General features: G+C 31.0%; 3 protein-coding genes across 3 annotated transcripts in view; 1 reads left to right on the forward strand and 2 right to left on the reverse strand.

Annotated features, from left to right (window-relative positions):
- LOC105365216 (uncharacterized) overlaps positions 1 to 3,527 on the reverse strand; it is a 9,814-nt gene extending 6,287 nt beyond the window's left edge. Inside the window, exon 1 of the mRNA XM_011503323.1 lies at positions 3,151 to 3,527. Coding sequence (XP_011501625.1) covers positions 3,151 to 3,355 — 205 coding nt within the window. The 5' untranslated portion in view covers positions 3,356 to 3,527. The remainder of the gene's footprint in view (positions 1 to 3,150) is intronic.
- Positions 3,528 to 7,623: 4,096 nt separating this feature from the next.
- Atg17 (autophagy-related 17) lies at positions 7,624 to 38,133 on the forward strand. Its single transcript, XM_011503324.1, has 15 exons — positions 7,624 to 7,773; positions 8,766 to 9,452; positions 15,339 to 15,547; positions 26,058 to 26,346; positions 27,104 to 27,410; positions 28,349 to 28,627; positions 28,949 to 29,356; positions 29,662 to 29,873; positions 30,134 to 30,293; positions 33,503 to 33,918; positions 34,368 to 34,668; positions 34,791 to 35,153; positions 35,441 to 35,753; positions 36,167 to 36,630; positions 37,750 to 38,133. Exons 2-15 carry the CDS (start codon positions 9,385 to 9,387, stop codon positions 37,852 to 37,854), a joined length of 3,894 nt encoding a protein of 1,297 aa, XP_011501626.1. The 5' UTR covers positions 7,624 to 7,773; positions 8,766 to 9,384; the 3' UTR covers positions 37,855 to 38,133.
- Positions 38,134 to 42,088: 3,955 nt separating this feature from the next.
- On the reverse strand, positions 42,089 to 54,573 carry LOC105365282 (uncharacterized). The gene is made up of 9 exons (XM_011503398.1): positions 54,312 to 54,573; positions 45,755 to 45,854; positions 45,037 to 45,267; positions 44,380 to 44,649; positions 43,793 to 43,886; positions 43,530 to 43,643; positions 43,015 to 43,397; positions 42,314 to 42,903; positions 42,089 to 42,116 (listed from the first exon to the last, which is right to left on the reverse strand). Exons 1-9 carry the CDS (start codon positions 54,320 to 54,322, stop codon positions 42,089 to 42,091), a joined length of 1,821 nt encoding a protein of 606 aa, XP_011501700.1. The 5' UTR covers positions 54,323 to 54,573.
- Positions 54,574 to 72,089: the final 17,516 nt, after the last annotated feature.

Here is a 72,089-nt window from a genome sequence, read left to right on the forward strand (position 1 = left end):
ATTGTACATCATAGTTAAATACAAAAACTATTATCATAAATGTTCTCTTTAATTTGTAACCAAAATCATCTAGATAGCACAATAGATTATAAGCGCACGTATATTAAAAGTAGAATTTAGCTTAAGTTTATTAGGCTATTTTTCATACTATTTTTTTTTGTACGTATTTTTTTTTATTACTTAAATTTAATATTTAACGAAAAAAAAAGATAATTATTGAATCGTTAAAAATCCCATAATTAAGAATCATTATTCAACATAAGATATAAAATCTTTGTAATGAAGTTTTCTTAAATTATATTCATTTATTAGGGGCATTAACATTTTTTTATATAAACATGAATAAAATTTGTTTATATATTTCAATGAATTTAAATTGCAGTTGACGCTACTTAAATTACACACATGAAGTATTAAGTAGACAATTTTTACATACAATTACTTACGCTTCGTTTATAAAAATTAATTCTTTGTATTTTATAATAAAATTAATTTTTACCTCCATTTTGAAAAATTACTAATTGTAAAGCAAACTATAGTAACAAATTTTTGCTCTATTTACAAAATTAAATAGTTCTGTATATATTATAAAGAATTTGAGTGTACGATATACTTTATAAAATTATCACTTAAAACAATCATATGCGATAATACATATTTATAAAATATATTCTGTAACACTTTTTCACTTTCATTATTCAGAAATGTAAATACGAAGATGTCTATACAGATTCCAGAGTTGTGAAACACGATTTTACTGCCGTAAGAAAAAATTCATTAAAAGCAAATATAAAATCTTATAATAGATTCTGTTACTTTACTAATTTTTTCAGGAACTATTTATAATCTTCCTAAAAAAAAATGTCTATGATACCTTAAACAAAATCTGAAACTGATGCAATCTTACAATATATTTATCGCACAAGCCACGTGCCTAACCTGAAAGAACGAGGAAAAGAGAGAAACAAAGAAAGTGACCGCTAGGTGGGGAAAAAGGCAAAACATAACGGCGCAATTCATGTATAAAATAAGACGCACGTGCGCGTATCCTTTATTACGTTTTATTCTATATTCACTTTTTTCGTAATTTATATACACATGCATATATATATATTATTAAATTATTCCAAGATTTCGTCAATTTTTGTTAATATCTTTTTTAATTAATACTAAAGTGGTATTACTATTACCACTACTATTACTAATCTATTATTATACGTGACAATTTTATGTGATATGACATCACATCATCTAGTTCATAGTAATGAAGTACGAAGTTTATCTTAATAAAAGTTTAACGTTATTTACAATAAAAACAATAACAATAACAATAACAACAATAATAATAATGATGATAATAATAATAATAATAATAATAATAATAATAATAATAATAATAAGTAATACGATTTAGAATTTAGAAACTCCTTAAGTAGCTTCTTATAGTAGGTCAAATACATAAATTAAATAACCTGTTTATTTGTTAAACTGCATATACGAACATATATATAACATTTTGATTTAATTTTACCAATATATTATTATATTCGTGTAATACTTTCATTCGTCTTATATGATAAAAGAAAAAAACATGAATAAATATATTCTATTTAAATATTATATTGACATACGTATTGCAATGTTATCTGCATCAATTTAGTATTTCATTTATCAGGAATTAATTTTTTTCCATCACGAATTAATTTTTTTTTCTTTTTCATTTATTATACAAATAATTGTAGTTTTCATGAACAAATATGCTAAAATAATTTCTCATAATTTAAATATTACAATTGTATTTTCTATTTTAATATTTAATATTTTTAAAGTAGTCGAGTAAAAAAATCTGAAAATTATTCTCTTAAATGGCATATTATCTGTGCATTCATACAAATAATTAAATTGCATATAATATACCGTATAATATAATTGGTACATTATATGTTTATATATAGTATAAGTTTAATAAAAAAAAAGTTTAAATTTCAAATTAAGTAAATATGTTTGTTCGAATTTTACATCTAAATCATCGACTAACTTTAAATTATTCTTAAATAATCGACGGATAATTCATTTATCTTGTAATTTTTACTAAAAATTGACGATAACAGTTGACATAAATTACAAAAACAAAAATATACATGTAGTTTTATTGGCAGCTTCTAGTTAATCATATCTGTATAAGCAATATATTTCTTGAAAATAAATTATCGAGTTTGTTTGTTTCTTTGTTGTTTGTTATTTATTGTTTTTATTTGATACGGAAACGGTATAATATATGTAATAGTGCTTCTCGTAGTGCTATTTGCTACTTTCACTATAAGCCACTCACATTTTACCATCATTGTGTATTATATCTTGCGAAATTTTTCTTATCTGCGAAACTTTTCAATAATTGTGAGGCAATTTTATATCCTTACAAAATTTTGTCGTTTTTTTCCTCTTATTATTTAAATATTATTTTTACGATTAATAAAAAATCAAAATAACTTAATCAATTTATAAACAATGTATAAAAAGTTATCTATCATATGAGAAACAAGATAATGATAAACAATTTATGTTATCGAACTCTAATGCATTTATAAGCTACAAGTCCAATTCAAATATAAATAAATTAGATTAATTGCCAAAACAATCGGACATTTAAAGCAACGATTAGTTATTGATAATAGAGAAGCGTATTTGGGAATGAATAATGAAAAAGTCCATGCGGAAGGAAACTAAATGTGCATCATCATTGTTAAAAGCAGTGCTATGTAAAAATTATATTCGATTATAATACGACGCGCCACTAATCGCGCACATTAAAGTAGGTTACGAGGTCGATATCCCCTGTACGACTTTGCCGGTACTCGAAGTGCATATGCAAAAAAGATGATTGCAGTGCTGGCCATTGCCGTCACCATCACCGTCGCCGTCGCCGTCGCCATCGCCGCTGCCGGGGCGACGAATATAGCACTTTGGCAAGCTTCCTCCTTTTTCTTTGCTTTTTCACTCTTCCATAAGCTTCTAAATAGATTGTTGCTTGCTCCACTCGGTAAAAATAAGTGTTCGCACTTTCAAAGAGAGTCGTGCGCGCTGTGCGCGAAATATAAGGAGAGGTAAAGGAGTAATCATTGAAAGTTCGAATGGAAAGAAAATACGTACGCATTAAAGGCTGCGCCGTTCGTTCATACGCGTTGTTAGTAAGTAACACAGCTAAAGTGAATGTATAAAGTACATTAATGTGAAGCCGTTCACATGTTGATCTGGAAATGCAGATGGTGGGGTAATAGTCACATTGTGATCTCGTTGTCGACCACTGCGGCGCTGCTATAACCAAGTGCAATATTTGAGTCAGAGGTGTGTGCATTTTGCGCAAAAGCTCATTGGTGTTTTAAAATTTGTGAATTGTGGAATTACGATTTAAAAAATTAGCATTCCATTATGGTGATTGGAAACAAATGAGCAGCCTAGAGATATGCTAAGCATAACCACATTCAGGTAGACGAATCGGTGAAACAAAGTGATGACTTTTGTGATCGAGAGTGTCTTTCGTATTTATTTATTTTAGAATTTTTTCGTTCTTTTAGTTCTATTCGGTATGTATGCATTGACATTCAACCTAAAAAGATTACTATTTATAGATACGATAAGAATTATAATAGAATTATGATTGGACGATAAGATCGATTTATTTTTCAATAATATAATTAATAATAACATTTGCTAATGATTTTTTTTTTTTTCATAAATTTCATTTTTGAGCTTCTGTGCGTCACATTCAATATTATTTCACTCTAATTCAATCAATTTTCTATTTTACGATTTTGCTTTCTTTACCCTCATCATGACTATATAAAAAACATTCCCAATTAAAGTGAATAATTACTGCTTTTGTAAATTTATCGAAATAATGAACACAACACTAAGCGGTAAGGTTAGGCGCTGAGTATTTTTACACTATGAGTCTTCTTTCTCAGTTCCTCATTAAATCAATTACAAATTATGTATATATTACAAATTATACATATATATATATATATATATATATATATATATATATATATATAAAAATAAAATCCCACAATGTTTTCAGAATTTTAACAATTTATTGTTGAAGCATTGATGTCTATTTAAGAGTGCTCTTGAAAATATATTATACCGTTAGTGATAATTTTTATTCTATTTTCAAAATAGATACTGTCCTAACAGATATTATAAGTTGAGGACAATGGAAAAACAATATTATAAAGATTTTTAATATCATGAAAAGTAACACATTATTTTACAATGACATATTAATTTTGAATTTTGAATTTATAAAAGTTAAGATTAATGTTGATTTAAACATACGTTACTGAAATGCATTTAATTCTAATGCCTTACTCTAAATTTCAGTGAAAGTTTAGCGAATGAACTTTAGGATTCATATTCAAAGACTAAATATAGCGTGTATAACATAATTATTATAAGAAGTACGGGAAAAGAAAGCAATGGGACAACGATCACTAGTACTATAAACAAGTAGAAAAGTTAATAATAAGTACATTTAAAAAAAAAAAAAAAGAAAAAAAAAGTAAATATTACACATATATAAATGGTGTAAGTGAAGTTGCGCGTAAATCGTGTGCCTATGCGTAAGAGAAAATGAAATGCAAAAAGTGTGCAAAATGGGAGGCAGTGAAACTCGAGCGACCGAAAGTCTCTTAAACGGAAAAATATTAGCGGTCAGTGTACATGCATATTGCTAAAAACTCATGACAGAGAGTGCGCTTGCGCTAAATATTACCGGGAAATTTTTAAACGATATGTATTGTTTTTATTTGAAAACAAGATCAGGCACGTTTGGACTTGATGGGAAATGGATCATTTTTCAATACACTGCCTTATAATTATTATCCGTCACACTTTTTTATTTGTGATTAGGAATAACCACCATTTACATCTTTTACCTTTATTACAATGTATATGTTCGAATAACAATTTCTATATTTATTGCACTTGTATAATATTATTTACAATTTTGTTTAAACGCCTAAGTTATGTGTTATAAAACTTTTATAATGATGCGCATAAGATTTTTAATCGATAGACTTATTTATCTGTCAAAACTTGAATGAAAATTCTAATATTTCCTATGAAGTCAACATACGCAATATTAATTTTCGCTTTATATTTCGAATAAACATGATATATTTATTCTATGCCTTATCTGTATTAAGCATTTATGCTTGTTTTCTGGAAAATATTACTTTTTTACGATCTCATGTAATTTGATTTAAAGTTAAAATGAAAAAATAAATTTACGTTTTTTTTTTAAGAAAAGTTATGTTACATTTAACTATTTTGTATTAATTGTTTGCTTTGAAATATTATGCAACAATTGTGAAATTAAACAGTAAACGGCAAAAAGGGCAATTATAATATTAAAACGAATGAATTTTGATGTACGTATCGGAGCAAAACTATAAGTATTATCATTCAATTAAATTTAAGTAAATTATTTTGAATAAAAGTACAAATAATCCCTTCAATAATTCTATACAAAAATTTAAAAAATTCCCCGTCTCCCCGCTTTAAGCAGATTTTAATATTTCACATATATGTGACTATAAGTATATAATGTAAAACCAATCTTATAATATTACAAATTATATAATTTTCCATATGCAATAATAATTCTATGCTAATATCTTCATATTTATAAAAGAATTTATTATTTAGTGATTAGTAACTTTATATATATATACATATATATTTATATATTTAACGATTTATATTATTTTTGTGTAATTTTTTTCAAATCTCATTGGACGGTATTATTATCTTACGTGATTGGCATAACATCGACACACGCCTCTCACTTCAATAATTTTTAAAACTTATTATAACTACCTTAGCCTTACACAACATGTAATATTAATGAATTATTATTTATTCCAATTGAAAATGACATTGTTAAGTTATTTGACATTTATATTTTTCGTCTATAATAAAGAATTCGATAGTTTTAAATGATATAGATTTCTGTTATAGGAAAACCTACATATTATTACGTATTATTATAAATATACACGACGTATAGAAAAAATAATTGATAGAAGGTTATTGTTAAAATTTTACGAAATTACAACGCGCTATTAGACATAACAAGAACATTAATAGATATATGCTAAATTTGAAAAATATATCAGTTCATGTATAAACTATACAGTAAATTGGTCGATTAAACGGATAATAAGGATAAGAGAATGGATCGTGCAATTAACTAGCACTTAAGCAACCTGTCCTAATCGATGAGATTTTCAATAAAGTTCAAGCACGTCGAGACCGTGACATATCGTTGGTATATTTTATAAATAATTATAACGCACGGCTTTGGAAAATCGATGGAATATCGAATTAATTATGAGTAATATCGATGATCGTATGTTATAATCAAATTGTAAAAAGTCGGTAAAACAGTAGTGCCCGTGACGATCGTCACGCAGTCTGAAAATAATCTTTCGACGGTGTCATGTTTACAAAGACTCTATATTTCTCTTTTTGACAAGTTGACTATACGTTGCCTCGGATGAAATATCAATGCCACTTGCCAACGTGCCGCGAAAACAATTGACCGCCAGTAAATAAAGGAATCCTTTTGTCGATCTTTATTATAAAAAGGACCTAGGCTGTAATTAGAATTTATTCGAGACGACACTAGGAGGGCAGCCGAGGTGAGTTTAAAGTCGAAGGGGAGTGAGTGAGTTGCGAGAGAGTGCCGTCGTATCTCGCTAGACCAAGCTGAACCTAAACCAACACCGATCAAGCTAAAGAGATGCAGGAAGCTAGGTTACGCTGCGCAACTTGAACGGCGATGGGCGGGGGGGGGGGGGGGGGGGGGGGAGAGGCAAGCTTGGCGAGAGCATGCATGCGAGCGGCAGTGTCGGCCTGGCCTGTATCGGAGTGGGGAAGGTGGAGCGGACGAGAGCGACCGAGTGCGGGAGCAAGAGAGGTGGCGAATAGGTGCGTTGCGGGGTGGGGTGGAGGGAGTTGGTTGGTTGGCGAGCGCGTAGAAGTCGACTGCTCGAGGGAAGAAGCGCAAGAGCGAAAGCAGCTGGGAGCATCAGCAGTAGTCGGCTCGACGACTCGACGCTCGACGGTTCGTTAGCGCTTGTCGCGTTTCTTTTCAAACAGTTGGCGTTTCATTAGCCGAGAGCTGATCACCGAGAACTTGGTAATACAGTCGATCGAGCCCCCCGTCCGCTCGGTGGCACTTAGCGCTTGTGTGGGGCTCGCTGGCAGTGCAAGCGCAAGCTCTCGCGGACTGTTTTCTCCTCGGGGAAGTTTGCCCATCAGCTAGTGTCAGATATCACGTAGCCTATGCGTCTTTCAGCCCGAGACTCTTTTCTCTCTCCTTTGTTCTCGACCACTGCCGCCTGCTGTCACCGCCGCCAACGCCACTAGCGCTTCGTGTATTTACGCGCAAGAGACGGACCGACCGACTCGAGTGCCCGTGTATTTTACTTGCGCGTAGCAAGAAAGAGGAAGGGAACGCGCGCGTCCACACAAACGCGCGCGCACGCACGCACCCGCACCCGTGCACGAACACGCGCGCGCGCGCGCGCGCACACACACACACACACAGACACAGACACACACGAAGAGCGAGAGGGAGAGAGAGGATAGTGGCGCAGCAGATCTCGGCGTAGCAGCAGTGTCGTTGTATATTTGTCAGTTCGACGCAGCTCGAGGAGAGACGCGGAAAAGTATCGCTTGGACGAAGGGACCTGACACTGGGCTCGGGTGAGTCATTTATCCCTGTTTTCCCGATTTTTCCAGTTTCGGAACACTTAAGCTCCCCCCATCCTCCGCCCCATTTCTTCTTTCGTCGGTCTTCTTCGTGACGCCTTTGTTGTTCCTAGCGACACTGCGCTTTGTTTTACTCGCAGCAGCTGATCGGCTCGACCCGCGTTCAGCTCGAACGCGTCGTCGACTCGTAGAGACTGAAAAGACGAAATATCATAGCTTATCTACGCGTGTCACTAGCGTTCTTTTGTTTATTGATTCCTCACTATCCGAATAATGCGTTGTCTGCTTCCGTCCAATTCGTTAAGTAACGATGCACCCGACGCTTCTTTATTTTCTATTAGCGCATTTATATATATATATATATATATATATATATATGCATATGCATATGTATTCATTATCGGTAGTCGCTTTAGCTAAGGGCTAGAAAAACTTCTCGACGATGCGACGTCGTTGTTTTGTTTTGTTTGCGTCGTCTACTTAGCTTGTGGAGTAACATCGACAGTGATATCAATTATAATAATAATAATAGTAATAGTAATAGTAATAGTATTAATATTAATAATAATAATAATAATAATAATAATAATAATAATAACAACAATGATAACAATAATAATAACAATAATAATAACAATAACAATAACAATAATAATAATAATAATAATAATAATAGGCTTTGAAATCTTACTTCTTTCACTCCTCCTCCAACCCCCCAACTGCCCAACCCGTAACCCCTCGCCGCCATAATAATAACGGTATACTTTTATAATGTTTATTATTCGAATGAATGCTTTAAAAACTGCAGGAGAATTGTTGCGCAAAGGTTAAGTTTTGAAGAGCTGCTCTTTAGCATTCCGATCTACATTATTTAACAACTATTTACGTAATTAAGAAAAAAAAAAAGTAAAATAAAATAACTAAATAAATAGAAATTATGATTTTCATTATTTAATTGAAAAAACAATTTTTTTCCTTTGTTGTAGGCTACAGCGACGCAGTAAATGAAAGAAAAGAAAGGGATTACAAGTTCTTTATGTAACTCAACTTAAGGCTGTTATAACTATTGTATTGCAAGGAGTACTGCAGATTTTATTTATACCGTTGAATTTGTAAATGTTTTTATTGAAAGAAGATTGAAAGAAAAAATGCAACTAGTCAGAAACCACTTTTATATGGAAAATCATAAGCAAGGTTCCTAAATTCTATTATTAAGAATAATCAAGATTTTGTCTACACTCTAGTATGCTGTAAATAATATTGCTTATACTATCTCTGAATTATAAGGAGGCACAGTTACTCTAATGACTAGGATTTAATATTTTAAATTCTGAATGATATTGACAAATGCTGAGAATAGCGAAACAGCCTGTACACAGAGTATTGAGGAATTTAGTGGAAAATCCAACAGATAACTCTGGCAATCGATGAAATTAAAGCTATTAGGGGCCGTCCTCGCGCAGTCACATAAACGTGGGGATTGGCCCCAATCAAGCTGACTAAAGGGGTTCCAATAGTTGGATAACGGTTGTTGAGTAAAAATAAGGTGTTCGCCTTGACCTGTAGCAGCATTATTATTAACAATTTGAATTAATCAGCTCAAAAATGCTTTACGTTTTTCACGTGGACACTGGAACAACCATCACCTTCGACATCAAACTCGCTCTACAAAGGTAAATATTTTTCTCATCATCCTTAAATCACAAACAATGAAAAAATTATTCAATCGGCTTGTCGTCATCCGTTTAACGGTTAACACATCAATATGCATAGTAATATAAAAAACTGATTTAATGAATTTATCAAACAGCAGATTCTTCATTAATATTATAACCTATATATTTTATTTGGTAAAAATCATAGTTTATTTAAAAATTCAATATAAATAGAATTAATAACAAAGATTGCAGAATACATCATTCATCCCTTTATTCAATTATTTTACATGATATTTTCTTGATGTACATTCTACAATAGAGTTAAGTGGTAGATTAGCGAGTATCAAAGTGTTAAATTTGATTTTTATAAAAAATGAAAAAAAAATTCTATAAGTTTTATGCTTATAATAAACAGTTGTGTTAATTAATGCATAAATTGCTAATCGCTGTCAATTAACCTAGATTATAGATTGATTAAAAAATTGTCTAAGACAACTTCATGTTGCTGTTTAAAGATATTATATTTTTTAATTCCATAATCTGGTTTTACTCTCTAAAACGAATTTTTATTATCAATTGTATACCAACTTCATTTGCTTTATATCTTATAGTAATTCTTAATGTGTAGTATATAGGCCTAATTATGTTTAAAAAATCGATCATAAATTAAAGAAATTAATTTTAAATCTTAATTAAAACTCACATTACTATCAAGAAATAAAGAATCTAGGACGTGCGATAGCAAAGTACAAAACAGATGACAGACATAATAATCAATGGTTTAAGACTACATATACTTTAATCTCCTTAATGACAGATGATCTGAATAGATAAAGACTAGGTTTTACTTTTTCGTCTGCTTTATTACAATATATGCTATTATTATTGGCATATAATAATTTTTACTACGACGCTTGACATAATAGAAACATTAAATTTCTGACCGCATTAATAAAATCAAAGATTAGATTTTGTGGAAAAATAAAAGTATACGCAATGTCAGCCTTTAAGGCAACTTATTTAATTGGTGAAATTCTCTACAGTCATCTCCTTATACGACTATACAAAAAAAAAAAAAAAAAAAAATATTCTAGACAAGCACAGCATTTTAAATAACTAAGATTCAAAATTTCAACAACAGGAACGGTATAATTACATTTGCCTCTATAAATGCTAAGCTTTAGAATTAAGCTACTTAAATACTGTAAAACATCACTACGCTACTTATATATATCGTTACTTCAAAACTATCTTTCAAATATATATTATTCTTGTCGAATGGTCGTCGTTGCACCGTGTCATTGCACAATGTAAGAAAAAAAAAAGGGAAAAGAAAAATCGAACGTTGTGATTTCATCGGCTACTGTGTATAGTGTTGGGCGCTCGTGCGCGCGCGCCAATGTTATAAAGTGCTTCTCTTGCAGTCTCCCTTCCGTCTTTTTATCTTCTTCTATCGCGTGTTTACGTTTACATATGATTCGGTAACATAATTGTTAATAGCGTTATAGCACCCACTTCGCGTTATCAACTCTATGCATTCCATTTTTATTCCTCGATAAAGAATTGCTGTTTCGGGTATAATAATTCCATGCATAGATACATACGCACATTCACGCATAAATTTTATGCTGAATTATCTATTATTATATTGATGATTTTTATATAGGATCGATAATGATGATTATAATAACATTATACTTGCATATTACATTCTTTATAATGGATTTTTATACATTTATAATACTTGCTTACGTTTAATAAAATGTAAATTGTATCTATTTGTTGTTTATTAAATTAAATTGGCCTATTAATTTTTTTTTTTTTTTTTATCAAATTACGTACTTACCAATATGTCGAAGTTAAATAATTACGTTGTTACTGGTGTCCTTAAGTCTATATTCTATTAAGAAATATTCTTATTAAGAATTAACAACTATAATTAGATTCAAAATTTTAAACGTCTATAAATAATATTTATATTATTTATATATAATTAAAAATGTAATGTAATTTAAATAACATAGTAAAGCTTGTTTTATCGTTGCTTTTAGTTTTAGGAATTATTAATTTACATGATATAACTTGTTTTCCTCGTAGACATCTATCTATAAGTACTGGCTCGTGATAAGATTTTAGCAAAACTAATTTCGGCACATCAATTGATGGCGTTATACACGTTTAAAATCACGATTATTTAACAAACAAATGTACCTGTTTAATATTAAATTTGTTGCCGGAAATCTGCAATATTTTTTATAATTTTTACTAAGATTATTAAGCAAGAAATGACGGCGCGAATGATCAAATTAACATAAAACTAATTATTTCTTGTACTATTTATTTTCTTTTTTTTCATAAAACAAAGAAAGTAAAAATTTTCTAAAATCTCATTATAGTAATACAATTATATAATTTAAGTGTGTAAGTAAAGATTGTTTGAATTCAAATTCTTTTAGTTTTAACATCATACAAATAATTTAGAAACAACGTGACATAATTATTTATTTGCCGATATTTAGATCTATAATAACATTCTATAATAAAATAACGTTTTGACGTACTTTTGTTAATGACGAGGGCGATGGCTTAAAAGTAATTGCACTATTGATTTTTTAAATAATATTTGTGATTAAATACTTTTAAGTAAAATTCTAGATATCCGATCGTTATATAATATGTGCATTTGCTTCAGTTGACATTGTCAAATAAATTCTTTCTTAATTCAATACGTGACATTATGCTAAAAAATTTTATTATAATGTATCATCAAGTCGCTTGCTTCGAATCGCACATTGAAATGGAAAAATTTTGGTTTTACACAAAATAAATATAACTATATATAAATGTAAGATTTTGAAGCATACCGAAGAAAAAAAAAATTATAAACGATCAGTTAATTTTCACATTATATGACAGGCTATACAAATTGAATTAATTATTTATTAAAATCTTCACGAAATACGTGTATTTATATTACAACAAATTGTAAACATAAAAAGGGTAGTATTTTACTTATTCGCTAGTTTATAAATAAAATATACATTCAATAGAATTGGCAGTGATTGTGAATTCTATTATTACTACATATCGCTAATGAAATTCTAAAATAATTTAAACAAAAAATAATAATAACAGTAACAATATGCAATTATAAAAGCAATAGAAATAATGTGTCGATGCGAATGCAAACACTTTCGTTGATAGTAATAAAACATTTGCAGAGACTTATCAAACTTATGGCCTTTGTAAATTATAGAAATGAGCTATGATGAAAGATTTCGAATATAATCGTACATACATACGCACACGCGATACAGCGATATTTTGCAAAATTGCTTAAGCAGGTCGGTGCGCCCTGTAGCAACAAAAGACCTCCCGGACTTTTCTTTTTCATGTTGAGTCCTCTCGCTTACTCCTCCTCCTCCTCCTCCTCCGCTACCTTCTCCGTCACCTCCCCCACCTTCTTTGCGACCGCTTTTCAACTCGGTCGTGCAGCACTGCTAAGATATTGCATTGAGCGAAAAATGGTAAAAGAAAAGTATTAAAAAAGGCAGCGAGCTGTTTTGCTATCGATTATCTCGATTTAAAAATACTTTTGACTCTGTGCTTTTATGTTTATATACGCAAATGTGAAGTGAGATAAAATTTATTGTTTTTTTTTTTTATTTTAAATTAATTATCGTATTTATTTATGAATGTCAACCCATATGGTTATAAAAATTGTAGAGTAAATCTTATATAATTAGTTAATGATCTAGATTATTATAATAAAACTTGTGTTTATTACGAGATTATAATCTACAGTAAGCATAATAATAATACGAATTTTATTATATAATAATGAAGACTTTAGGTAATTTTATATTATTATGGGATTTACAGTTATATATTAGTAGAATTTATATAACAACATTTAGCATATTTCATTATAGTGTAGGAGAAATCCATTATTTAAAAATAAAAAACAAAAAACAAAAAAAAACGAATACTCGAAGTGAAATAATTAATTATGATATTGTTAGAAAGTATTATTTGTCAATTGAGGAGGTTATGTTTTTCCGTTTACAATCGAGTTTAAATAATTGTGTATCGTTTGATAAACATCAATGAAGTAATATAAATACACGAATTTAATGATCATATTTTTATTCCGATTTATTACCCTATATAATTATATTTTAACCAATTCATTGCTCCTCCTTATTCCACATTCCTTAAGATTGAGAGGTTAGTGGTGATATTTTAGTAAATATTAACATTGAATTATAATTTGTGATCAAAACAAGTTATTTAATTACGATAATATACAATTTGAATTTTAATTAAATTCATTCGCTTGTTATATTTCAATAATAAAGCTTAGATGGTATCTACAATCTTGTAATAACAGCTTTAAATGCATTTGTTGTTTATTTTATTTTTATAAGTGAATTGAATTGAAATGAAAATTAAAAATTTTTACCTGTATATATGTTTGCATAATTCCTCTATTGCAATAGTATCTATTAAAATTGCATAATACAGTCTATCATTTTTCTCTTTATTTTTGTGTTTATATTTAAAAAATTTATAAAGAAATTTCATTGCAATTATATACAAGTACTATCATAAATGTACTGCTGTTTAGAAATATTGTGGCAATGTATCTTTTATATTTTTTCATTATATATATATATATGCCTATCATTACTAAATAAGTATAATCCGATAGAACTATCTTTGAGGATAATTGTAGCGTTGATTTTACTAATTGTATTCATTGCATTCGCATGCTCGCACCGTAATTATTGATTGTTAAGTTCTTCATTAATTAAATTCCATCATTATAATTCCTTAGTAGAAATATCCACCAAGGATATGCAATTATTAATTAGTTCTTTCAAAAATTATATTCAATTTAACATGTTATGTAGACAGGATTTGCAAATATTTCCGTTCGCATTAATATCAATATCTGTTACAGTTACATTTACTCGCTGTCATTAACGATTCATAATAATAAAGCGAAGTTTTATAACATTAAAATATTTTGTTTTTCTTGTTAATAATTTAGAATATTAATAATTAAGGAATTAATATATCATATTATATTTAAATATATTATATTTAGATCTAATTTTATTCGACTTCTGTAATTTTATAAATTATATAAATAAGTAGCAAATACAATCAGTATTATAAAGTGTCCCTTGATTTATAATAATTTAATCATGTCATATCATGCTTCTTTACTTTTTTCTTCAAGAAAAAAATCTTCTCTCAATTGAAAATAGTTCAGACTACATTTATTTGGCAGGTAATTGGATGAAACGGTGCTTAAAACTATCCTTGGAATTTTTTTATATTTCTAAACAATTTTGCAAAAAAAAAAAAAAAAAAAAAAATACTTTTTTGTAAATGATACACTGCTAGAAAAATCATAAAGATTCATTAATATATCATTTGCTCGACGAAGAAAAGGAATACATGACTCGAAGACAAAACTATTATAATTAAATAATTTTTTGTTACATCAACAGAAGACTAAATACATTAATAATGGATACTATATTAATAATATATATTAAAGCATTCCTATCGAGGTCTGACAACATACGGCTGTCAAAGCATTTCATATTATTTGTATCGATCATTACATAAAATTCTTCGCTGTAGTGTAATACATCTCATTAATCACGATAATAATATAAATGATAACCAAATTAAGCGTTCTATTTGAATATAATTACTTGTTTGCAAATTCCATTTAAATTGTTTGTCTTAACAGAAATAACATTTTTATTACAAGTTGTCGATGGGACGATAGATAAATTGCAGGAGCAAAAGCGACACGTTAATGCTATTCGACGAATATTCAATGAAATAATAACTGACGCTATTTTTCGAAACGCTATTTTACAGTGTATCCGACCTGAAGGAGGCGATCGACCGAGAATGTGGCATCGCTGTAGCTCACCAAGTGCTGCTGATGAGCGGCGGCGAGAGCCTCGAGTCCAATGTCAGGGTTTGCTCCTATTCCGCCGGCACGGACACAAATCCGATTTACCTCTTCAGCATGGCTGCCATCGAGAGCCAGGTGCCGCCTGTTCCAAGTCTGGATTATGGTTCTGGTAAGTTTGTGCCAGCACGTAATTGTCACAGCGCGTCGTGTGCATGCGCATTTTCATTGTGCCCGCTGCTAAAATCCATCAGATTGTGATGCGATTATGAAGGTTCTTGATTGGTTTGATTGCGAATCCTAGGCCTTTCCAAACAATTGAAATTTAATTTTAACGCAAGACTAAAACGTCGTGCCACAGATGTTTTACAAGAATTTCTATTTTACAATTTTGTTTCTCAATGCATACGATCGTTATAAATCTTAATAATGTATTTATTTTATTAAGAACATTTACTGTAATCTTATTTACAACTAACTACCTCATATTTAAATGACAGGCCATTTTATGGAAGTTATTATACACATATGATTGATAATAGGCAATTATTGTCAATACATTTATTATAAATCTAATGTAAATATATTGTTGATCAATTGCTCGTTAAAACTTTCGTAAGAATTCGTAAAAACTGATTAAAAAAAGGAAATTTTATGGTTTTTATTTTAAATTGAATTTTTACAAAATTATACATCCCTTTAATAGTTTTAGAATAATGACTTAGTATAAATACATTCTTATATTAGATTTGAATTGATGTATAAGCATTTTAAAGCTCATAAATTACATTTTATCATTCACGGTATTTATTTGATACACAATCTATTAGTTATGAATTTTATATAAAATATGAAGTAGTATTTTTAATTTTTCGTTAGATTGTAAACAATGCAATAATATAAACTATGTGCTTATTAAAAAGTATGTATTAAAAATAACAATAACACAAAACAACAACAACAATAACAACAAAAACAGTGAGATTGTTGAACGCCCATATTGTAAGTAGCACTCGATAAAGACTTTCTTGTCTTGATTTTCTTGTCGAAATAGTTAAAAAGCGGCCGCCAAGTCTTTCAGATTAACTAAAAACTTTTAGAAACATTATATATTACAAACAGCAAATAATTGTGTATGGATACAATATGGTATGTAATTATATTTAAAGAATAGAGATAATTACGTTATAAGAATCGAGGCTCATTGAAAAGTCTATAGACGGCAAAAAGGAGGCTTGTCCGCTCGTCTGGTTTTCGAAAAGCAATATTCATTGAGCTAGACAATGTGACGCCTGCAGAAAAGATGGTTGCGTTTATAAATTATGTAACGTCGTATTACGCACTATTATGCAATTTATGTATTAAGCGCATAAGGTTTTTCATGGTTTCTCATTTATTTTCACATATTGTAACGAAGAATTTTATAATTTTAAATTCTTTATTGCTTATCTAAAGAGCAATGCACACTAAACGATAAATGAAAATAATAGAAAAATTTACCAGTTTAGATTACAATTATATCAAATGTTTATATTGAATTATGATTTTTCTTATAGTATATATAATTATAGATATGTGAATAAGAATTTTTTTAATTAAAGAAATCTTAAAAATATGAAGAAGATATTTTTGCCATTTAATTGTTTATTATATTGTTTCATTATTTAGTATTGAACAATTTTAAATTCATTACTAAATTTATTAATTAAAGTCTTGCTACTATTACATCGATTTTCAAGGAGACGTAACTTTTTCTAATAGAATAATTATTTTAAATATTATAATTTATATAGCTAATACTTTGTATAGCAAATCTGAATATAAAGCAATGACTTATTATTATATTTTATAAAATATATTTTTAGCATTTATTTATATTACATATAGTAAGAAAAAATTTTATTGAATTGAAAAAAATATATATTTAATTTATAATATTTAGTTTTTCTTTACTATATTTATTTTTAAGAAAGCATCAAATATCCATCACATTATTAGCTCTTGTGCATCGATTAAAAAGTATTACAATATATTGGTTTAATTATATTTTTTTTATTTCCTTCAAACAAGTCTATTATAATTTTCGTAATGCAATTCGCAACTAAAAAATGTTTTAAAATGCAATAACGATTGTATTTCTTTTTATAATATTCAAAGTATCTTAATAAATCAATATAATGAATGTTTTATTCTGTATTATTAAATAATTGTTAAATTTATACTTTTGTATTATTTATGAGATTTGTAAAAATGCAACTCTATTTTTCATTAAATTTAATAGAATCGATTAATAAATAATTATTAAAATTTAATGAAAATTTAAATCATATTGCTCAGTAGGTTAATAATAAAGTTAAAATCATCAAAGTAATATTTATTTTAATATATTCTACTTATGTATTCGAAAATACATCCTTCGGTGTGTGAATCTTAACTGATGTTTGTTCACCTTGTAAATTGAATCATTTATGAGCGTTAGTAATACAGTGTATTATTGATGACTTTCTCTGGTAAATTTAGATGCATATAGCTCTTTTTCAGGTCTTTAATACTTTGTAAATGAATACAAATACGTATTGTGAACGACCTGTAACGTCTAAGAATTTTTCGATTTAATTACATATTTTTAAATATGTTTGCGTACACTTCATTACTAATGAAATTACAACATTTAATAAAACATTAAGCAATAATTATGTATATGTATATATATATATATATATATATATATATATATATATATATATATATATATACTTATTAGAATTTCCCACAAAGATGTTCTAAACATTTATTAATTAAAAAATATTTACAAATGAAAATTATTAATTTTATTTAAATATCTTATTATTTAAAAATATATAACCTATTTATTTATATTTAACTGTTTTGTAGAAATAAAACAAATAATTAGAAATTACCTTCACTGTACGTATGATATTACGTAAATGATTTTTTATAACATTGAAGTATATATGATTAATCAATATTAATGTCGTTATTGCACTATTTTGTATTGATGCATTTCATTTGAAAATTTTGAATTTGTGCACAATTATTTTTAACTGAAACATTAAAAAAATATAAACTTAAACGATGAATGTGTCTGTCCCCAGTCTATCATAGTCATATTTTATATTTAATTTATAAAAGTTTCACTGAAATTATTTATGTACCTTTAAAGGCTTAATTTTATACAAATACTTTAAAAGTTTTATTAACTTTTTTGCACTACATAACTTGTTTTCAATGATTGATTACAAAACAAAAACATCAAATTTGACCTTGAAAATTTATAAGCATATTTGTATGTATAAAATTCAATTTAAAAAATTGTGAATCTATTCAAGATAGGAAGAAAGCTTAATAAATGAAAATAATGAATTTATTTATTAATTAGTTTTAATTATGAAGTTTTTGATCCTAAGTAAATGAACGACACAATTATGTTTTATAACATGTTTAATGAAAACATTTTTTTTATAATGTATCGCATTTAAAATCTTGTTACGAATGTTTTAATAAAATCTTAAAATATTTGTAATAAAAAGTTGGTTTAAAAAATAATCGAGTTCTACTCAATATTAGAATAAAGTATGTCTTATTCTATTTTTTATGTTAAATACATTTTTCACGAACTTTCTTTGTCTGTTATTATTTTAGTATTAGACTTAGGTATTTGATAAGTACTAAATCAGATGCCTTAAGTTTAAGAAAGAAAAGAAACAAAACAAAACAAAAAAATTTGAAAGTCTAGCCTATGCTTATAAGTGATTTTTTTTTTTATAAATATTATTAATTTTTTAAATAGTTGGGTTCTTCGTTCGACAAAATCCAAAATTTATTAAATTTTTCGTATCCTAATTTATCCTAATGTATAAATAAGCCTATTAAATACCTTTAATAAGAAATTAAACCTAATATATAGGAAATTAGTTGTATTGACCATTGTTCTACAATATGCCACATTAAAAAGTGAATGTAAAAACTATAAATAAGTAGTAGGAAATAAATATTTTATCATTTACTATTTTTGAAACTTACTTTAGCGCTTATTGCATTTTCATTTTTTTTTCGGTTAAAATCTTTTCACATATGCAATAAATGACTATAATAACGGTTTATTTTAAAGTTCCTTTTATAACTTTAAGATTTGTAAATACGGTCTTACTTTATCTTTGTATTTGATAAGTGGTTATAAGGATCTGAATTTCAAATGACAATTTAGCCATGAAAGTCATAATGTACATACGGAAATTACGGAATGCCCTATCTAGAGGTGAGCATTTTTATCGATGTCGATTGTATAGCTGTCCTTTTTTTTTTTTTTTTGAACGAGCATTAGTAAGATGCTTTTGCGTAGTAAAAATAATTAAAATCATGCGCCGAGTTCGGAAAAGTAACGTCGAAGGCCAACTATTATTGCGTATGCACGCACACTTGCTTTTGTGCATGACGAGCATTGTAACGCACTGTCGAAAATGCGCAAACGCTTGCGCATCGGCTTTGCTTTAACGTAGAAGTGCTCATAATGGCGCACCAATACAATACCCGCGTCTATTGTTTGTGAATATATAGGGGAGAAGTGTGAAGAATAATTGAGTATGGATATCAATTAAAAGGTTGCATATTTATGAGGAATATAATTCTTGTGCGTATAAAGTGGAGCCATTAAACGAATAGATTTGTGGAAAATGGCTCGAGAGGCGATTCACACGTATCCTCTTGTTGCAGCACCATAGGCATATTGCTAAATCAATTGAGGGGATTTTTTTTGTTTTGTTTTTTTTTTTTTGTTTTTTTTGTTTTTATATATATATACAATCTTTAATGCCAAGTGTATTAATTAATAGTTTTGAAACTTTTATCAGTATTTTCCATAATAAATATGCGTCCCGTATTATATAAGATATTTTGGAATAACTATAAATAAATATATATACATAAATTAAGAATTTATACATGTAAATAATAGTTTTTAATAAAATTTATGCTTAAATATAAAATCACTTAGCCTCGATATATTGTCTACTTTTTCAATTATACAAAAGATATTTATAAAAATATTTAGACTATTTGAAAATTTTTATTGTAATTTGTTATAAAATGTAAGACTTTTTTGAAATAGGAAATCGATTATTATGTAATTATTACTAGATTGGATTTGTAAATTAGCACACAAGTTTGGATTAGCGTAGTATTTCAATGCTTATAAAATATTGTATCAAGATGATCATATTATAGATAATTCAGGGATTAATGAAAAATAGATTGATATTAATTAAAAATTTATAATATCAATTATAATGTAAAATTAGTAAAATTATATATTTAACAAAAACAACGTTCAAGAAGAATCTTTTTACATTTGTAGAAAAGAAAATTTGCATTTCATTAATCAAGTTTTCTTATGCCTTAACGCAAAAACAATTTTTTTTTTTTTTTTTTGTTTTTCAATGACTTGAAATTATAATTTTTTTTATCACTCATAATATATATTTTTAGAACGCAACATATTTTTAAATATGCATTTTAAATGAATATTCCTAAATAAATAGCTAACACGTAGATAATAATAATTATATTTTTATCGTAGTAATTATATTATACTATAATTGAATAGTAATAGATTTTTCGATTAAACTTGGTAAATCAAATTTTTTAAACATTTTCATATCAACTAACTAAAAACATTTGAATAACTTTCTTATACATTAAAACGTTGAAGTATATTTAGAAGCTTAATTTTAGATTTCAAATTAAATATTTCGTAATTAGGAATAAAGCATATTCGTATAACATGCAAGAATTTCGATTCTAAAGATATCCACATTGTTTGATCTATTTTCCCATATTAAAGTAATTTACATATATCGACTTTTTACAATATTCGTGTATTGTTTGAAAATTAGTGCTTTATTTACTTCAATGTAGTTTTATTTTATTATATAAATGTAAAATACATTGATTTTATCAATTAAATTAATAATAAATTTTTTTATTGTTGAGTATGTTTTAAACAATTTGAGATTCTTAATCGTAAAATTTAATTCTGCGCTCCAAGTTAAAAAGCTCTATTAAAAGAATAATTTAAAAATATGTAAGAATTAATAATAAAATTTTATAATATTCTTTATAGATAATTCATGAAAAGCGCATACAATTTATCATGTAATAGTCGTTCATGAAAATTGAATATTAAAAATAATATTGTATTTAATATAATTGTTGATGTATCCATTATATTCATTATATCCATTATTGATAGTTACTTAAAATGTAATTTTGTTATTTTATTTTTTTTTTAAGCATTTTTGAAAGAAAAAAATATTTCGTAATTTATTATTATTTAAAATTTTTAGAAATATTTTTTTCATCTTTTTAGAATTTTTAAACGAAATCAAGTTGCCGCCCAACCCTTTAGGTTTGCCTAAAATCTTACCAAATGTAATATTTTTGAAGTATGCGTTTTTAAAACATTATAATATTATTCTACTGTTATTATGATTAAATAATGGTGAAAACTTATTTTAAAAAATGGTTAATTTTGCGCGTAAAATTATAAGTAACCAAATTAAATTATTGCTCTATGTAAAGTTGATTTCACGTGTCCACGTTAATTTTAGAAAATATTTTACAAATCTACATTGATTACATTCATTTTAATTTATTCTTTATATAGGCTTTGTCATATGCTAATAAAATATCTATTCTATTTTTACGAGCACTTGTGTCTTAGATACGCACGTGATGTAATTATAAGTGCGCATTGATTACAAAAAAAAAAAAAAAAAAAAAAAAAAAAAAAAAAACGCAACATAAAATGGCATTGAAATTACTGTAAATTCATTTTATTATATATATTTATAAATATATAATGTTGATGACTTTTGCGGAATTAACGTTTTTCAAGGATATTATTTGAAGTCGTATCGAATGCAAAGCTGTGAAATGAATGAAATTATGTTTTTCATATCATTGAAGAGAATTGATTTGTAACAGTAATAAAATTGAATAAACACTTTTTAATGTCGTGCAAACATAAATAATGTTAGTAATAACATTTCTTTACAGTTTTGTTAATCTAAACTATGACAATTTATATTAAATTTTATACATAATATATAGAATTGAAAAATTTTTAAGGAATATCTGTGAAAAATTGAAGTATATATGATTGTGTATATTAGAAATTGGAATATATATTTATAATAAATTAGGCTCATTCAGTATACTCACGCCTTTATATAATATATCTTCCATTAGTTTAAAAAAAAATTGTTGATCTGTAAGGAATATCAATATTACAGCATTTATTTTTAATAGAATTTAGAGAATTATGTGAATATGATACAATATCATACGTATTTATTTATGTTATTCATTTGTAAATAAACAGACACATACTTTTACAAAGCTAAATATGAGTTTGAAAAGAATTAATTGTTGACTGACAAAAATCGTACTTCCATTATACAAATAAATATGATTATTTTAATTTATTGTCTTTAATATAATGAAAATATTTAATCGCTCAATTACCTTTTATCAATGCTATCTATAATATAGAAATAAGAATATAAAACAAAATATAAAACAAGTTGAAATCTCTTAAGTTCGGCACATTACTATTAATTATCTGATATAATCACACTTATATCTTATTTGGTTATTTTGGTTTTGTTATTTCAATTTTTAACTGACAAATTATAAAATAATTAACTATTGGCTAATGAGATAGCTTTGTTCAAATCTGTAGGTATACTTATGAAAGATAATTTCTAAAGCTTAATGCAATTGATAAGATATTTATATGAAAATTATTTTTATCAATTTTTCTCAATTTATAAATAAATATATATTTAGAATAACGCCATCTTAATCTTTAATTTCATATAATATTCCTATACAATAATAATTTTTATCCACACAAGACAGATAAAATTTTTGTCCAAAAATACTTAATTAATCTCTTTTCATTCTAATTTTAGTTGGTCTTTCATCTTCAAAGATCGTATAATTAAAATGTCAGTAGGTTTTTAGGTCAATAACGAAGTTTAGTGACACACTAAATAATAGTGTTATATATACCAATAAGCATTGAACAAAAAAAAAAAAAAAAAAAAAAACTGTTTGTAAATCCGCAGAATGTAATCGAAAATATGATTCTGTCGTATCTTTTTATTGCTTGTTTTTGGCTTTTAAATTATCTCTAATTCTGAAGATTAACAACATTTTAAAGAGAATATGTATATAAAAAAAAACTTATGTAAATTGAGTATCAGAAATAATATTTTCAACGTGCTTATCATTAATTATAAGATTAACTATACATTTTATTAAAATTAGTTTTATTGTTATAATTTTTGTTTACGAAAAAAATTATATAAAACATATGCAATAGTAAGTAAAATTTGTAATACTTTGATGATTCGAATGTGATAGATAAATTTATTTAAATTTTCAAATTATACAAAAACTACACTTCAAGTATTTATATTATAATTCAAATCAAGCGTTTTATTAGATTTTAGTTGATCCATAATATATTTTTGGACTGCGTTAGTATGAAGATATTGCATGAGGCCGAACTTATGAATCTCAATAGTATAAAATCTAGACAGATTGCAAAATGTTTATGAGTTTTTGAGAATTGACAACCACATTTCTCAACCTATAAACCCCACTATCTTAATATTTTTAATTTAATGGACGTTAGCAACTTTTATAACTAAAAAAATATTTAAATTATATTTACATTTCTATAATAATAATAATAATAATAATAATAATAATAATAATAATAATAATAATATCTGAAGTGAAAATTTAAATGAACAATAAATAAGAAATTAGAGTGAGTAAATAAAATGAAATAAGATATACTTAAAGCTTAACGAATTGTAGAAAAGGATGAATAGATTAATATGGCACCGATACAATTACGAATTGTAGTCCCATCTCGTAGTCAGAATCGTCCGATCGTTACAACATAATTCCGTGCTTATGTGTGCGTTTCATAGTAGGTATACAATGTCGGCATTTAGTCGACAAAGACGAGCCGAAGTCTGATGCAAGTTTTCCGAAAGCGGCAACCGCTAGATTGTCACTGCCCTTGAATTTTCAATGAGTGCCAAGATATTTTACATCGCTCTTTTTGGCCTGGAATCGTGAAACGCGGCATTAGATTTTGAGCGGCCGTATGACTACAAATTTTTTAATCGCTTCTTACTTAACGTATGAATTCTATAATCTAACTTTTATTTTGTTTGAATGCTATGGTTTTTGAAGTTCCCTTTAATAGGATTATGATTTTCTTATTACCTTAACCGTTTGCAAATGGCATTCGTTTTATTACAGATATTCCGTATTTCTAGTATAAGATAGTCCATTTGCGGATATTAACATTTTATATCGAAAGCTAAATACTTAAAATTTATTATCATACGTTAAATAGCTTTAGTTTTACTGCAATCAATGAAAAAATTACGATACATATTACGTGGGAATTTTTTGTCTACGCATAATATTTATAAGAGTGTAGTATATGGAAAAATTAATGAAACGATAAAATTATTGGAATGCTTAAGTGACAATATAATTAAAACAATTTAACAAGATAAATAGAGAAATTGATTAGTTGTTAATGATAAACAAGTTATCTAATTGCAAGTGATCATTTTAATTTTTTTTTTCTATTGCTATATACGATGATAAGGTTCCTAATAATAAACACAAAACAGGTAAGGAAAACTAAGTATTACGAAACAATAGAGGAGACTTAGTCACATCACGAAGCTTTGTAAACTAGACTTTACTCTTCTTCTTCTCATTTTAATTATCAAGTATCGGTCACATATGCCTACAATCATAGTCAATTTTCTGGCTAACATTATATTAAAGAGAGTCCCTCGCTGTAACAATTTTACATTATTCGCAAATTTTCAATTATGTTTACGGTAATTGAATTTGAATGCTTTGAGCTCTTATTTAGAACGAAGATAAACTCGAATCATACCCGACAATACCTTAAAGGTTAATTAAATTTAAATCAGATTTTCCAGCGTAGAATTATTTATATAATAAATTAATCGAAAATAACTTTTCATTCTGAATTTCTTATATTTGTTAATATATTTGTTAATATAATCGGACGTCTTAATGTAAAAAAAAAATAGTCATCTGCAGAAATTAAGTCCATAATAAAGAATTAAACTACTTTAAACATGCGAAGTAATTAAATTTCAATTGTTAGTATATTATATATTTTATTAGTTTATTGATAAAAAATTTCGAACGTTAACTTTAAAGAACTTCAGACATATTTTCAAATCCACATTGAAAGAAAGAAACATTAATTCGTGTTAAGGAAGAATAAGTAGCGACGGTAGTGTATCTATTTTGGTCAGTTTAGACACAAAAAAAAACGATAGAATGAAAAAAAGAAACCTTCTATCTACATTTTCTTATTTCTATTTACACGCAGGCCTTCAAGAGGCTTAAAAAGGAAATCCTTTCAGAAGTTCCTATTAATCTTATTTGTCATTGAACCGTTAACTCGATCGAATTTTCCGCTACTCCTGAAATAAATGTTAAATTAACATCTGATCCATGAACTACTCACCTAGCATTTATAAATCCGTTTATCCGAGAGATATTAAGCAGAAAATTTAAATTTCCAGATGTGGATTTGCAGAGCCAAGTGGACGCCTCGCTGGCGATGCCGGCAACGTATCAGACCCTCGTTGCTCGAGCTCAACTCGCTCAGCAGTGCTGTGGTCTCGCCCGGGACCAAACCTACATCTGCGAGCGCCTCGTTCACGATCAGCACCTCCAGCAGCAGGGATGGGCGGCCGTTGTCGCGAATCTCGAGGACATCACGCAAACCTTCCAATCGCGTGCCGAGGTGCTCCAGCAAAACTTCGCCATATACTTGTCGGAACGCCAGCAACACATGGGACTCCTTGAAAAGTTAGTTTCTCACATTAAAGCTGAAATATTGTGTTGCGAAGTATCCGAGTGCGCTCAATCGGGTTATATTGACTGTAACTGAACTGACAAAACTGACAAAGCTTAACCTAAACTTAGATTTAAACGATAAGATTGAATTATTCAATTATTAAATTGTATCTTGTGTTGAAGCTATTAAAAAATTGTATTGCGATTGAAATGTTTGTATGGCCATAAGCAGCTTTTTCATATTATACTTATAATTTATTATATTTTATCGAGGACACAATATACTTGTTAGCATATCGCATGATTTTGACATAATATTTAAAGAATATATCGCATGATCCTATCATATCATGTAAAGTAATGATTAATAAAATATTTTCTTTATATTATTAAATAGTATTTTAAACATTTTATATATTGTGATAATGATAGTATATTATAAATAATTTTATTTATGTAGTTATTTATATTTGGGTGTAATTTATGCAATTAAAATTCATAAAATGAGGGAAAAAAATACAATATATACATGAACATGGGAAGATTTCTGTCACAATGAACACGCTACAATTTAATTTTATTCATCCTCTCTTTAACTTTAATTTTAAATAGATTTGACTAACAAAATAAATAATACAAGACAAATTGAAAGCTTTTCCTAAGGCATAATCGATTGTTTCATTTATTTGTTATAAACATTCACAATATGCCAATAATATTGCATACCAAATTCTAAAATTCTAAAAGTTATTAACTTCCCCAATTGCAGTTTCAACTTAGATCTCAGAAATTTGGAAAAGATTCCAATTTTGCCAGCTTTGCGCGCTCAAGCCGAAGGTCTCATGAGTCCCGATGAACAACAACAACAACAACAACAACAACAACCAGAGACGGGGATCACGGGGATCACAGATCCACAGTCGGCGCAGGAAACATCGGACGTGGCGGATGCGCTGAGCCTTCTTAAGTGGATCTCAGCCAAGGACAATCAGAGCAGCTTGGAACAAGTGGCCGATCAGTGTTCGCGCGGCCTCGAGCAGTTCGACGAGCGCGTAATGGAAGCCCTCAAGAACGAGGTGATTTTTTTCAACTGCGCGCTCGAGTTTAATAGAATGAAATGGAAACATCTTGTATGAGTTAATTATGTTCGCGTGCTGATCGCCGTAATTCTACACTTTTTTTAGATGCGCTTAATTATTGCTTGAAATCTTCCAGTAATTTCAAAATAGGAATGATAAATGGGATAACTATTTTTCCAACAATTTTATTCCGATAATTCGCTAGTTCTTTTATCTTTCTTAGTTTGTTTTTTATTTATTTGAGGCACAGTTTTGTACTTGCATTTATAGCAAACTCCACAAGAAAATACAATTATTGATAAATCCTTGGTAAAGTAAAACTTAATAACGAAAATTGATTAATATAATACATTTATCATATGGTTTTATCATTTGTTGATTGTAACCATAATTTTATCATCTTTTAATCATATGATATTCGTTTGTTCGTGATTGTTCGTTTGATTCCTTCATCGCATAAGAAGCGTATAATTGATGAATATTTCTTTTCTTAACCATTTAAATGCAATAAGACACGATTAAATACAGTAAATATAAATTTCTGAATTCATAAAAGTAATTGTGGCTGACCAATTGTTTATAATAATAATAATAATAATGATTTTTTATTTTCTAAGTGTGAATATAATTTTGACTCGATCAAAAATATAATCCGACTTGTAACGTATTTTAAATTGTATCATATAGCGAAATAAAGGAAAGCTAATATATTTGAGCTTTGTATTGAATTCTTTAAATAGTAATTCATATTTTTTAATAATTCAAATATTATATTATTCTTATATAAGATAGGATAATAATTATATATATATATATATATATATATATATATATATATATATATATATATATATGTATGTATTTCATATTTATTATCCTTACTTATCCATATAATCTACTTTTTCATTTTCATATTGTGCACGTTTTCCTTGCAGGTGGGCTGTGCCATTGAGGCGGCTAATAAACAAGAAATGAAAGAGATCAGAGGCCTCGGCGAACGTCTTTTTAGTCTACAACAATTAATGATCCAAATGAAAAAACTTGTACACGATCAAACTGAGCTCGCTCAGGGTTTCCATCAGAATAAAACACGTGTTTCTAACTTGAACGATGACAGTGTTCTTCCTGATCTCTGTACGTCGCACCGAGAACAGCTACTCGTAATGCTTCAGAATCATAATCAACTTCGTGATATTCGACGTCGATGCACCAAGGTTCAGTTTTTTGTTTTGTATTTTGTTTTTATGCATTTTTATGCCTGATCACATATATAGTATTCAATAATTTTATTTGGCATGAGTGTTCCATAAAGTTAGTAATGCAATATCGATCGAATTTCCTTGGCATTATTATATTTAATAAATGAGATTCCTCTAATTTATCAGTCCACGCGATATTGTCTCCAAAATTTTATATATTAGCTTGGCTCGATAGATGCTTTGAAATCTCACATATTAATTATTCCGTAGTTTATTATTTAACTTAGGAGTGTATAATTGTTCAGACACAAATTATAAAATAAATTTGGATTTCAGGCCAAAGAAGAGCTCTCCGTGAGCATCCACCGACGTCTTAAGTGGATAATGTATGTCGAGAACAAGATGATGGAGCTTGATGGGAAGTTGGTAATGTACCATGAAAGTCTACGACGATTGCGTCGTCAGCTCGAGATCCTTCGTCAGATTCACCTGGCGCCGCAGATGTATGTAAATGCAATTGTGGAGGTCGTGCGACGAAGGGCCTTCTCCCAGGCCTTCCTCGTCTGGGCGAGCAACTTAGCTTGCCAATTGCTCGGTGTTCATAGCGAAGAAATCAAAAGGAGGCGCGAATTTCAAAGTAAATTCGAAGGACATTTTTTAAATACGTTGTTTCCTGGACTGGAGGACACGCCACCTCCTTTTGCCACCCAAGCGCCATCAATTTTTGATAATGGATTACCAAAGGTATATATATATATATTTTTTTTTTTTTATTACCATTTTAACAGTTTTTGCCTCGTGTTGTCTTATCATTAATACTATGTTTTTACATTTTATCAATAATTATTTATTAATAATAAGAAACATTGTTAATAATAAGATTTATTGAAATAAATAATAAACTTTATCGTTTGTATTATGTACAAGTAAGATTTCAAAAGTATTTTAGCACTAATTATTAGTCATTATTATTTGTGGAAAATTTCGTAAGAGTCTTAATTATAAAACTTTTATGCATATTTTAATTATAAAATAAATATATATTTTAGCTTACAACTGATGATATAGAATCGTTGAAACAGCAATTACCAGATTTGTCTCTGAGTGTATCAACTCCGGATCTGAATAGCATAACACAGTTTTTCTTCTCCAAGAGTCTTTCAGACAGCAGTAGTGACGGAAACAAGGATAAAGAAAGCTCATCAATGCGTGTGGATGCCCCATCGAAGAAACAAGATAACCCTCCATTAATTAGCGACAGGTGGATATTAATTAGCAATATAAATTAAAAATTAAAAACAAATTATTTATCTTTTTAAACGTTCAATTACACATATTGTTATTACAAATTAAAGTAATATTTAATTTTAGTTGTTAATGTCTTGTTTTGAAAATAAATGACTTTCTAAATCTGAATCGATCATATCAAATTTCTTTATATACTATAAGAATTAAGGTTTTGTACGTAATCAATATTTAGTTAAATTAGCGGGTAAGATTTTTTATCCTTGTGTTTTACAGGAGAGATTTCGAATCGGAAACCGACACGGAAGAATTCGAGAAAATCCGACAACCGTTGATGGACTCGAATCTAATCGACTATCAAAATACGAAACAGCAGCAACAACAACAGCAACAGCCGCAGCGTCACTACCAGCAGAATCGCCAAAAGCAATTGGAGGTTGGTGCCTCAATATCAACCTCCTCGACCTCAACTAACATCTCCCCTCTCAACCGTTCTACATCCTCCAATTCGAGCGAACTCCTCCATTTTCCTTCCCTATCCATCAGCGAGAAACAACAGCAACAACCCCTGAGTCCATTGACTGAATGCGTAGAGCACACTAATGCCACTCCTCCTAAATCCCCGAAATTTCCGGCTACTACTCTCGCGAGTTCGTGCGACGGACAGCAGAAGAAGCAGTTACGATGTTCAGGAAGTGACGGTAGTAGCCCGTCAATTGGTATTCCAGTGCCGACTAATGACTTTCTGTCCACGGACTTTTACATGGACGAATCGCTCCCGAGCAGTCTAAGTGAGCATCCAACGGACAGTCATCATCAAGCTGTTGTGTCCCTACTTCAGGTACTGGACACGATGTCAACCAAATACCTGCACACCTGCCGATAGTATTTTTTTAGTAGGTTAATGCGTTATAATGAACATTCTGCATTATAACCAATTGAAAGGAAAAAAAATTTGTTTCTCATTATTATTTTCACGGATCATTTCGTGATAAATAAACAATAATCACTTAAAAGCAGCAGGTATTTCGCCATTCTTATTGATGTTTATATATATTATTTACATGGAGAAAGTACTTAAAATATAATAATTTACATTTCATCTTATACTAATAATTATTATTAAACACATACATTATACTAATCTCTGTTGTTAACTTATTTTTCATACAGAATAATTTCATAATCAAACCACAAATTTACACAAAATATTTTATCATATAATCATTAAATAGATTTTGTTATTATTTAAATATAACTTCAATATATGTAAACTATTAATTGTATCGTTATTAAAATAGAATAGATTATAGAATCTGCAAATATAAATTTTGTTTATATAATTTTATATTGTCTTACAATTACGTTTAAAATTCAAACATCAACATATATATATATATATATATATATATATATATATATATATATATATATATATATATATATATATATATATATATATATATATATATATATATATATATATATATATATATATATATATATATATATATATATATATATATATATATATATATATATATATATATATATATACGATAAATTTTCTATTTTTTAATATTATTTCTTCTGTATTAATAATTTCAAATACATTGATCGATACAGTGACATAAATTATATTTTTAATTTAAGAAATCAACATTTAAATTATATAAAAAATTTTCATTTCAAATTCATTTGATAATATTTTAATTCTAACTTCGTTTATTGGCGAATCTCTTAGTTTTGAATAGGCGATAATATAAAAAAGGCAATTTTACATTAATAAATATTCGCTCCGTTAATCTATTAATAAAATTACAAAAAAATCTATTGATAATTAATACAAATATTTTCCAACAGAACGTAAAACAGTAAATAAAATTTAAAACTATAAAATTGATAAACTAATATAAAACAACTACATGATAGTTTGAAGTGAAAAACTATTTTTTTCTTTCATATATATTATATAGCGTTATCAATATCTTTCCTTAATATAAAGCAAATATTGTTATCCATATTTGATTGTAATTGCAAAATAATAGATTTTTATTTGTTTTTAAATTAATCTTTAAATTTTTGTAGATTAAATTTGTTTTTATTTTTCATGATAAATTAATGTACTCAATGTATCAATGCATAATAATTTTAATGCTTCTCATTTTTTCATTATCATAATTCTTTCGCTTATTACAAAACATTTCTTTAAAACATTGCTCTCGGATTAAGTTTCTAATCTTATTTCTGAAATTACATAAGAGGTTTGTTCATAATTTTTTATTCATGGTTTCGGGTTTGTTTCTCTCCTTTTGGTTTATTTTTTTCAGGGCAGCTGCCGTCGCACTTTATTCCTATTACTCTATTTCCGTTACCTTTACCAATGTTCTCCAGTATGTATTTTACTTTCAGGCAAGAATGAACGAACGTTTTTTCACTTTAATCTATAATGATCCTTTTTTTTGTAATTATATAATTTTAGCGTATGCTACACTTTAATCAAAAGAGTAAAAAATTCTACTTTAATTTTCAAATAATATGTATAACATAAAGGCTTTTAAAATTTAAGGTATATATTTCAAAAGGTTCATATCCATATAATATCTAACTAACGTACGTATCTAATACTAAACTACTACATATAAATTAAATAAATGATTAAAAATAACATGAATATTATTTCAACATATTATCACTATTATTCTAATTTTAATAATAATATTCTTAAATTTATTAATTTTTAAACTAATAAAAAATAAAAATTTTGATTGAAACATACCTATTTTTATTACAGAAAAAATTTAGATTACTTAAGTGATTTCAATAAAAAACAATTTTACAAAGTCAATACAATTATGATAATTGTACAACAACAAAATATTGAAATATAATTTTAAATTTATAATTTAATAATAAATAATAATTTTTATAAAAATTGAGGAAGAAGCTAAATCATTTTTTAAAATTTTTACATACTTAAATATACGTATTGCATGCATGCAATCATTAAAATATTAAAATTGTAAATTTGAATAATATTAAATAATGAGAATGTATGTTAAACACATTTGATTTAAATTGATTAAATTCTTAATAGATTATATAGACAATGTTAATTTATTATTAAACAGATTCTATAAATATTTAAATGGTTTTTTTTTTGTTTTTTTTTTTTAATATTGTTCATATGGTTATTACTAATTCTGTATTGGAAATATAAACATAATTATGTATAATAAAATTCGTATCATCGCTTTTGTAGTTTTATTTGTTTTTAAAAAGGTTCTCTCATCTATAAAAATCATAGAATTATTTCTTATGGGATAATCGATGTTAAGTATGGGAATATATGAACGGTTTAGTTATTAATAGTAAAATTCTCCAATTAAACAATATATCACAGATTGAAGGAATATTAAAATTATCTATAAAACAATTTTAAAACACAAATTTATTGACAGACAAAAAAAGTAATTGTATTGAATGCCTGAAGATAATATCAGGCGAGATGAGTTACATAACTAAAAAAACACTTTTCAATTTATCGTCGATTCAATTTATCGATTACGAATTGAATTAAAGTAACAGTAAATTTGAAAATGATAGAAATAAATAAGTTAATTAATTATGAACATAATATTTCAGGAAAATCTCGGAAGTACACGGGAGGAAATGGAACACCTACGAGTCATAATCACCAATATGAAAGGCGTTGCGACCAATTCTCTTCTAGGGCTTCGTGGTGAACTGAAAGTATTGAAGGAGCAGGCATTAGTCGACCGTAAAAGCGCAGCGAAACTCTTGGGGGAGATCGGTGACGCTGTTAAACTGCATACTAGTGCTTTGCAGGAGCACGAGCAGGAATTAAACCTTGATCACGAGTTCGAGCTTTCAGATCTCAAGAAGCTACTGAAGTCGAGAGATGATCAGCTGGAGGATTTAAAGAGGAGTCTGATTGATAAGGAGCAAGAGCTTTCTGAACAAGAGAGAATTTTCATAGCCATAAAGCAAAAGCTGGATGATGAACAGCAAACGGTTAAAAAATTACAGTGTCTTTACAGGTTATTATCTTTCTATTTTTCTTATTAAATAAGCTTGATCTTAATATTATGTATGTCGAATTATAGAGTAGAGCGATAACTTAAAGGGCTGAAACTCTGTTTATGAAAAAACGTATATTTATAGTAATTCATTGTATCTATACGTACATATTGTAAATATTTTTGAACGATACAAATATCTCGGTAATACATTTACGTTAATTACTTATTACTTATAAATTCTTGAACTCGACAACTCATATTTCTCTACAAATGACTATTGCGAGGTATATAAATAATTGAGATATTCGAATTGATTTATAGATTCGTAAAATATTAACAATATTGTATCATATATCTTTAATTCAATTTCACTTTAATTCGTGTATTATATTATATTATATTATATTATATTATTGATATTGATAAAAATTACATGTGCACTATTTAATATTATTTTATATTTCCAGAGAATTCGAAGAGAGATTGGAAAAAGCACAAATAGATAAAGAAAATACTGTAAAGGAGATGAATAAAGCTTGGTTGTTGGAGAGCAATATGCGGAAAGCTTCTTTTCAAGAGAGGATCAACGAATTGGAGGAAAAATTAGCAACGGTGCAAATGGAACATCAGAAAGCTATCAAGGAGGAAACGGAGAAGATGCAACACGAATGTAAAACTCAGTTGGAAACGATTAGAAGCAGATTTAAGTTAATGGCTGCATCAACGATGGAACGAAGTCCAAGTGATTCCAGTCTTGAAAAAATTGAGGTACATCAATTCATCGGAGTAATTAATTTTTAAATTTTTTATTCATAAAGCGTTTGAAAATATATTATTTTACACATATGCGTAAAATGATTTAATATATTAAATATAAATTCTATTTATAGCGTGTAGATATGATAGAATTAGTAAATCACGAGACGATTCTTGAACAAATGAAAAAAGACATGGAAATCGAGAAGGAAAATGCTATTCATTTGGCCATAAATCAGGAGTGTGCGGTATTGACTCAAGATTTAAAGCTAGCCAAAGCAATAATTAAGAAAAATAAAGTAGAATCGGACCTTCATAGACAACAAAAGGCAGCTTTACTCGAGGAGTGTAAGCATTATAAATCGACGATACAGCAGCTTAACGAAGCCAGATCCGTTATTGAAAAGCTCGAAATGGATAAGATATCACTCGACCATAAATTATCATCAGAACATGAAAAATTGGAACAGCATGAAAGTCACATACGCATATTAGAGGTATTTTACAATTGTTACGATTGTTATGATTGTTACGATTAAATGTGTAGAAACGTAGAATTATATGTTTACCATTTCAACTTATTTAGTCTGATATAAAATCTTTAGCTTTCATTGAATTTGAAGTCAAAGTTTAGATTAATTATATTAATTTCTTTTAAATATATTGTTATTCGATAATATTTATAGGGAATTCTAATGAACATTAAGAGAATCGGAATGATTCAAGTGCTCATACGTTGTTTGAAAATAAATTTAATTCTAATGATTTGATTTTTATTCCACAGGCGGAAAGAGATAAATTGAGGCGAGAGCTTAATGAGGGAAGATTAAAAATGAGTCAATCGAATATTGAAATTGAAGAAGCGTTGAAGCCAATGGAAGAACCTAATCAGGATGAGGTTAGAGTGTCTGAGTCGAAGAAAGTAAGATTAGAGGCAGATAGTAGTTTAATTTCATTTCCTGGAAGATTAGAAATTTTGGAGGCAGATAATAAAAGATTGAATTCAGAATTGCGAGTATTTCTTGAGAACAAAGAATGTTTCGAGTCTAAAGTCGAAGCTTTGGAAAAGGAAAGAATCAGGCTAGAAGTTGAATTGGGTGAGAATATTTTTTATTGTATAATGTTGTAGTAACAATATTAAATTAAAAATTTTATATACTGCATGTCAAATATTTATTAATAATTAGATTTAAAAAATACTTTATGAAAAAATCCAATTACTTAATAAGGATATCCTTGGTATTTTGTATTTTACAACTTTTTTAATTATTCTATATCAGTGATGGCTTTAAACCATTTATTAATTTACTTTCATCAGAATTTAAAAATTATGGAAAACTGCTTCCACGCGCTTTTTATTTTTCAATTGGCCATTGGACAAAATACATACGTTTTTCATTATCAATTCAATTATTAAAATCTTAATCTATTTTATCGAAAATATCAATGATTATAAGAAGACACAATGGATGAGAAAGACAAAATAATATAATATGCATTTTCGAAACAGCACAAGAGCGTTTAAAAAGGAACTTCGTCGCTGAGTCTTTGAGTGTCTCAACGATGGCCTCGACTTCTGACAGCAATAACGATAAGGGCATAAGCACATCGATATCACTAGCAACACAAGTATCTCCGACAGACCGACTGGATGTCGCCACGAGTACGGAAATTAAAAGACAAAGGGCATTTTCCCTCACCGAGTCGATGTTAGGCAAACTTAGCAAAACTTCGTATGAGTTTAAGTATCTGGGTTTGGTCACTTTCTCCTCTTGCAGTGATAACGATATTGTTCTCATTATTTGGGACCAAGCACATTGGAACTATATTATTCTGCAGAATAGTGCAACACTCTTTTTTTTGAATCCGGAATGTAATAATGCTTTAGATCTCAAACTAAGCGTGGATGGGCTACCGACAAAAGTAGTAACCTTGGCTAAGGTTATCGATAAAGACTATTGCTCAGCTAAAAAGGTTAAACGACATTTTAATTTATTAATATCATAATAATGTAAATAATTCTTTTTTAATTGTATTAATATTTTAATTTTCAAATAATAAAATATAAAATTATCAATACGTTTAATAATCCTATGTAGATAATGTAAAAAAATTTTCCTTTATCATTATCAATTCTTTTTTAATTGTATTAATATTTTAATTTTCAAATAATAAAATATAAAATTATCAATACGTTTAATAATCCTATGTAGATAATGTAAAAAAATTTTCCTTTATCATTATCAATTCTTTTTTAATTGTATTAATATTTTAATTTTCAAATAATAAAATATAAAATTATCAATACGTTTAATAATCCTATGTAGATAATGTAAAAAAATTTTCCTTTATCATTATCAATTCTTTTTTAATTGTATTAATATTTTAATTTTCAAATAATAAAATATAAAATTATCAATACGTTTAATAATCCTATGTAGATAATGTAAAAAAATTTTCCTTTATCATTATCAATTCTTTTTTAATTGTATTAATATTTTAATTTTCAAATAATAAAATATAAAATTATCAATACGTTTAATAATCCTATGTAGATAATGTAAAAAAATTTTCCTTTATCATTATCAATTCTTTTTTAATTGTATTAATATTTTAATTTTCAAATAATAAAATATAAAATTATCAATACGTTTAATAATCCTATGTAGATAATGTAAAAAAATTTTCCTTTATCATTATCAATTCTTTTTTAATTGTATTAATATTTTAATTTTCAAATAATAAAATATAAAATTATCAATACGTTTAATAATCCTATGTAGATAATGTAAAAAAATTTTCCTTTATCATTATCATTATTATTATTATTATTGTTATTGTTATTGTTATTATTATTATTATTATTATTATCACACGCACGCGCGCGCGAAATATGTATAAATAAAGAATGAAAAGTATAAAAAAAAAATTTTAATATTCTTTGAATACTTATAATTATTACATTGTCTTAGAAAATATTTTATTCAAATAAAAGTTATCCTTTTCTTAAGAAACTGAAAATATCTTTAATAAAAGTTTTTGTTTTATATTAAAACTTATGGATTTTATAAAGTTTTAATTTCTTAATTACAGGCAGGAAATCGATACAGAGTTCCACAGGGGACTAAGTTCTACCGAGTACGAGTGAAACCACTTACCGATTACACTCGCAATCACGTTTCAGTCGATAAAAATTAACACAAGAATTGTTATAATTGTTGAGAATTAGAAGGATGTTTGCCTAAATAAACTAATCTTCCTCATTATCGAAAAGATTTGAACGAAAGGCCAAAACCTGCCAGTTTTGAGGCACATCTCAATTAAGATTATTAAGTGATGTATAAGCTACGAACAAATGTGAAGAAATGTGTTTCAAAATATAAGCACGCAACAGTGTAAGATGCGTTGGAATTCTATTGTGATATAAGTATTTAAACAGGAAAAAAAATTTTTAAAAGAAGACAACAAATGGAATGAAGCATGTCAAATGCTAAAGTGACATGAATTATTGTAATTATACGAGAGTAGAATTGGTAATCATTTATTTTATTCTTGATAAATCGTTTTTACAAAACAAGATGGATTTATCAATAATAAAAACGTGAAAAAAAACAAAAAGAAAAAGAAAGAAAAAAAGATAAAACGGAAATTTTGAAGATAATTCGTGTGATGCTTATAAAATTAGGCCGTTAATTTTAATTGTTTTTCATTTTTACATTTTTCATAAAATTATTAATTGAACTGACGATATTATTGTCAATTTCTTAATCTCTCAAACAATGTAGAAAAAATTCATTGTATCAAAATTTTATAGATGAGATAATTTTGGACGTCAGTTCTGTCGTCATTTCTTTAAAAAATCATAAAAGATAAAAAAAAAGAAAGAAGGAATTTAATTGTGAAAAGTATAATAGTTAACCTTTGCACCTCGTGAAGAGTTAGTCTTGTAAGTTTTATAATCTCTGTAAACTTACGCTGTTCACATTACTCATACTAGTATATAAAATTGTTTATTTGAATGATACGCGTTTATAAATTGTATAAATGCATATTAAAAACTATTGTTCTTTTTAAAATAAAATTGCTTTAGCGCGCAATAATTTACGTATAATAATTAAACTGATCATAAATGAACGAATAAGTTTTAAATACGAAAGCTTACAAAAATAAAAAAATCTGATATACTAGTAAGCCATCTTTGATACTTTATACGTTTGCTATATTCATGATTTTCATTTTTATTTATAAAATTGTAATTACGACGACTGATTTATATATATTTCGCCGAGCTTCTTTAAGTATCGCTCCTCTTTATTTTTTTTTTTTTTTATTCTAATTTTTTATTTTTTCATTTTTTTTTTTTTTTTTTTTTTAATTTAGCGTTTAAAAATTGATACCAATTATGGTATTCCTTTGTGAAAATTTAAGTTGTTAAATCCAGTTTCTCTATAAAAAGAAAAAAGAAATTAAAATATTAATTAGCAAATACTCCTCGTCTTTTTCATTTAATAATGAAGAAAAATTATAAAAATAATGATGGAGATAAGATGAGCGAAAAACAATAATAATGTGATCATTGTTTTTAAAATCTGTAATCATTTTCGTTATAAAAATTAATACATTAGATAATAGAAGACTCGGATTTTTACGTTTAGATTATTAGGCACCAATTATTCTTACCAATAGACACTTATATAGTGTATCGTTAAATAGCTGTGATCATTGCGATACATTACCACTCGACGGAAAATAAATACATTATAAAACATTTTTTACGATTTTGTATAAAAAAATAAAAAATAAAAATATTCTCATTTATCTTCGTATTTTCATCTTGTACAAAATTGTAATTTTGTTTTAATAGTTGTATACGATATTCGAGTTCTTTAACTTTTTCATAGAGTGGCATCGCATCTTTTATCACTTTTCAACGTTTTCACGTCTAAATAATAACTAGTGATTCAAGTCTCATGTGAGCATAAAAAGCGAAATTGGTTTTTCTGTGGGACGAATAATCCAATTTTTTCGTTCGTTTTAATGCTTCGTACGATAATAATAATATATAGACTTACCAAAAACTTGAAATAAATCCAATTTATTAACAACGATTCTTCAAACACATACATTACTCATTTTTTTATTTATATTTCATATTTAACAATAATAATAATATCTACAAATAACAATGATGATTATGTTCAAGCTTTTCATCTTCTCCAATTGTAATAAAATCAAAGTTTAAACTTCATTTAAACTTATTAAGCTCCGAGTGTGTTTGTATTTAATTCTCAAGCAAACCTTCGCACGTCTAAAAATTTTTTAATTACAATTCAGATAAGATAACAAGGATAATAACAACAAAAGATATTAGTGATTATTGTGAAGTTCTTGAAAAAAAGTAATAAACCTATATAAATAGTAAACTGGAACATCAAAAAACGTGCCTGTTACATATTGTATACATTTTAAGCTATTGCATAAAATTAATTTTATTACGATTGATATTTAGGTTTTTTTTTAGACTTTCTTCAAATAAAACATATAACAGAAAATGTTTAAAAGTAACTTAATATTATGGATAAATTTAATGCTTCGTAGTTTACATATAGTTTTTGCCCAGTTAAATGCATCTCAAATTAATAAATAGATGAATATAAAACAATTATCTCTAAAAACAAAAATAAAACAAAAAAAAAACACGTCGTGATGGATAAAGCTCTATATTTATCATTGTTTTTTTTTTTTTTTTTTTTTTTTTTAATCAATTACTAGATAATAACTAATAGTATTATTAAAAAAAAAGCGATACAATAGAACTGAATAAGTTAATCAAACTCAAGAAATTAGAATATAGTTCAGATAAAATTATAAAGAAAACCTACACAATATATTAAGAGAATGTACGTGCGAAGGAAAAGAAAAATAGGCATGGTTTGCAAGTCCATGAGAATTTAATCTTTATATTTATTTGACATTTTATTAATTTTAAAATCGTAACATTGTAAGAGCGATATGATAAGTGATAAAAAAGAGCGTGTAGGCATGCGAAGCATTGTGATTGTTGAAATAACTATTAGAAGTAAAGGAATTACAAATAATTATATATGAATTAATAAAGAACAAGTGACTTTTACATGAGACATGACTTGAATTTTATTTTTATTTCAACCTGACATTCTTAATCTATTTTAAATTAACAGTATTATTCATATGTACAATTTTTCATTTTTACTAATACTATATACAATTAAAAATTCAGTTCTGCTATACTTTTGTTAAAAACAGTAATAATTGTAATAATAATAACTCGTTCTGTTTTTGTTTTTGTTTTTTTTTTTATTTTAATGTATCGAGATTTTAAGCGCTTAATGTCAATTTACAAGAAACTGAAATCGAGATGTTCGTATTAGGAATGATAGTTCGATAAAAGTGAATGTTTCCATTTTGCTTTGAATATCAACAAGACAAAAATGACATTTTTGTCATTAAAAAGTTTCTTAATGTTCGACTAAATTAACAATTCATTAAATATTCGTTACCAAACAATATACGCTTTTTCATATTATATATGAGAGTGAGACTCAGTTTTTAATAAATTCAGTAAATTTCAGTAAATTATAGTTTTGTATTATTTTATAATGATTTAAAAATAAGTACATGTAAATTCATTTCTATTACATTCAAGTGGAATTATTGGAATAATGTAATCTTATTTTTACAAACTTTTTTTTATTATTGCAACTAATCTTTTAAACAGCATTTCTTTCTTTTTAAAGATATAATCACTGTATAAAAAGCTACTTTTAAATTGAATGAATAGCTGTTATCGTTCTACACGCACTGTTTGAAGGAATGAAGAGAATAAACATTAATTGTCCCGTTTCAATATTTCTTTCCATAATCAATTTAAAAGATCTGCATATATATATATATATATATATATATATATATTTTAAATTGACGAATGTACTAGCATTTCATATTCATAGGAAATACTAAATAAACGTAAGTTAGCAAAGATTAACGAATATCTTAAATTTAAAAATAAATTGGTTGCATGACGCTGACAGTGGATCCATAAGCATATTAATTTTACTATTTTTGTTAGTAGATTTAAAGTGTGAAGAAAAATGTTAAACCTCATTCCTTATACGTAATGAGAAGTATATTTCAAGTATATTTAATTAATATTCCATCTCTAAAATGTGTAGTTTCAATGTAAATTTCAATGTAATAAGTTCTTTGCCATGTTTATCCATTTTATCAATAAACAGACTTTTATCATTGTGCAAACATTCGACATTTCATAATAAAATCAAGAATTTTAAGAGTTAAAATCGAAATATTCTTTCCAAAACCCCTCGTATAAATGTGTGGGTAATTGTGCACTGTGACTAATTCTGAAGAATGCATATAGAAATTGAATTCATAACTATTTCAACAAATTTGTTTCCACAAATCTGTCGTTTTAAATCGTTTCAAATGTAACATAATTGAGAGTTAACAAATTTAATTAAGGACGATGGTCTTCTAATGGTGAGGTACGTAACTCTGTACGAGAGTTTGCTGCTGACAATTGGGCATAATACCGACATTTTGTTGCTGTTGCTGCTGCTGCTGCTGCTGCTGCTGCTGATGATGTTGCTGCTGCTGTTGCTGCTGCTGCTGTTGTTGCTCCTCTTCTCTCGAGCTACATAACATTCCAACAAGAGTGTAATCAACAAAGGGTGGTAGTTCCATATCTGTAACATCAGCATAACTAATGCCAGAATTGGTGGTCATCGGCGCAACCTGAGTCAATCGAGTGTCAAGAACCTCGCAGGTGTAGTGACACCTATCAACGCCACTATTCTGATAAAAAAATGGCTCAGGACTTGTTTGCGTTTGCGGCTGAATTGGTTGCTCATGGTGAGCATTGTAAGTCAGTCTATCTTCGAGGATGCGGTGTTGGCTTTGTCTGTGTTCGGGTGACTGGCCGGGCGATTGATTATGCGTTCGTTGATTCGAAATATGCATCATTTGATGGTAATCGTCGTAATTGGGAAAGCTCGGAGCCTCGGAAACCGGGGAATGACTAGAGAGTAAGTGCGTAGATCGCAATTGCTTTGGCGTCTCGTATACGCCGGTTACCGCCGCGTACTCCATCCGCGTCTCGTTTTGATTATTGGTCCAGTTCCCTTGTGCCTGGAACGCTTCGTAGGGTGAGCAGCTTTGCGTTTGATTTGTCTCCCTTTCACTCTCATGACCCTGTGGATAACGAGTAATTATTTAGTTTTATCATTTTATAACACTTGATTGATGTATTATAAGGTTGTATAAACGCGTTGTGATAAACGTTTGATTATAATGTAAAATCACCTGAGAGACGCTAATGTGACTGCTACTCGAGTCTTCGCTGAGGAGTTGTGTCCAATAAGTTTGTTCATGCATATCGGACATTTCGTATTTAATGGTGCCACTGCCGAGATCCAAAAGACTTGGTGGCGACCGTGTAAGCTCACTGCTGCCAACTGGAAAATCTGGTCGAATTGGTTGATCCAATTGAAAAATTTCTTCCGGCTGAAAAAGATCGCTGCCAAATATGACAGGGAATTCCGAATTGGGATAAGATGAGTATCCCAAAGCCGTTTGCTCCATGGCGGTTTCCTGGGGCCAGTAAGCCGGTGCCTCGTTACCTGTCATCTGTTGCGCCTGTGCATTGTACATTGGATTCGCAGGATTACCCATTGTCAAAGGCTCGTGTTGTTGCTGATGATGCAGATGATGATGTTGCTGCTGCTGCTGCTGCTGCTGTTGTTGTTGTTGTTGTTGATGATGATTATGATGATGTTGATGCTCTTGCTGCTGCTGCTGCTGCTGCTGCTGATGATGATGGTGCTGATGCTGTTGCTGATGATGCGATGATTGATAAGATGATTGGCCGTTTGGATAATTTCGTTGCAAGTTTCCGCATACACATTCGAATGGTGAGCACGAACAGGAATATTCTATATGGTAGAGAATTGCTATGAATAGTCGCTTTGTTAGATGATTATTTTGTCATAATCATTGGTAGATAAGTATAGTGTTATACTTAGTTAATAATGGCAATAAAAGGCCATTTCCATACAAAATTTATACTGCTTTTTGTACTAACCTTTATCTCCTATTAAAGTCATAGTTTGTGTGGGCCGCGTTGGTAGTTCCAGAGGATCCGAGTTTGGTCGTTTAGTCCCTCTCAGTGTCATTAGCTAAAAATATTTTACATTATAATTAATAATATAATAATTGCTAATGTTATTAATGGAAATATTTGAATTTTGTTATTAAATTATATTTATCGATAATTCAGTTTCTTAAGTAAGTACTGATTGTTATCGTGCAATAACAAAATACAAGATAACAATAAAAAACATTATTACGAAAGTTTTCCTGCTTTTTTGTTTAATTTTGAGCAATATAATATGTATCACGAGAGAGAAAATTGCCTGTACAATTAATGTAATTAGTAATTGTAGTCAAAGTGAACGTAATGCCGATGCGTTTGATGTAGGGGAAAAAGAAAAAGAGAAAAAAGAAATAAGAAAGAGACAGGCGCTCGTATAAAACGAATACGTAATTAAGCGTAATTTAAGCATAATGCATAGACGAGGGAATGTATCTTAGGATTTTATAAGGATTGCGTTAGCAAATATGCCCGGGGCGAAAGGCTGCAATGTCAATGGAAAAGCTAGAGCAGCTCACCTTAGAGCCGAGGGCAGCCTCTCGGGCAAGAAGGACAGCGAGGCCACGAACTCGCCTCCCGGCGCCTACGCTCCTGCGCGCCTCGGATGTTGACTTGGCCTCGGGGCGCGGATGGTCGTGCGTACCCTTCGCTTGGAAAAATATGGCATGGTCGGTGTGCCGCCAGAAATGCGTGACTGGGTAGCCGCAGTGACCGCGGCAGGCGTGGATTTGCAGTCGTCCCGCGCATTGGCGGTTCGGGCATGGCTTACCCTGCTGCTTCTTCCTCGCCTAGAAGAGTTAAAGAGTCGCTATTTAGCCCCGGCAACCTGTCGCTTGGGGCTTGGAATTCGGTTAGCTGGCAGAGGAGCGGCTAATTACTGGAAAGTCGTTTCGCGAATACGGACTCATTTGGCGTGGGATGGGGGTTGGTGGTGGTCGCGGTGGCGGAAGGTGGGGGGGGGGGGGAAAGAGGGGGGGGGGGGGGGGGGGGGGGGGGGGGGGGGGGGGGGGTAAAGAAGGGGATGGAAGATCGACGGAGCTGTTAGGAGAGCTTGGCCCGTATGTAAAATTAAATTGCAGGTAAGCGTTGAGCAATCACTCCCGGGCATGCGAAAGCTAGTTTTGCGTATTCCGATCTGACTGCGCATTGGAAAGGGATGATCGGTATCTACCTACCTTATCGCAAATAGCCGGTCTCAGATGGACGCGTCCGCCGCCGGGAAGAACGCACTTGAGGGAGCACTCGAGGACACCCAGACAGGACTTCTTGAGAATGCTGACATTGTGGTTGTTGGTGTTCCTCATGGCCCAGCCGGAAGCGTGTCTTCGCGCCTCCTCGCAGTCCGCGCCGTACACTTTTCTTACGTGGCCGTCCGCCCATTCGCACCAGCCGTCGTACTCCACGACCTTACGGGCGCGGCGAAGAAATTTATTATTATTCAACCGTACTTTCGAATACCTCCGCCGCTTTAGTTACACGTCTAGTCGACGACACTTTGTATTCCTCCTACGCCGTGACTTTTTTTCTTTTTTATTTTTTTAAATTAATTTTTATTCTGAGACGCTCGACAGCTGCGTCTAATCAAGGCTTACGTTTTACAGTCGACGTTAATACAATTTAATGATTCTATTTTATGTCAATTTGTACCGCTTTGAGAGGTATGTTCATACAAAGGTACAATATGGATTGATAATAATAAATTCTCTTAAATTCAGAATAGTGTGATAACCAGATAAAATTTTGTTTTTATTTAGATAATGCTTAGTGCTCAAATAGCCATAAATAGCGAAGAAATTACGTTTGATTAATAAGTAATCGTACGATTTTCCTCTTAAGGATTTCCTTCGAATAAATGTAATAATAAAGTAAGATATATTGCAAGGGAAGCAGTACCTTCGGCACGTTGGAGTCGTTGATATCCCACTCTTGATGAGGATATTGCTGCTGATTTCCGGCAACAGTCGCTGACATCGTCGGCGACCCAACTCGACTCCTGAAAAATGATAAGTACATATGGTTTTTAAAAATTCAGTTGACGTTTATGTACTTTTTTTCTCTTCTTCTTCTTCATCTTTTCAATGTAGAATAAAAAGGGATACAGAAGATTCGCACGCACGCATATTCCGAAATGGAAATATGTATAGGCGAGAGTGTAACGCAAGATCGTAGCGTCGATTTTTCAAAGGTGAGCCACGACGCTAATTGGCGCAAGCCCGAAGGGCATTAATATTATTTTCGCTCGGAGAAAGGTCGAGCGAAGCACGGAAAAAGAGAGGACGTGAAAGAAAAAAAGAAGAAGTCACCGATCGTTCCTCGGTTATTTTGCCCTTGTCCAAGTATCAGGATTAAATAATTTTTTTCCGCCCATGAGATATGTCTTTTAAGAATGGCAATAAATGCAAATTCAATGACAAATTTTAACTAAATATTCACGTACCGTGCTGTTTAATAAATGAAATACGGGAAAAAATAGTCACCGGATGAATAATACGATTGGTTAAAAGAATTTTTAAAAAGTATGATTTAATTTTCATTTAAAGGAATAAGCCCTCGCTTCCTCTCATGATTGCGCGTAAATTATTTTGATAAACTGAAAAGTATTTATCTCTGATCTTTCTTGTTAAAAATAAATTGTTTGTTTTACATAACATCAATAATACATGCGCCTAAGTAATTTCATTATCCATTATTCTGCTTTTTCTCTATAACTTGTACCTCCATATCAATTTAAAGCATAAGTCAGCTATGCTAAACACAAGAAAAGCTAATAAGCCTCATCATTACTTATTGCCACAGTGGTAATAAAGAACGCAAAATGCACATGCGAGTGTATGCACGCGTGATTCAAAGTTGATACTTTAATATCAATTACATAACCAATGATAAAGCAACCAGACTAATTTTATAATATCACAACAGCAAAAAAAAAAAAAAAAATAGATGAAGGAATTCTCAATCAAAGTCCCATCTGAATACAATAATGCAATATAATATATAAGATTTTAATAAACAATTTACTAGCTCAATATCTTATCTGATAACAATCCGATATTTATCGATAATTTCGTTTAGTAGGCCGACCTCGCTTCCTCTCTCGCTATCACACACACACAAGCGCACACAAGCGCACACACGCGCACACACACACACTTAAAGCACAAAATTCCCATTACAGGCGCTTAATTTTAAATCCGTGATTGTACTCGCGAGCGGCACAAGCAGCAAAATAAATAGCTCTCTTAAAATCTTACGGTAAATCAGTCTCTTTGACAGAGAGAAAAAGAAAAATCAGCGAGATGCTCGCGCGCATCCATAAGAATTTCACGAATCGTCGGGTTGCACGGGAGAGCGACAGAATCGAAAGTAATTTGTCGGAACAAAGAAGCGAGGGGGATGAGAGGCACACGCCTACCGCGCAGCTCAAATTATTATTCAAAATTTAATTGACACGCGGTGGGCGACGCGTACACGCCGCGCGAAAATCATATGCGCCACAGGAAACTGAAGGCGCGCGCGCGCGGCCATTAAACTCCTTCACCTCGTCGACGCCGTGATTAATAAAGCCGCTTTATTTCAACCGCTAACAGCGGCATTTGTTTTCTCAACACGAGCCTCTAGTCTCACCCTTGAACCCCGACGCCATATATCGCGCCACATGCTTGCCCACTCGCTAAATTATAAATATTTTATATTCTAATTAAAGACAATTATTTGAGCGCGCATACGCCCTTGAATGGGTGAAAGGATCTTTTATTATTTCAATTGGAAAATACGCTCGAATCTCCTATCAACGTAAGCATCGAATATTCTCAATCGCGTATACTCGCCCTATCTTTATCAACTATCTCTCCTTATTGAGCTCATATATGTTTTAGCACGGACTCGTTTGTAACTCAGGGTCAAATGCGAGTGGGGCGTAATCAAAGGATTCGATCCATTTGAAGAAATCCAAAGAACGCGAGGCATCTGATAAAACCGTGGACGATCTTACGAGGCGCTTATTTGCTTTAAAAACAACGGAGCGATAAATCAAAGACTCTCGTCTCTACGCGATGATTAAGCTCTAGGGTGTAGGGCTTGGGCTGCTCGTTCACGCGCGCGCGCCATCTCCCTTTTCTCGAATCGCGAAATTCCAAAAAACGGCTCACCTCTACGTATATATGAGATTGTATTTATAGCTTTCGAAAATCACGGCAGAGGAAAAGTCTAATTTAGCGTTGCGCAACGAGTCCCTTCGTCTTATTCTCGTGATCGAGATAAAATTCCAATTTATGGGGCGTGCGAACGTCGCATCGGACCTCGCATTATACTTATGGCTGATCGTGGGTGGCCGACGGACGGGACTCTCGGACTTCCTGGAATTTGCTCCGATCCTCTCGCGAGAGCTGCCGATTATCGCCAACATTTTTCGGGGACTCGTGCATTTTCCCATTGTCAATGTTTGTTTAACGAACGATTCGCTCATTGGAGCTTTATTATTATTTTATAGCAAATATTGGTATTAATTGAGAGAGAACGAATGTCACGGGGACAGCGATTGTGCGATTCGATCGATTGCGTCAGTATTTCGTAGGATACTTTGGAGTTATTACGTGAGATGTTAGCTTATCGATAAGCGCATATCTTGAGTCACTGTATCGATCGATCCATCGCAAATCCATTAATTATAAGGTTATTATCTAGCTAATTAATTTTCTTCCAACAATATCTTTACCCCCTTGCGAGAAAAATAGTGTAAAAATTACAAGAATATCTGTATATCCTTTAGAATCGCGCTTGCGTATGTACAAATACATACACAAATGAAGGAACATATTTGGATCAGAGGGAGAGATTAACCTCGTGCGAACAAGTTAATCTCTTTCTCGAGGGGACATACGCATACACTAATGTAAAGAATCACATATACGCTTTTCTTATACGGCAAGAGATAGACGAGCCGATTATGAGCTAAACGGAGAGTGGGAGGTAGGACGGAATAAGATGGGAATGAGAGAGACATAGATGCAAAAGGATGTGAGAGGCAGAGAGAGAGAGAGAGAGAGAGAGAGAGAGAGAGAGAGAGAGAGAGAGAGAGAGAGAGAGAGAGAGAGAGAGAGAGAGAGAGAGAGAGAGAGAGAGAGAGAGAGAGAGAGAGAGAGAGAGAGAGGGGGAGTGAGAGAGAGAGAGAGAGAGACAGAGTGCGCGAACCGGGGGGAGGGAGAGAGTCGGCTGGCGGGGAGAAGAAGAGAGGTAAAGCGATGCATTCCGCGAGACCGTCATCGTTTGTTCCTTGATTTACCGGCCTCATCGGCGCATTTATTAAGATTTTATGATTTTACGCACGCATGTTCGCCACATGTACAATACGACTTTCGTGGTATTTTGCTTGCCTGGAATTATAAGCGATCAAGTGTAAAAGGACTGTTTGTATAATAAAGAGGGAAAATTTATAGATGAATATGAAAAATGTCAATTCGGAGAATGAAATATGACTTTTCAATTATACATTCATCAAGCCGAGTTTCATTATTAAGAAATGTTTGGCATCGTAGTTGCTATTGTCGCGCATAAACAGTATGAGTTTATTAACAAACAATAAAATAATAATAATAAAAAAAACATTAAAAAGTTAATTTCTCTATTAATTTCAATTCGACACTGGTCTTCAGAAATTATGCGCAAAATACAATTCTAAGCATGTCTAAGCAATTCTTCAAAAAAAGAATCGCACATGTTAATTTTATCGAATGACACAATATCATTTAACCAGATGGAAAATAAAATTAATTGAGGAGATGATAATAAATTAATCATAGGGACCTAGACGAGGCTCGGCTGGCACCGATTCAACCTCATCCTCAGCGAAAAATCCGAAAGGACGGGTGAGCTCTCTTTTATAGCGATACATATTTTACTGTAAATAGCCTTACCATAATTAAAGGAGACATTGAGGAATTAGTGCGGAGGCGAGAATAAGGGTAATAGTGGGAGGTGAGGGGGATGCTTTCTAACGCTCGCAAACTCGGCAATAATCTTGGTTTAGCATCAGCGGCCGATGTATCATCTTACGGACGTCGTATATACAGCGCTCGAGGCGATGACTTTATCACCGATCCGAGCAATCATTCACCCACCGCAACCTTTCATTCCTCTCCGTCTTTCCCACTTTCTCAATTTGCCTTTCTTTTATTGAGCCTCGCGGGCTTATCTCCGTGCCCCTTCGCGCCTGCTCGCGTAATTTAATTTGCGCTCATGTTCACCTTAAATTATTACGTATATCCTATGAGAATGTGTCAACCCAACCCTCATCCCCACCCACCCATTCTCTCTCTGTCTCTGTCTCTGTCTGTCTCTCTCTCTCTCTCTCTCTCTCTCTCTCTCTCTTTCTCTCACTCTCTTAGTCAAGAATTCTGTTTCGCGCTTGTAACTTGTAACGAATCGCGTTGTTCTCCTATAACAAAATGTAATCTTTCACGCATTATATTTGATGTTGATGTTCAAAGTCTTTTTCTAACTAAGATATGTAAAGTTATATGCACAACAAGGCGGCTAAATTTCTCCTTACATCGTATTTGCACACATACGAGCATATTTCGAATTACGAATCATACTTTATAAAGATTTAGTAAATAAGTATTAAGTATTTAGCCAATATAAATTAATACAGGCTTTAAAATTAATTATCACGCAGAGAAATAAGACGTTATGAATGTGACTATGTGACTAACAGAATGATGAAAATGAAAACAAACGTACTGTACGTAGTGTACAGTGATTTAAGAAGTTCAGATGTTAAATTTACAATTATATCGTGGGGAAGAAAAAATCGCGGTGCAATTTATTGCAAGAAGAGCGAAGTCGAACGCAGTTTGAAAACACGTGTATCCTCCGAAGATATTTTGTTTCTTTTATCTACAGAATTTCTGAGCCCTTACTTCTAACCTATACCCGTGACTTTATAATTCTTATCTTTTCAGTGCTTCTCTCTCTCTCTCTCTCTCTCTCTCTCTCTCTCTCTCTCTGTTTTTTTTTAACCTGTATTTCTCTTGCTTTTGCTTCATTTACTTCGCAGGGATATCTTGCATTTAGTATCTGTAAAAGCAACCAGTTTCCTTGGGATGCATACAAGAGATGCCCGTTATATCAACTTCATTCTTTCGTTTATCCATCTTTCTCTTATGTTTCATTTCTCCTGTTTCTTGATTTTCTTTATCCTTTTTGTTTTTCTAACCATTTGCGTGTCGTTAATTTTTGACACGTTGATTGCTAATTAATTCGCAACTCATATTTTCATCCAATTGACTTCCACGATAATATTAATAGCATAGCATCGCTATACATATTTAATTGTAAATTATATACAAATTATCTTTCGAATGTAACGTATAATCGCGCTATGCTTCATGCTTAAATTTTCATTTTACAATCGATCTTAAACTTCCTATTACATAAAATTTGTCAAAGTCGTCGTGAAAATTAGATCATTTTGAAAACTTCGTTTACAAGCTCACATCCAGCGAGTCGATCGACTCTTTTTAATCATACAAAGTAGGAAGTACAAATGGTCGTTAAAGTAGAAGTCGAGGGTGTGAGAAATGTAAAAAGTAAAATCTATCGTCGTCACGCTAGAAAATATTCAAAGGTAGAAAAAATTGAAGGCCTTGGTCCGTCAGGTTTGCTCTCGATTAGGTAAGTTCGATTTTGGCGTAACTTGTAATTGAGAGGTAAATATTGAAGATCGAGGAGATTGGCCGTAAGCGGAAGATATTATCGGAGATCTCGGCCCGAGGCAAGGAGGCGGACGTTGCACAGAAGCCGCGAGGCTGAGATTGTATTGCGTGGGGGCTGTTACTAATACTGATGTTGTTGTTGCTGCTGCTGCTGCTCCCGCTTCCGTCGGTGGCTGTGTAAACGAGAAAGTGCACGCGACGCCTGGGTCCGGTAATTAATGCCCGTCGCTCCCGACATACCGCTGTCGCCTCTTAAGTGGACTTGCCAATTTTTTTTCCTTTTCGCGAGTAGTTTCGTTTGTCAGCTAATTCTTATTTCGCTAGTGCCGGGGTAATGGGACTCACGGGAGGTGATTTCAGAAGACTGAGCAAAGTTATTTATTATTGAACACTTGGAAATTTTTAAGTCTACGAATCATCGTTTTACATTGTCTTCTTGGAGTCTAGGATTCGAGGACGATGAAGAGGAGATATTCTTATTATTCTTTTTCTTTTTTTCTTTTTTTCTTTTTTTGTTTATTTCGACACTAGAGCTATAGCAATGAAATAAATAAATAAGAATAATGCATCAATACTTTTCAATCGAAAGCAAGTTATTTCGGTGAACGTGAAATATGAAATGTTAGTTTTGCTTATTATCGATGCTCCAGCAATAAATAAAGTCCTTTAGATATTAATTTAAATAGCAATGATAAGAAGTAGTAATAAGGAAAACAAGAACAAAAATAATAACGAAAGAAAAAAATAAAAACAAACAAAAATTATAATGGAAAGACAGCGAGACAGAGGAGAAGAAAAAGAAGGAGATAAGATTGACGTGATGGCTTTTCTAGAGAGTCGTTCGAGCTCATTGAAGATCCGACATCGAGATAAGGAAGATCGTTTTCGCAGAGCGAGAGAACTTCGTTTAACAGTTTTTCACGGGTTGTACGAGAATGAGCTGATCCATATTACATGATACATTTTCGAGCAATATGACGTTGCTCGGCTATCGAATAATCTTTGTCTGCAAATAAGCGATCGAATTTATTTCAACCTCTTCACATTTGTAATAAAATCGTTTTTAAATGGAAAAAGATATAAACTTAATTCCCCTAGGTGAGGTGAGCATTTACCATTCAAATTATTCAACAAATGATATTCCTTAGATTGTCTGGAATATGCTTGGCGGGTAAGTTAATTTGTAGGAGAGACTCTTGAATTGAGAGAGTCTTGAATTATTACTAATCAATGTAAAATTCCAGCGTGTGAATGGCGCTCGACAAAGCCGTAGATGCAATTATTCACGGGCTCGTAGTAGTACTCGAGCGATTCAGTGTTAAAATAAGATTAAGTGCTCGAGCAAAGCGCTATACACGTCCACGTGCACAATATCTCTGTGGCGGAGCTTTCAGCGGCCAAAAAAATCGCATGATTTACGCCGGAAAAGAATCTCGCGCCCGCGACTTCGTAATCCTGATTTAGGTCGACGTGGTCTTGTAGCACGCGTCCTAAATCACATCGTTGCTCTTCTCGATCGAAGATGGCGTCACCGTGGCCCAGATTAGAAGAGGGAGTGATAGAGAGAGGGGGGGAGGGAGAGAGAGAAAGAGATAGAGAGAGAGAGAAAAAGAGATAGAGAGAGAGAGAGAGAGAGAGAGAGAGAAAGAGAGTGAAAGAGAGAGCGAGAGAGAAAAAGAGTGACCGAGAGACAGGGAGAGTGAGAGTGTATGTCTGAGAGAGGGAGAGAGAGACAGACCGAGAGAGAGAGAGAGAGAGAGAGAGACGATCCAATCGCGGATCAAGTGATGCGGGCCAATGGGTGTCGAGTGCGATGACGCCCACGTGCCAATGAGCGTGAGGCCCGCGCACGCCCACTGATTAGATAGATGCGCATACTACCGAGTGACTTCGATTTCCACCCTTCTTTCCTGTTTAACACCTTATTTACTTTGACTAGGCTCTTGAGTCAGTAAGGATCGGTGCACGAAAGGGAAAAAAATTCATGTCGGTCCATAAACTTCTTCGACGAAAATTATGTAAACATTGCTTTAAATCATTCCTACCTACCTACCTACCTACCTACCTACCTACCTACCTTATTATTAGAAAAATCTAAATTTTATTAAATATATTTATTATCTTCTTATCTCCCTAAAAAAGCTTCCCTTAAATCACTTTTTAATATACTATATACAACTTTGAGTTAGTTCAATTTGTATTAGTTTTATACATAGGTGACGCGATATCAAGGTACATTAAAATTCTTTTTGTAATGTAACAAAAATTTGTTATGGAAATTAAAACTACCGGTTTGAGTTTTATTACAAATCATATAATTATTACTTATAACTATGACGAAAGAGTTGATTTTTTATTATTCTTTCACGAGACATATTCATCCATTTATTAAGTGCTGGATTCGATATAAATTGAATGAATTCATAGTAAAAAGTGTTGTACTAATGCGAATAATACGAGTAAATTGTTAAAAATATTTTTTAACTAGTCGCCAAAAATTTTGTCATATTAGATACTTAGATAGATTAGATAATACTGACATTACGGTTAATGTTTAATACAATAAATATGAAAATATGCTTAATTTTAAAGTAAAAAAAAAAAGAAAAAAAAAGAGAAATAAATATATTGAAAATAAAGTGAGTAACAGAAAGTAGACATATCGCAAGTAGCTCAAGTGCTATATAATATCTAAGAAATGACAAATTAGCGTAATTGATGAGCATAATAATACTCACAACACAACCATAGTCGAATGTCTCCGTGACAATGGTCGTCGATTCTGTTGCGTAAGCACCTCGGCGAATGTCTCAGCATCCGCATGAGCACTTGAGATCCAAAACTGTCACAACCGTGCGGAAACACGTGTGGCCCGAGGAACCGGCCTGATCTAACTCTCGTTCGGGCGTGCGTGCGTGCGTACGTGCGTGCGTGCGTACATACGTCCGTGCGTACGTGCGTACGAACGACACGAAGTCGCGCGTCCAACTGTCGGTCGCGTCGCCGCCGCCGTAGCGCGTTTCCTCCGACTCTGAGAACTCCGCCCCCGGGGAGTGGCGCCGCTCGACCAATGGGAGCGCGCCCGAAGGGTTGCCCACCCCCAACTTTTCCCGCTCCGGCTTGATGGCCCGGAAGACGGTTGGCCTTTCCCGAGGCGTTCACGATAGCGGACATCCGACGTTTCCTCTTATTACCACTGGCCGAGGTCCATCTTGCCCTCGACGAACCCATTTCGATATCATTTCGCGAGCGCAAGTTTCTGGATTATTTTTGAGATTCCAATATGGGGATAATCCGGGGATTCGAGTAAATATCGGTAGTTTTATTGTCACGCTACTCCATACCGCGTACAATATTTACAAGAAATTTCTCCTTATTATTAATTATTATTATTAATTATTATTATTATTAATTATTAATTATTATTACTCATTCGTAATAGTAAAGCCATGAGATAATATGCCCTATTAATGTATAATGCTTAAATACGTTCTTGCATTAATCTCGCTTGTTATTATCGTAAATTTATCGACGATATATTAAAAATTTATTACCCGTTTAATCTTTCATTACCGTTATGTTCTGTGAACAGTGCATTTCCAACTACATTTATGTCAAATAATTGATATTACTTATCGTTGTGTTTTATGCTGTGCCAACAATAATTAGTGAAAGTTTCGATAATGAATACTTATCTGTTACGAATTTTTTTATTAATCAAATCCACCTTACCCTAGAATTTCTTTTTGCACTTGAATTACGCGGCACTGCAATAAAATATTAGAAAATAGCAATTAGTAAAAAGTAGTAAGAAATCATCCCAAATTAATCTATATATCGATTATGGATAAATATAGTTATTTAATTTTTTATTAATACTATATTTGTTATAAAATCTTTTCTCGTACAATATTTATTATTATTATTGTTATTATTTTTTATAATTTGTTTATGTAATCAAAAAATACAAAAATAGTAAAAATTTAAATATTCGTTATACTAAGAGCATATTATTTTTTCAATTTAACGACAATGCACAAGTTGGGAAATCTTATTAATATTTGTTTCATAGATATATCATTAATACATTAAAAATTAATATTGATGTTGTATTATAATTGAATACTGATATTGTGGGTAAAAATAACTTCTATTTATTTAATAAATACTACATAAAAAAAAAACTTCAAATTGGCAATGAATAGTTTGTATTAACATCCACATGGATTCGTTGTATTAATGTAATGGATTAAATAATTTAAACTTTCGAATGGTAAAAGTTGGCAAAAAAATATTTATATCATTACTATTCTTTCATTTTTTTTTGATGCGATTGGGAAAATAGTTTTATGTATAGGCAACATAATTATGCTAACGTATATTAAAATATACATTTTACATTATAACCATAATATTTCAGCTATACGTTTTTTGCATTTTTAGTAGACATACAACTTTTAATGCTTACAAGAATACAACGATAATTCTTACTAGGAGAATTAAAACCGGACATGGTCATAGGCTACTGGTTCTTACCAATAATTTACCAGCTTTAAACCATTCTTATGTACTTTTAAAATGTCTCATATATTTTATGAAAGAAGCATGTACGTTTACACGCACATGGTTATCGTTACGTTTTGCATATTTTTAAAAATAAAACGGCATGACATTTTTTTAGGAATGAAAAAGTATCGAAAGTATTAATAATTAGACAAACAGAATACACGCACATAAGATATATTTTAGTTTCAGGCCTCAAATCGAGTTCACGACTTCCTTAAATTAACGTAATCCTTAAATTCGATACTCCAGTGAAGGAAAATCTAAGCGTCATAACTATTTCGCATTAAACTATACATCAAAGTCTTATGTAAATGAAAATAAGCATTTATTGATTATGTATCTTCATTTAACGAAAAGAAGATTCCCCTGATTACGAAATACATAGGCCAATGTCTGAGGGTAGCGGTAAGAGAATCCTTTATCCCTCTTAGAAGAGGAAATTTCTGGCTTTCGCCTCGGAGTCCCTATACACCCAAGTATCACCACTCGTTTCGCTCTCGAACCAAGACTCGCCACGACCTCCCTCCACACCTCCTCGCCCCGAGGACCCGCATACCGAAGACAACGGCCCGTTACACTCGGATCGAACTCGCGTAGTTGCCGAGGTGAACTCGCGCGCGTCCTCGTGTAATCGTCGCGAAAAACATAAAGGAGAAGTGCCTGCACACGCGTGCCGAGTGTCTGATTATATACATTCATACATACATACATACGTACGTATCATATCATATATATCATATACACATATATACATACGTATTCGTATACGTACATACATACATACATATATGTGCATATATATATATATATATGGAAAACCCGTTGCAATTGTCAATAAGTTCGTTGGGAGGGAAACGATCGATCTTCATTCTCGATTCCTTCTCTTTTAGATGTATAAATATATTTCACTATTCGTGTAACGAGTGTAATTTACACATTAACATGTAAAATGCTTGTTTCGTACTTTTCTTTTATTATATCACGTATTAATACTTATAAAGTAAATATATTTGAATTTAGTATAATTTCTTAAAAATATGATAATAATAAAAAATTTCCTATCTTTTACTTTATCCACTGTATACATTTATAACTTATGTCGTTTTTTTTTTTGCTTACATCTAAATTAGGCATCACTAAGTAGTTCATTTCTTTTCATCATTTAAATTTCTACATTTCTACATTCCTTCAATTGTCAAAGATCTCCTTATCTTTGTAATCTATTTGCATAAATAATGTCAGAACTGGCTGCAATGTTAATTGCATAAGAAATAAAAGGAAGTATCGACGAAGCTTACAAATTGAATTCCAGTGTATATTCTATTGTTGCTTATATTTTAAATAGTTAAGGCCAACAAATGAAAGTGTCTTTGGTTCTTTGGACTTTGATCCTCTCTCGAGTACTATTTACTGAAGGACTTCTACATGCTTGCTTAGAGATCGCTACTCGTCCAAACGGAAATCGCAATTAGCCTCGATTTTCTCGGGGTGGGGGACAACCCTCTCTTTTATTCTCAGTTAGTTTGGCCCATGTAAACGATACTCACGGGAATCATCGACGAATCTTCGTGTGGAATGTACATACAATTTGAAAACTATTAGTTGCGTTCGTCGCGCTTAATCCTTTACCATCAATTTTTAAGTGTCGAATTCGCCTCGGATCGGCGTGATAATTTTTGTACCCTAAAAGGTTTTTCGATTCTATTCTGACACAAAATTCTAAAGAGCACTGTAAACAAAATTGCTCGTACAATGCTAACAAACTAAAATGCTTTTTGTACTGAAGTGAAGTATTAATGAAATAACTATATGAATAAATCGTTAATTTTTTAGGATTTGTAATTTAAGGATATGATGTTATTAATGAAATTACTTGGTGTCTCTTAATTAGAATTAAAATAATATCTCTATCTTAAGATTAATAGGCAGTCGTTCGGTAGTTCCTGAAACAGCTAAAAACATAAGTCCGCGATATGAAATTAGTGAAATTTGCAACTTTCTTTTTACCGCGTAGTTAGTAATACTCGAGGTGCGTATATCTATTAGCGCTTCGTGCATGTGTGATTCGGCACGTGTGCACGTTATGATAAAATAGCCTTACTTTACTTCCGACCACATGCCTTCAGATGAGACAGAAGAAAGTTTAAAGCAAATCCTTTTTATATTTTATTGGCGATAAAATTGGCACAAGTTTATTTACGTATCGTCAAATAATTAAAAAAGTACCTTGTCTGAAATATTTATTAATCCGATTGTACTATCGGAAAGAATTTCAAAATAACATACAAGTGTATGTTATTATATATATATATATATATATATATATATATATATTATATGCGCTGATAGTAATAAGGATGACGAAATGATAAAATTTCTATTTTAGAATACAAAAAGTGAGTAAAATAAGCAATTATCTCTATTAGTAATTATTATAAATTTGAAAGATTTTAATAATTCATTTCACAAAAAGAATATTTTACAAAAAGAAATATATATTATATAAATAATAGAAAATAAAATTGGTTCCAATAAAATTGTTTTAAGATATGTCACATTATTTATTGATTCTTAAACAATACAGTACAATGTGGAAAAGATAACATACGATATGACAATTAATGTATACAAATTTTTTTTAACAAAGACTTAAATTATATATTATATTATATAGAAATAAGATATTACGTGAAATTATATTATATAGCCATATATTTTCATAACACTCGATATTCTTTATATTTAATATAGCGAATATATCCAATTCACATGAACCGATGAGTATATATACATATACATAGAGAGAGAGAGAGAGAGAGAGAGAGAGAGAGAGAGAGAAAGAGAGAGAGAGAGAGAGATGGATTAAAATTGTATGAATGAAAGAAATGTGAGGTGCCGAGATATTTGGGGATGGGAGTTGGAAGGAGAGGATGAATTCGAAACGGACGGAGAAAAATTCTGGGACAAACACTCAACTCCCTAGTAACTCCAACAGTAGCAAATCAGTTCCCATACTTTTCTTTTTCTTACGTAGGTTACTATGTTCTCCCTCTTTTATCCTTTATTAGCTCACCCTTTTTCCGAATACACAGAAAAGTGATGTTTGCAACTGAAATTAGAGGGAGTGAGTGAGTGAGTGAGAGAGAGAGAGAGAGAGACAGAGTGAGTGCGAAAATGAAGGACGACAGAGAGAAAAGAGGGAGAAGAGAGGAAAAGGTTAAACACCGCAGAAAATGCTCTACTCGCGGGAGTTGAGGCCTGTTTAAATACAGGGTTGGGCAATCAGCGAGAACAGCTCTGTCTGTTTGTTACATAGAACAGAGAATAGAGAAAGAAGGAAATATAGAGCGAGAAAGAGAGAGAGAGAGAGCGAACGAGAGATAGAGAGAGATGGAGCGTGGATCAAAGGATAATGGGGTTGGACTGATAGCACTCCAATTTGATTGTTGGCTCTGTGTTGCTCTGTTCTGCTTTATTGTTCTGTCTTTCTTCCTCTATATGTCTTTCCCTCTTCCTCTTTTCTCCTCTCCCTCTCTCATTCTCTCTCTCTCTCTCTCTATGTCTCCCGCTCGCTCTGTCTCTCACTCTCTCACTTCTTCTCATTCTCTCTATCTCTCTTACTCTCCCAATCTAGTTCATTCTATCTATTGTACTGTAGAGTATGGGGATGCGTGCAATACCATTTATGTCGGTTGGCGTTCGTGCTCCTGTGTATGTGAAATTTCCCTCCTCTGTCTCTGACACTATCAGTACGTAACATTTGTCTTGCACGCTCTCTCTCTCTCTCTCTCTCTCTCTCTCTCTCTCTATATATATATATATATATATATATATATATATATATATATACGCTACGGTGAAAAGCACTTTTAAGTGGATTCGTTTGTTTTTTACTGTTTTCTCTTTCATTGTTTATCAATGCTTGTGCATCGCCACTTTTTCGACAAACAGGCTTTATTATTGCCTTTATGAAATTCTGTGTTTGTGAAGATTTCTATATACTTTTATGAGATTCACTTATATTTAAAGAATGATTTTTTATGCATAATAAAAATTGGACAGAAATGTGAAATTTATTTGTATGCAGATACGTGACAATTTATAATGTCCTAAATTCTATTCATGGGTTTCAATCTGAAAAATGTTTATAAAATAATATGTAAATGTATTATCCAATTTACTCAATAAAATGTAAGCCTTATTATATCATAAATCCTATTTATTAAATTAAATAATAAAAGGCCATTTTAAATAAATTAAATATTTAGTGTTAAAATATTTTTAAAATGTGTATAAATAAATAAATAAATGAATGAATAATTTTATAAATAACGAAGAAGATCCATTAAAATCTGTTATATTTTGGTATTTAAAATTCCTTTTTTTTTCTGTAGATAATATATTATCAATCAAACTGTTTTTATACATTAATGAATTATCGAAAACATTTATTGTGTGGTATTCGATTAAAAATTTGTTATTGACAATCGATTAAATCTTTTTGGTTTTTTTTATATCAATTCAAACATATTTACAATATTTAGTTGGCATAGTATTTTTTTTGTCACTTTAGGTTAATTCATCAAGATCCCATTTTATAATTTATTTTTCTAACAATGTGTTTATCGGGCCTTAAAAATAAATTCGAAAAATTGCGAAAAAGTCACAAGTATGTTCTGTCATAAACGCTGTAAAATTAATATTATGAAATATGCCTTTAAAATTATTAATTAATTTATTTATTTAAAAGGTCGATTAAATGTGATATTTGTAGATGCGTATGCATTTAAAATTTTCAATTTATAATATACTAACTAATTAGTATGACTAGGAATATTGTCAATAAAGTAAAAGTAGTTAAGTATTAAAAGAATTAACATTAACATTAATAGCAAGTGATAGTGTATCGATTATAACTGTTACAATACGAGATAACAATATAGCATAAAATTAGTTAGCTTAGTGATTTGTTGAATAATAATAAATATTACGTGTATAATACGTAGGTATGGCCAATAAATGACATTAATTAAGAATCCTCCAATGTTCTCCATCAATTCATTTTATCATTAATATATGTACGATCACGTTTTCACAACAGTCTCATCAGTATATTAAAAACTAATCAATAAGCAGGAACGAGAACCAAGTATGTTTACATTTTGAAAAAGTCACTACAGCGTATTCATCGTGAATTTTCATGACTTAGGAACATCTGCACACCTTCGGTTGAATTTACATATAATGCTAGTCGCGTGTTCAGGACACGTAGGTGGAAGCGAGAGGAGATCGTAGGTTAAACGTGCTCTCGCTTAAAAATACTCTCACCTGTCATGCGCGTGTGCACCGCGTTTGCAGAGTCGCCAGAGAAGATCCATCCACCCTTGGCCACATTATTTAAATAATTCTCTCTCTCTCTCTCTCTCTCTCTCTCTCTCTCTCTCTCTCTATCGTTTCTGCTCCCTCTAATATCGGTCGGTTTTCTTCTTTTCCAAAACACTATAATAGCGTACATTGTAAGAAAATTTGGAATGATTTATCATTTGAATAAGCATGAATGTTTTAAATCGTCATAAAAAATTTGCTTACTTACTTTACAAGCACTAAAATTACGATTATATGAGATAAAAATATATTATTAAATAATTATTTATCTCTAAACGACTTGTAATTTCACGTATAGTTTGCCAAAGGAAGTGATAGTTTCTGTATAAGCACAAATTAGTAAAAGCTTTTTTTTTGGTAAAACGAATATTAGTTTAAAATAATAGAATAAAGTACATATAATGTATTCTTTTTTTGTATAATTATTTATCATTATAAAAAATTACTTTTTCAAAATTAATAATTTATTCAGAATGTAAATATTAATACACTTCCAAAGATCTTTTTATTTACAATGTATTTAAAAAAAAAAAGCATTGGCAATCGTCTGTAGTTAAAAAAAAAAAACAACAAAAAATTATGCAAATCTGCTGGATGAATTACAACGTTATGACCTTTTTACATTAAGTGACTGTTACTCCGGAAACACACGCCCTACAAATAAACTGTTCTATTCTGCTTACATAAAGAAAGAGACAGCCGGAGAGGAGTTACCGCCCCCGAACGTTTAGTACTGTATCGAATGAACGAAATATATATATATATATATATATAGAGAGAGAGAGAGAGAGAGAGAGGGAGTGAGAGAGAGAGAGAGAGAGAAAGAATGATGTTAAAACTTGGTAAGGGTGGAGAGGAAGAAAAAAAAAAGCCACACGCCGTGAACGTCCCCTGGGTCTTCTTCCTTTTGCACCCCAAACATATGCTGACGCTGAGCATCAAATAATGTACCAATAATGCGATAGAGCGAGGGCGATCTCATTCTTATGTAGCAAAAAAGGTATAAAAGCAAGTAACTCTATCCTATTAAAAGACTATTACAAAATAATGTGAGACTAACCAACTGATTATTTTCTTAAAGGATACAATGTTTGAATGATTGCGATTACTTATTAATAGAATAATACGTGAATATACATGTTACGTGTAGGGCAACTTCATTAATAATTATTTATGAAGTATTATTATACCTTAATTTGAAATTTATAAAATAATATTTACAGCATTGTAATTTAAAAATATGTTATAAATTTATTTTTAATTCATATTATTAATATTATAAATATTGTAGAAATATGTAATTTATATTAATTCAGAAAGGGATTAATCGCAAATGTAAATGCTTCTTTGTTTTCAAGTTCATTAATCGACGTGAATACGGTTTTCTCACGTTAATTATACGCGAGGGAGTAAATTCAATGACAAAGTGTACGTAGTAGTAGTAGTAGTATGTATGTACTTTTATCGATCGAAACTTATCATCATATAAGTTGCTATTGATTTCAATTAAATTTAATTTCTATTCGTTTTTTTTTTTTGGTACTTTTTTTTTTTATACGCCTCTAAATACCTGCAGTACTACATTATTGCTACCTTCTTTTCTTTTCCACGAATTATTATTATTTTATGACTTGCCGCATGTTTACATAAATTGAAATCCTGTTTGATAAATATGCTTTATGAGACAATTGATTGATTATTCGTTTATATATAGGGAAACTTGATAGAAAAATACATTTTCATGATTAAAATGAGAGCATTTTTATTTATATTTTAAATATAAAAAAAAAAGTAGTATGTAACAGGATGTCTTGATGAATGTACGAATGATAAATTGTACCAGAATTAATTTTTAAAAATAATATCATAATATGCAGTTAATTGGTAATAGTTAAAAAATCTAAAATTTAAAAAATTGTTTGTGCTTATTTATATTATTATTTTAAATTTTAATTTCAGATTCCAGCTAATATTTTTTTAACTACTTAACAAGTCGAATAATAAATCTTAAATAATATTAATGAACATTAATACTACTTATGGTAAATAAATTTTTTAATATTTAGGCAATTTATGATTGAAACGTGTATAGGTATTATTAGTATTAAATATATGTATTATTATTATTAATTTATATTATTATTATACATATTGAAAATGTATTAGAATTTTTCTTCAAAATTATTGAAAAGGTATAAATTTGAATAGTTGAGTCCTTAGAAAGCAAGGGAGAGGGAATTAAGAAGTCATTTGAAAATTCATTGTCAACGGTTAGAAATGTATCAGCCGGTCGTTGTGCTGAAAGGATTAGAGGGCTGCCTGTTGACACGAAGGGAAAAGCGTCTGCATCTATCCTTGTTCATCGTTCTCTCTCTCTCTCTCTCTCTCTCTCTCTCTCTCTTCATCTCTTGCTATTAACCCGTTCCTTTTGGCGATTTGGCGATACCCTATATGTTTGAACACATTTGTTTATAACCCCTTGATACATCCGCCGTATTAAATTACACGTTTGTCAGAGACACGCGCCGATGCAATACACACGCGCGCGAAAGGGTGAGATTTTAAAAAATCGCACTATTTTTCACATTTATTTTTCGTCTTCGATCTTCCTTCCAATTGTGCACTGATAAATATCCGGTCGTTAGCGGCTGGAAATTTATGGCGCGCGTGCCAGGAGAAACTCGCGGAGGATATACTCACCATAGGACGTCGTCCTGTTACGTTTGTTCAATGATCCTTTGAGCTTTTGTTTTGCCAGGACTTGGTCAACCCTTTTGCAATAGAATATGCTCCAAAATAATGAAGGTTAAAAATCAGTTTGATGGTCAGCTATTTTTACTCGTCGTATTCAAGTGCTCGTCAAAATTTATATCAATCAACTTTCAACACATTTTTTAGTTTAATCAATATAATTATTTAGTGACAATTATAATTATAAAAATATCATTGATATTCTGTTGTAAGTGAAATAATTTTTTTTAACTATAAGCTTATATGTCAATATGGTCATAAGTTTGCCGCTTTGCCATATTACGAAGTCAAGTTAATTATTATTTCTACGTACAAAAAATTAAATTTGATTCAATTATATAAATAATGTTTAGCTAATTTGTAATCGAAATAGTTAAAAAATTGATATATTACAAATAATTATCTTATCTAATCAAGATTTTTGAATAATTATAGTTTAATTATTCAAAAGATGTTAAAAAAAAAAACAAAACAAATAATTAAATAAATTAAAATTTAGATAACAATAAATAAAATTATTATGTATTATTTTCAATTACAAATTTTTTAAAATTTGTTGTTGTTATTGTCATTATTATTATTATTATTATTATTATTATTATTATTATTATTATTATTATTATTATTATTATTATTAGCCTACTATACATGTATACTATAACATATACACTGTATATTATTTGTGATGCCGTCGCGTAACAATGAAAGAAATATTTTTTGTATAAAATAAGCAGAATGATCAATAACAAAATCAAATATCAATAAAAACACCCACATGATGTGATATGAATTCTCACGCTCATCGAACAATACGATAGATGGAAAGCGAGAAAGAAGCACATTTCCTATCAATCTGATTTTCAATATGTGACACTGCAGTCTCAGATTTTCTCAAGGAGGAAAAGTTCAATACATATAAATTATAAAAATCCCCACACGTGTTTGATGGTTGATTTTTTATATGGTGCCAAGAAAAAGGGCTGAATTAAAGGAAAGCCCGAGATTCACAGCTGAGCTCATAGGGGCGTACTAATATGTTTGACCATAACTAGAAAATGGTTACTACGACAGATCGGTAAGTGAAAAGTTGCAGGTAGCGCGAAGGAAGTAGCCACTGAAGAAAAAAAAAGGAGATCCTACACGGCTAAATGCTCCCGTATCGTCGAGATTCGTGGGTGTATAAATTTTTATTTATCCTCGCTCCCACTCTGGCAATTTGAATCAATTTAGTTCGGACAACCCCTGCCTCAAACGAGCTTCAATTGCCTGACAATAGGCATCGGGTAGTTTAATTTTAGACGGGGACACAAACGAGGATATATATATATATATATATATATATATATATATGAAACTTAGGCTCTTTCGAGTGTCATTGCATCATCATTGTCATTTCATCCAATGTGTTTGTAAAAACGTGAGAGCTTTGATTAAACGGTCGTTAACTATTGCCAACGTCGAATCACTATGAACAGTTGATTATTAAATTCATGAATCTATGTATATTATTTGTAGTTTCGTGAATCCATAGGCGAATCATTCAATTATTCCAATTAAATTTTGAAATAAGTCCTTTTTATAATCTCATCGGATGTATGTATTTACACGATGTATCTATAGTGAATCATTGAAGTGTATATACTTTCTTTTATTTTCTCTAGTAAATTTTCAACTCCGCGACTTTGCAATCTGCTTACGATCCGAATCCCCGATCCAATGGAACATATTTATTAACAATGTTCTAGACGTTAATAATGTGTGAGTGAAGGGTGGTAAGCTCACTCCTTTGCCAATGATCTATCAATATATCAATATGGTCCATCGTATCGTGAAGTATTCATTACAAATAATCCTAGGAAAGCTGGTAACGCGGAAAGTCGAGAATTTGGCACAAAAGACTGAACGATCCTTTTTCGCCCACTCGAGGAAACACGTTGATGGTGAAATAATGCATCGGCGTTTAGAGCAGAGTCAGCAATGCCGTTGATGACAATGGTGACCAGTAACGAGTGACTCCTGTGATGGATCGAGTGGATTTCCATGTGCAGCGAGGGCACGCGCTGACGATCGTCACAATAAACCGTCGGAAATCCGATTTGACGGGCATTTGGCTATTTGGTCTTGCCTTCTCACGATTGCTTACATTCCATGATCTTGGCTGAAGTTATTTTATTTACTTATAAGAGAAACTACTGTTAGAACTAATTCGTTAGCTTTTTCTTTTCTATTTTTCTTATTATGAAATCGCTGTTTTCATAGTAGTAATATATAATTTCCTTATCGAATTAAACATTTTAACATTACACTTTATACAACTTTAATATTAAATCACGATTTTTATATTTATGGGATTTTTCCTTAATTTATCTTTAATTTATCCTTAATTTATCTTTATTTGACCTTAATTTATCTCGAGCATATCTAAAGGATTATAAGTATTTGAGCACTTAGGGCCCTAATATATGTGTAAAGAATGTAAATCTTAATCCGCAGGAATCTTAACTGATTATCGCGTAGTCGTCAAATGACTGTTGATTACAAAAAAAAAAAAAAAATAAATAAAAAAAAAATAAAAAAAAAATAAAATAATTGTTCATTCAGTCAAAATATATCCCCTATAAAGCATCGACCATTACAAAAATGAAAATAGAAAAATTCAAATATTTACGACCGAATTTCTATATCTATAAGAAAGTCGAAGAATCTAACTACTACATCTACATAAGTAGAGGGCATTTGAAATATTATTATTTTATTATTTACTAAATTATTCTTTACATTACATAACTACTACTAATACAATTTAAAAATTGTGCAAATAATTTACTCATTCGTCTATAAATGCCTGTAGAAAATACGATAATTATAAGAAAGCGAAGGTCATAAAAATAACATAATTTATAAATTGAATTTTATTTAGTATGTTAATGAAGAGATAAAAGCAAACGAGGAGTCTGTCATATGCTAATCAGAGTCCATTGTTCAGGAGCCGCTACCCCTAAATCACACACGTATAACTCGTGTGAACATCGCGAAAATGGTCGGAAAAGATGTTAGGAAGGAATAGATACTGCGAGAAGGGTAAATGGTAAACTGATCGGTCATGCCATGCCTTATTGGTTCGTCAAACCGCCCACATGGACGTACATGAATAAAAATCACCGAATCTATTTCCCATGAAGATATTTCACATTGAACTTTTCTTTTGAATAAAATTGATGTAATGTTTTCACTAAAATCCGAGTAATAATGCTAAAAGATAAATAATGTAAAGTGCAAAGTATATAAATTTTCAGTTTAATTTTATCTGTATATAATTACATTATTAATTTTAAGAGTGTAATTTCAAAGGATTTTTTGCTACATTTTATGACGTGTAGGTGAAAATAAGTAGAAATTATTAACGAATATCAAACGTATAAATTTAAATATTTAGACGTATATAGACAAAACTATCTGTAAACTCGCATCTTCACGCTGTTTCTACATTTTTCCAAGAATTTTTATTGTAAATAGCCGCAATATGATAACAACCTTCGGGTATCTTTATATTTTCAAATGTTTTTAAATTAAACATATTAAACATATTTAGTTTGTGTGACAATTGCAATTTAGAGTTGATTGTACAAATCGGCATAAAGTTTTTAAGTGACATTGAACTGCGTTTACTACAGTATGATTATTCTTATTTAATTTCAAAATATTGGCATAAAAGTACGCAACCACTGCCAATATCACGCATAAAAAAAACTCAACTGTTATAAATTCATTAAATTATAGTTGAAGTGCCGCCCTCCTCCAAATATCATAACTAATCGCATTCCAAAGCGGTTGTAATAGTTCCGACCCCAAGTCCGCGTGCAAAAAGAGCGAAACGCCAACAAAATTTATTAATTACTTCCAGGAGCGAAGCCAAGCGATCCGACACGTCCGACCCTCATGATGTCCGGCGCGCGCCGCCGTCGCGGCACGTGCGTCTTTTTGCACCAGGTGGCCCCAGGAGGCGCGTGCGCGGTCACGCATCGGTTAACGCCTAAACGCCCTATGACACAGTGATAAGAGCGCCATTTTACCTCAAGCTGCCTCGACGGGTTTATCGTCTGGAAAACTATGCGTGGGCAGTCATCTCGATCGAGGGATGACTTATCAAGGTATTTTCAGCCGTCTTGGGCTCTACCGTTGTCCAAATATATTCTAATACGAGTATCTGCAATATCTAAAATATGTAGAAATATCTAAAACGTGTACGGCTACGTAACACGGACGATCATAAAATAATACTTTTTTTTTTGTAAAATTGTAAAAATTAAGCGTTTCCTTTTTGTTTTTCTGCATTTAAGATTGGTATTGGGCTTATGTAAAATTATATAATTTTAGACAAATGTACTAGTGCACTATCGAATTTCGAAATAAAAAGAGTATTTCTTCAGCATTGCGATGAAAATTATAATAACAATGATGTAGTGACTTCCCGATTTCTCCAGTTTAATTTTATTAATTTTTACGACCACAATTTGCTTTCTCATTATTGCCAATTAAATTAGCAGATTCGTGAATGCATTTGTAAACAAAATTCGCGAACTCGACTCTGAAATCAAAAGAGTTCTCATGCGAAAAAGCTACATTTGCCTATCAATGAAACATTTAATTTTTCCAGAAGGCACACTCTAAACTATTGTCTAGTGAAAAAAAAAGAGTAATTTTATATATTTATGAAGGGAATTTCGTGGAGTATGAGATTGCTTGAAAATAAATTATCGACGAAACGAAAGGAAAATTGGATGAAAATAAAGGATCATCGCGGTAATTAGCGAGGCGAGGAGAAAAATAAATCACACCAGTGGCGAACGAATGTGAAAAAATACGAAACGGTTTTGGCCCTTTTCGCCGCATCTTAAGCACTCGGGCTTTTGTCTCATAAGCACGGAGAACAAACGCCGCTCCTCGACCCAGCAAATAAACCAATATTTAAGCGTTTCCCATGAATATACGTAAGCGATTTTCTCTAGGCTAAGGGCCACTCGGCACTCGACACTCAGCACTCGCCCTGATGGGGGCCCGAGAGCTACACGCGCAGCTACGCCCCCCCGCCGCGATCCCCGGCAACGGTGCTACCAATCGCCACCGAGAGACATCCCCATAAACATGCTGTTCCGCATTATATTCGACTCCTCTCCTCGTGTTATTCACTCGTGTCTTTCTTGAGTCGAGTGTTCTCGCACCGGGTGCGCGAATGCACGACTCGTCAGGAATCGTCGTCGCTTCTCTCGGCCGCTTGCTCCCTATCCTCATATTCCGCCTCGGTCCGCGCATTTATAGGCCCAAATGTCCGAATCCGCATAATACGCGCCTACTGGACATTTCAAATTGACAATGAGCCGTTAGGGTCGATAATTCTGCTTAGCGCTCTTTGTTCATTGTCCGTCGCTTACTATATACTTTGTAAATAAAATCAAGCGCATGAATAACCGCGCACTCCCCGGATCAGCATGGGACTGCATTCTAAATTATTTATTGCTGCTAATACGTTGTTAAACACGTATTGCGTGTACGGAGTCACGGGAGCGACATTTTGATATATTGTTTTTCTAAAGCTCCTCGCGCGTTTCATTTCACGCGTTTTCATTTGGCCGTGGCTGATTATTTATTTTCGAATTTCACCTTTAAACGTCTTGTTATTCTCATTCGTCGCTGTTTATTCTATCGTTCGTTTCACTCGCATCATAAATTCTTTCATATCCAATGTCAAATATCACATTTTAAAATCATCGACACACCCATGGGGCGCAACTATACATTTTACAAAGAGTCTAATTCCTTTGAAGTAAAATGCTCCTCTCACTTGTGAATTACGTGGGATATTTATACAAATTTACATAACCCGGGCAATTTTGTTCATTCGCCTCATTGGGTTAAATTTCATTTAAAAAAAAAAAAAGTCCATACGATCCGATTGAAATGACAGGGATGCGAAAATCGCAAGTTTTGCGAATAATATAAGAGTGCATGAAATTGGGAAAAGCCGCGCGCTCGCAAATGCGAATCCACGTGCATTGACGTCAGAAGCAATGGACGCAATAGAGAAACGGCATTTACACGCTCCGTGGATCAGGGAGAATGGAGGTCGAATCGAGTCCACGTAATGCATCCCGACGGTCAGAGAGCGGTGGGGTAGATAACTCGATGGGGATCACGAGTCAGGAAGGAGCCCTGGAACGTGAAACTCATAAAGAGGGAGAGCGCATCAGGGGCTAGCTATCCTTTGATTGGTGTGGGAAGACAACATCGCCGAGTCAGTTAAGTCCCCACCTCTTGCCTCTCCGCCTCCTCACCGATTTGACGGTCTCCTACGAATTCCTTCCTGTTTAGACGGTCTTCTTGACTGGCTACTCGATGTTCGCCGCTCAATGCTAAATAAGCTAAACAGATCGCAACAGTTACATTATCTTACGTTATCGCCATATTTTACTAGCTTTGAGCTTTGAATCTTTCCCGAGGATTATGCGTAATCACATGTCTAATTCAATATGCTTTAGTGCGTGCGAACGACGTAATATCGAAACGATATGAGAACTTCCGTCGGCTAGTTGCTATTCCCACTGTGTCTCAGCTATTTAGTGAGAACATAATCACACCAAATGAAGAATTTCAGGATTACACATACTTACCTCTTACCTACGAACGTTTTAAGCACGATTATAAGACAGATATAAAATTACTTTATAGCTTTACTCTATATAATTAAGATCGTAATAGCATATTCGTTGGCATCGGTACAAATGTTGTCGAAACTTTCAAATAAATTGTTTAATTGTAATAATTGACTTTCTTACATAAAAACTATTCGTATTGATATCGTATTCATATTATTCTGCATTTATAAAAATACTATAAATACACATGCTTGAAGTATAGTATAGTACATAGTAAGATACCATCGATCGTGTCCTTTCATTTGGCCCTGATTTTCAGTCAAGTTTTCTCGACTTTATATCCTTAATTAAATTTTTCATCGTGAACGCTACAGTACGATACTTCTTTTCCATTATCGATCTACTTGTATACTGCAATAACAATGCTTTTGCAATCCATAAATCTAATTTCTATTATAGTAAACAAATGCAAACAAACGGTAAATTGAGCGATTGGAGCAACTCGCATTTCATCGCAAAACCATCCCATTGTAGCTCGCGTGCGTGCACGCAAACCGAGAAAGAAAGAAGATAGGAAAGTAGAGACAGAGTTGATCGGAGATGACCGCAGGAATCTGAAATTCATAGGGGATGAAATCGGTCGGGCATCGGGCCATGCTTTGCCCGCTTATCTACGCGTGTCATAAACACGCCCCCCGCTTCCCTCTGTTGTTCTCGCCCGTCTCATTGTTTCCGGTACAGCATACAAAGCGCATCTTTCCTCCCCCCCCCCACCCCCTCCTCCTCCTCCTCCACCTCCTCATCGTGCCCTTTCACGTACATGTGTCTCAAGTAAACGAGTTGATGCGACGGAGCTTCGGCACGAGGATAAGATGCTTATCTGGTTGGGATGCATGTGGTAGTGTTGGGGCCCCAAGTTACATCCTGGACGCGCACTTTCCATGGCATTTGATGGGTATCAAAGTCATTCGTGATATTAGTCTTGTCAAAGGTAATTATCTATCTCGGCTATTGTTCTCCATGAATAGACAAAAGATAAGAAGTTTTTACTTTTGTTTATAAACATGACAAGAGCGCTTAAAGCGCTTAAGCTAATTTTTTACTTCGATTCATAAGTATTATATTGAGAAACTCACTGTTGTTAGTTAGTTGTTTACACAG

The sequence above is a fragment of the Ceratosolen solmsi genome, unplaced genomic scaffold (genome assembly GCF_000503995.2).
Source record: "Ceratosolen solmsi marchali unplaced genomic scaffold, CerSol_1.0 scaffold63, whole genome shotgun sequence".
In the NCBI taxonomy this organism is placed as follows: domain Eukaryota; kingdom Metazoa; phylum Arthropoda; class Insecta; order Hymenoptera; family Agaonidae; genus Ceratosolen; species Ceratosolen solmsi.

Coding starts and splice junctions, on each gene's coding strand:
- Atg17 (XM_011503324.1), top strand. CDS start 9,385: ATGCTTTACGTTTTTCACGTGGACACTGGAACAACCATCACCTTCGAC. Junction 9,453..15,338: donor ATCAAACTCGCTCTACAAAG/GTAAATATTTTT, acceptor GCTATTTTACAG/TGTATCCGACCTGAAGGAGG. Junction 27,411..28,348: donor TGGAAGCCCTCAAGAACGAG/GTGATTTTTTTC, acceptor TTTTCCTTGCAG/GTGGGCTGTGCCATTGAGGC.
- LOC105365282 (XM_011503398.1), bottom strand. Junction 43,887..44,379: donor AGGCTGCCCTCGGCTCTAAG/GTGAGCTGCTCT, acceptor AAATATTTTTAG/CTAATGACACTGAGAGGGAC. Junction 43,398..43,529: donor TCAGCAACAGCATCAGCACC/ATCATCATCAGC, acceptor ATCAGCAACAAC/ACGAGCCTTTGACAATGGGT.